The sequence below is a fragment of the Ranitomeya variabilis genome, chromosome 7 (genome assembly GCF_051348905.1).
Source record: "Ranitomeya variabilis isolate aRanVar5 chromosome 7, aRanVar5.hap1, whole genome shotgun sequence".
NCBI classification, from domain to species: Eukaryota; Metazoa; Chordata; class Amphibia; order Anura; family Dendrobatidae; genus Ranitomeya; species Ranitomeya variabilis.
The window spans coordinates 67,507,553-67,579,641 of record NC_135238.1 but is presented as its reverse complement, the minus strand read 5'-3'; the positions used below and the strand labels follow the sequence as shown (position 1 = coordinate 67,579,641).

The following is a 72,089-nucleotide window of genomic DNA, read 5'->3' as shown; positions in this document are numbered from 1 at the left end:
CTATGGTCACATTCTACTATATAGATTACTATGGGGGTGCATTATTCTACATGGAAGAATATGGGGGCACATTATACTATATAGAGGACAATTGCTCAGTTTGCCCTTCTAGCCATCTAATTCTTCTCTTTTCCATTAGGTCTATGACATCACGTGATTAAAAACTGACTAGCTGAATGCTTCTAAGCTCTATGTAGAAACAAAGTCAATTTTCACTGTATGAGTCATCACTGCAAAAGGCCTTGGCAGGGAGGAGGAGGGAGCAATGGGGTCAGGAAATGAAGAAGAGGATGATAAATGCAGGGACAAGAGACATCTTGTTTCTACATAGAAAAGAGAAGAATGAACTGGGTAGAAGGGCAAAATGAGCAATTGTAAGTACACAGTGCTATATAGTATGATGATTGTAATATATTAAGAGGGTTAAAACTTTGGTGGGAGCTTCTTTAAAATTTGTTTTAATGGTGACTTTTTTCCATTGCGCCTTATTCATTATTTGATCCTTTTCTTTTTATCGTTAACTCTATTATGTTTGGTATTTTTTTTATTAACTCAACAACATGGGTGTGTTTTTTTCTTATACAGATATTTTAGCCTTATTCATGATTTGAAATTGTTTGAAATGTTGCAAGAAAAATTAGCATATTTGGCTTAGTGCAGAAGTTCACAATCTCTTTAATACATTAACATCACCCTATTGTGTCATTACTATGGTTGGTGTCCATTTAGGGTGTTTTTTCTGATGCCCTGCCTTTTTATGGCTATGCAGTTAAGTTGGTCTCAAATCATAAAAGTTTTTAGATTTCCAGGTCTTTGGCAACCTCATCATCTAAGGTGTCTGATAAATGTAGGAGCGCCATCAGTCAGCCCCCTGTGATGAAATCCAGTGTTCTTATATGGCCTCACAGACCTCACACAGGACCTTTGATATGCCATGAATATGTCACTATTAGGCCATCTCAGCCTTAGTAGATTGCCTGCTTATAAAACACTAGCATTGCAATCAATAGTGCTTTACAATATCATGTCATTCAAAGCATTCACGTATATCTGGCTAAGTTCCTTAATGGGGCAAAAAGAAGAAGAAAAACAATGGGAGAATTGATGATTTTTTGCATATCATTTATGGTGGAGGTGTGATCTTTAATTCTGGAAAGGGCTAGTGTGACTTGTCCACTGTACTCATGATTGATTTGTATCTCAATCTTTGTGTAGTGCAGCAATTGCTCACTTAATTTTCTTAGACACTTTTTCCTATTGTTTGTTGTGCGTTTAATGAGGATAAGCTCAGCCTTGCTTACTATCTAACCTGAAAAATATTTTTTTTCTTTTGAAATTTGACAATTAAAGAGATGATCTGAATTCAAAATAATTTTTATTCTAAATCCCTATTTATTTAGTGCCATAATCCAAACTATTTTCTAATATACTTTCAATAAAAATTCCCTTTCCTTCCCTAACTACACTATTCAACTGCTATTCTTTTTTCCACTACTTCCTTCCTGATGATGCTTCATTTGAGAATCCCAGTGCATTCTGGGATACTTAAACGAAGCATCATCAGGGGGCAGAGGCTGTGTGCTTGTAAGTATGTGTATCTTACCAGTTTGGAGTAACCATATAGTGTTGTCTACAATGTACTATATTAAAATATAACCTTTAATGATACACTGTGTGCAGAATTATTGGGCAAGTTGTATTTTGATCAAATGATACTTTTTATACACGTCCTACTCCAAGCTGTTCAGGCTTGAGAGCCAACTACCAATTCAGTAAATCAGATGATGTGCATCTCTGTAATGAGGAGGGGTGTTGTCTAATGACATCAAAACCCTATATAAGGTGTGCTTAATTATTAGGCAACTTCCTTTCCTTTGGCAATATGGGTCAGAAGAGAGATTTGACGGGCTCTCAAAAGTCCAAAATTGTGAGATGTCTTGCAGAGGGATGCAGCAGTCTTGAAATTGCCAAACTTTTGAAGCGTGATCACCGAACAATCAAGCGTTTCATGGCGAATAGCCAACAGGGTCGCAAGAAACGTGTTGGGCAAAAAAGGCGCAAAATAACTGCCCATGAATTGCGGAAAATCAAGTGTGAAGCTGCCAAGATGCCATTTGACACCAGTTTTGCCATATTTCAGAGCTGCAATGTTACTGGAGTATCAAAAAGCACAAGGTGTATGATACTCAGGGACATGGCCAAGGTAAGGAAGGCTGAAAAACGACCACCTTTGAACAAGAAGCATAAGATAAAACGTCAAGACTGGGCCAAGAAATATCTTAAGACTGACTTTTCAAAGGTGTTATGGACTGATGAAATGAGAGTGACTCTTGATGGGCCAGATGGATGGGCCAGAGGCTGGATCACTAAAGGGCAGAGAGCTCAACTCCGACTCAGATGCCAGCAAGGTGGAGGTGGGGTACTGGTATGGGCTGGTATCATCAAAGATGAACTTATGGAACCTTTTCGAGTTGAGGATGGAGTGAAGCTCAACTCCCAGACCTACTGCCAGTTTCTGGAAGACAACTTCTTCAAGCAGTGGTACAGGAAGAAGTCGGTATCATTCAAGAAAAACATGATTTTCATGCAGGACAATGCTCCATCACATGCCTCCAACTACACCACAGCGTGGCTGGTCAGTAAAGGTCTCAAAGAAGAAACATAATGACATGGCCCCCTTGTTCACCTGATCTGAACCCCATAGAGAACCTGTGGTCCCTCATAAAATGTGAGATCTACAGGGAGGGATAACAGTCCACCTCTCGGAACAGTGTCTGGGAGGCTGTGGTGGCTGCTGCACGCAATGTTGGTCGTAAACAGATCAAGCAGCTGACAGAATCTATGGATGGAAGGCTGCTGAGTGTCATCATAAAGAAAGGTGGCTATATTGGTCACTAATTTTGGGGGTTTTTTTTGCATGTCAGAAATGTTTATTTCTAAATTTTGTGCAGTTATATTGGTTTACCTGGTGAAAATAAACAAGTGAGATGGGAATATATTTGTTTTTTATTAAGTTGCCTAATAATTCTGCACAGTAATAGTTACCTGCACAAACAGATATCCTCCTAAGATAGCCAAATATAAAAAAAAACACTCCAACTTCCAAAAATATTATGCTTTGCTATTTATGAGTCTTTTGGGTTGACTGAGAACATAGTTGTTGATAAATAATAAAAATAATCCTCTAAAAGACAACTTGCCTAATAATTCTGTACACAGTGTATATTCTTAAAAAAATCTTTGTGATGTACAGATAAACAACAAAAGTTAACCACGATTGTATATAAAAGGCTACCAATTAGACATTTCCAATAGTCCGATCTGAAGTTTATTTTTTACTGAATTATAAGTAGAGGGATATAGTGTTGTTGACTGTTGTGCTTAGTTCCGGATTGGCAGGAGAAATGATTTTGCTCTTCACACAATGTGTGTCATTCATCACTGGATTTTAATGAGTCACCAAGGACTGGAGTACATTCCTTTACTTATGTCAACACTAATGAGGAAGGGTTGTTCCAAGGAAATTATACCATTATATAAAGTCATCTGATAGTTAAAGGGCACAGAATGACTGTTCAATCCAAGTACAAGCTCTCAATGCAGCCCTGGCACGGCCAATCATTTAAATGCATCTTCTCACCAATTTGTTTCCCCCCTATCTCCACCCTTCTCTGACTCTATAAAGCCAGCACTGTCAAAGAAAGGGGTTGGTGGTAAGGGGAAACAAACAGGTGGGAAGGTGCACTTAAATGTTTGGCCATGCCAAGTGTGCACCAAGTGCCTGTAAACAGTCATCCCGTACTGGCAGAGCCCCTTTAATTCATAATCACTAATTTCGGCAATATTTAAAGGGAATCTGTCAGCAGGTTTTTGCTATGTAATATTAGGGCAGCATGAGGTAGGGGCTGAAATACTGATTTCAGTGATGTGTCATTTATTAAGCTGTGTGCTGTTGTGTAAATACAATGAGTGTTTTGTCAGCAGGAGATTATCACTAGGGGACTAAAGCTTTTGTGCATCCTGGTCAAACGCCAATCCAGTTCTGCTTATCAGCTCACTGCTTATAGACAATGTACATAGAGAGCCTGGTTGTATCACAACAGCTGCACCGAGTAAACTAAGTGATACATTGTTGGATTCAGGGTCTCATTGCCTACATTATGTTGCTTTCAGATGAGGTGGTAAAAACCTGCTGGCAGATTCCCTTTAATCAAATTTGTTTTGCATTGGCAGCTGCTCATTGTGAAAACATACGTGGGCAAAAGCTCTCAGCACATATGTTAAAGGAGATGTCGAGGCCTACAGTCATGTGCTGCGATTTGCTTCTCTCAATGGAAATTAATTTCGTTCAACTTCACAATTGCGTTCCACTTGTTGTTGATTCTTCACCAAAAATTTACATTTGGTATCTTTATGTTTGAAGCACGATATTGTGGAAAAGGTTAAAAAGTTCAAGGGGGCCGAATACTTTCGCAAGGCACTGTATCTGACATAGTTCTATCTATCTTTTAATCTACCATCTTTCTCTGTCTTTGCACATCTTACACCTAAACATCTGTCATTTGTATTCTTCATTCTATTCCTGTATTTGTCAGACTGATGGTACACATGGATGGTGTCATACTGTCACACCTCACCGATACTGTTTTTTCCAGTACTGGAAATATCAGGATGAGTGAAGGGGACTTTAGGAATGATTTAGTTTGGCAAATTCCTCGCATTTTTTCTTTGTATCCTGGAATTACATGATTTGTTTTTTAGCTTTCTAGAATTCTTGTGGTATAATATTCTTCAAAAAAATTATACCACAAGATAACACTGTCTAAAAATTAGGACTATTAAATTTGCCCTATGAATTACAATTATCTGCTTGCAGTAAGTTTAGGTTCCTCAGTGGTATCAGGATTGGGATTGGCTGCCCTAATATATGAAGTTGTGTGAAAAAGTGTTTGCCACCTTCCTGATTTCCTTTTCTTTTGTATGTTTTTCACACTTAAATCTTTCAGATTACCAAACAAGTTTAAATAATAAACAAAGATAACAGAAGTAAGCACAAAATGCAGTTTTTAAACTAAGGTTTTTATTATTAAAGGAAAAAGAAATCCAAAACTTACAGACCCCTGCGTGAAAAAATGATTGACCTTAAAGGTATGTGCACACGTCCGGATTTCTTGCAGAAATTTCCTGAAGAAAACCGGAAATTTTCTGCAAGAAATCCCCATTTTTTTTTTGCGTTTTTTTCCTGTTTTTTTCGTGGTTTTTTTTTAGCATTCTGCAAGCGTAATTAGCTTGCAGAATGCTAAAGTTTTCCAAGCGATCTGTAGCATCGCTTGGAAAACTGACTGACAAGTTGGTCACACTTGTCAAACATACTGTTTGACAAGTGTGACCAACTTGTTACTATAGATGCAGCTTATGCAGCATCTATAGTAAATGATAGAATGTTTAAAAATAATTAAAAAAATAAAAAAATGGTTATACTCACCCAGACGATCTCAGCGGCGTCCGTTCCTATAGATGCCGGTGTGGTTCAGGACCTGTGATGACGTCGCGGCTTGTGATTGGTCGCGTGAGTCACATGAGCGGTCACGCGACCAATCACAAGACAGTGACGTCATCACAGGTCCTGAACCACACCATCTATAGGAACCGAAGAGAGAGCATGCACCGGAGAGGCGGGAACACTTCAGGGGCCATCAGAGGGTGAGTATAGGACTATTTTTTATTTTAACTCTTTTTGGGGGTGCACGCGTCACATAAGCAAAGCGTCACGGAAGATAAGCGTCGTGATACTGCAGTTATTCCATGGCACAGAACTAACATCCATCTTCTCTCTTCACACAGGTATAGCTTCCCACCTCTGCTTGCTGTCCATGTCTCATCTGCTGCATTAGAATTAATGGTATAGCTTCCCACCTCTGCTTGCTGTCCATGTCTCATCTGCTGCATTAGAATTAATGGTATAGCTTCCCACCTCTGCTTGCTGTCCATGTCTCATCTGCTGCATTAGAATTAATGGTATAGCTTCCCACCTCTGCTTGCTGTCCATGTCTCATCTGCTGCATTAGAATTAATGGTATAGCTTCCCACCTCTGCTTGCTGTCCATGTCTCATCTGCTGCATTAGAATTAATGGTATAGCTTCCCACCTCTGCTTGCTGTCCATGTCTCATCTGCTGCATTAGAATTAATGGTATAGCTTCCCACCTCTGCTTGCTGTCCATGTCTCATCTGCCACTGTACCATCTAGCATCTTATTTTAATGTGCCTGCGTAATGTTTGGTCTAATTCATTGGTTGTAAGGTAGGATGTACTCACTGTTTGATGTATATCAATTACTGTGGCCACTCTAGATACAATCTTTGTGAAGGTGTTATAGCATGTTGCCAGCCACAATGCCTTTGATCATTTAACCATCCCCTGGTGTGCTGGCCCCAGCTGCCAAATTATCCCCACCCTGGTCCCATAATCCATCTCTTCTGACCCATCACTGGACTATAAATGTAGAACCATCCTTAGGGGGGCACGCTAGTGGGGGTGCACGCGTCACATAAGCAAAGCGTCACGGAAGATAAGCGTCGTGATACTGCAGTTATTCCATGGCAGTTAGTCAGGGCAGGAGTCAGGTAACCCACACTCTGCTCTCCCTTCTATCCATGTGCTTTATTCCTATCCTGCTATGTTCCCTTGCAATCCACATTCACCGCCCAATCCCCCCTCCCCCACGACTCATACACATCAGCTCCTCTCTCCTTCCCTCTCCCATGTACAGCTCCCATGCACTTCTCACCTTCCTGAAAAACCTCAGCCCATCTTACCCAAACACACTGCACAAAAAAACTACAAACATTTCAAAAAACTACTTGCTTTTTATCTTGTTACTCCTACTGATTTCGGGGGACATATCCCCCAACCCCGGTCCCCCATCCCCCAACCTCAACTGCTACCCTACCTCATATCAAAACCATACTAACCTTATTAATATTACTTGCACTCCCTCACCTCTCCCTTTCAATTGTGCCCTTTGGAATCCATGGTCTGCATGTAACAAGCTCCCTTTCCTGCACAACTACTTTCTGAACAACTCTCTGAATCTATTGGCCCTCACTGAAACCTGGATCCAAGACTCTGACACTGTCTCCCCTGCTGCCATCTCCCATGGTGGCTTACAATTCTCCCATTCCCCAAGACCCACTAACAGACCTGGTGGTGGAGTCGGCATACTCTTGTCCCCCCAATGCACGTTCCAGGTTATACCCCCAGTTTCTTCACTTTCATTCCCCTCTTTTGAGGTCCACACCATCAGGCTCTTCCGTCCCCTCTCCCTCAGAGTAGCGGTCATATACCGGCCCCCAGGCTCACCTACCCACTTCCTGGACGACTTCTCAGCCTGGCTGCCGCACTTCATGTCCTCAGAATTACCAACCCTTATCCTGGGAGACTTCAACATTCCCATTAACAGCCCCACTTCCACATCTGCATCCCAGCTTCTATCACTAACCACTTCACTCGGCCTCTCACAGCTCTCAACCTCTGAAACACACAAAGATGGTAACACCCTGGACCTGGTCTTTGTCCGGCTCTGTTCAATCTCCCACCTAGATAACTCACCACTTCCCCTCTCTGACCACAACATTCTCTCCTTCACACTCACAATCCCTCGCCCACCCCAGCACTCTCCTACTTACCACACATTCAGAAATCTACATGCTATTAATCCTCACACACTTTCAGACTCCTTACACTCATCACTGTCCCCAATCTCCTCTTTTTCCTGTCCTGATCTGGCTGCACATCACTACAATGACACTCTTAGAAGCACCCTAGACCAAGTAGCTCCCCTCACCCTCAGAACCTCCAAACACAGAGTGAAACAGCCCTGGCTCACATCGCAAACCCGATTTCTCCAGCGATGCTCCAGGTGTGCTGAACGCTTATGGAGGAAAACTCGCACCCCAGAAGACTTCATACACTTCAAATTTATGTTAAGGACCTATAACTCTGCCCTTCACCTTGCCAAACAGATCTACTTCACCACTCTGATCTCATCACTATCCAACAACCCCAAGAAACTTTTTGACACATTTCACTCCCTCCTCAGGCCAAAAGCACAAGACCCTATCACAGACATTTGTGCTGATGACCTGGCCTCCCACTTTATAGAGAAAATAGACAATATACGTCAGGAAATCCACTCCCAGACACTAAGTGCAGTGACTCCCATCCCTCCCCGCATCTCCCCGGGCTCACTCTCCACATTCGATCCCATCACAGAAGAAGAAGTCTCCAAGCTCCTCTCCTCTTCTCGTCCGACTACATGCACCACCGACCCCATTCCCTCACACCTCCTCCAGTCTCTCTCTCCAGTCGTCACTACTCACCTAACTACAATCTTTAATCTCTCCCTCTCCTCTGGCATTTTCCCCTCCTCCTTCAAACACTCTATCATTACTCCATTACTAAAAAAACCCACCCTTGACCCATCATGCACAAACAACTACAGACCGGTCTCCAATCTCCCCTTCATCTCAAAACTCCTGGAGTGCCTAGTCTACTCCCGCCTTACCCGTTACCTCTCTACTCATTCCCTCCTAGACCCTTCACAGTCCGGGTTCCGCCCCCTACATTCAACAGAAACTGCACTCATCAAGGTGACCAATGACCTTCTGACAGCAAAATGTAACGGTGACCACTCTCTGCTCATTCTCCTCGATCTTTCTGCAGCTTTCGACACTGTTGACCACCCTCTCCTACTCTCTATGCTCCAGTCACTAGGCATTAAGGACACTGCTCTCTCCTGGTTCTCTTCCTATCTTTCTGACCGCTCCTTCAGTGTTCTGTTCTCCGGCTCCACTTCATCTCCTCTTCCTCTCACTGTCGGGGTACCTCAGGGCTCAGTCCTTGGCCCCCTTCTCTTCTCCCTCTACACAGCCCCAATTGGACAGACCATCAGCAGATTTGGCTTTCAGTACCATCTTTATGCTGATGACACACAACTATACACGTCAGCCCCTGACCTTACCCCCGCTGTACTACAGAACGCCACTGACTGTCTGTCTGCAGTCTCTAACATCATGTCCGCTCTCTATCTGAAGCTCAACCTCTCCAAAACTGAACTTCTTCTGCTCCCGCCTTCTACTAACCTCCCTAAAACTGACATTTCCCTCTCCGTGGGTGGCACCATAATAACACCTAGGCAGCAGGCACGCTGTCTGGGTGTCATGTTTGACTCCGATCTCTCCTTCACCTCCCACATACAATCTCTTGCCCGCTCGTGCCGCTTACACCTAAAGAACATCTCTAGAATCCGCCCTCTTCTCACCATGGAGACAACAAAAACTCTCACTGTCGGCCTAATCCACTCCCGTCTGGACTACTGCAACTCTCTTTTAATTGGCCTCCCCCTCACACGACTTTCCCCTCTCCAGTCTATCCTTAATGCAGCAGCCAGGGTCGTCCATCTGGCTAATCGTTACTCGGACGTGTCCGCTCTTCGCCAGTCATTACACTGGCTGCCCATTCATTACAGGATACAATTCAAAGTATTTGTTCTCACCCACAAAGCTCTTCACAGTGCGGCACCCCCTTACATCTCCTCCCTCATTTCTGTCTATCGCCCTAGCCGACCGCTGCGCTCTGCAAATGACTTTCGACTAACCTCTGCACTAATCCGTACCTCCCACTCCCGACTCCAAGACTTCTCCCGTGCTGCGCCAATCCTCTGGAATGCTCTACCCCAAGATATTAGGACCATCCACAACTTGCATAGCTTTAGGCGCTCACTCAAAACTCATTTGTTCAGAGCGGCCTATCACGTTCCCTAATCAGTCATTTTATGTTAGTGAATGGGCTACACACACACACAATCTCCATCTACCCCCCACCCCCTGAAGATGGCTGGACCATCATTGTAAATACATCATTGTGAATACACACCTGTACTTTGTATCTCCCCCACCTCATTGTAGATTGTAAGCTCTCACGAGCAGGGTCGTCTTATTTTGCTTTATTACTGTATTGTTAACATTGTTACCTATGACTGTTGTGTTTGAAACTGTTAAACTGTAAAGCGCTGCGGAATATGTTGGCGCTATATAAATAAAGATTATTATTATTATTATTTTTTGACCAATTATATGGTGCCCAGTCCGTGGAGGAGAGTCTCCTCTCCTCCACCCTGGATACCAACCGCACATAATCTGCTTACTTCCCGCATGGTGTGCACAGCCTCGTGCGGGAAGTAAGCAGATCAATGCACTCCTAGGTGTGCGGAATCCCCGCAATTCCGCATTTTTAATGAACATGTTGCTTTTTTTTCCACGATGCGATTTTTTTCACGGAAAAAATCGCAACATTTGCACAAAAAATGCGGAATACCCTGTAAATAATAGGAGGCATATGTAAACTTTTTTTTGCGTTTTTATCACGTTTTTATAGCGAAAAAACGCGAAAAAAACGTGAAAAATCCTGAACGTGTGCACATGGCCTTAAACTAATAACTGGTTGGATCACCATTTTCAGCTGCAATCAAGCCTTTATGATAACTGTCAATGAGGAACAATGTTACAATGTTCTGGAGGAATTTTGTCCCACTCATCTTTGCAGAATTGTTGTAATTCAGCCACATTGGAGAGTTTCCATGCATGAACCGCCTTTTAAAGGTCATGCCAAAGTATCAATCAGATTAAGGTCAGGACTTTGACTAGGATAGTCCAAAGTCTTAATTTTGTATTTCTTAAGCCATTCAGAGGTGTACTTGCTGGTGTGTTTTGGATCATTTTCCTGCTGAATAACCCATGAGGCTTCACCTTTAGGTCATGAACAGATGGCCGGATATTCTCCTTCAGTATTTCTTTAGGTAGACAGCAGAATTCATGGGTCCATTTACCACAGCAAGTCTTCCAGGTCCTGAAGCAGCAAAACAGTGCTGAATTTACTGAATTACTGAATTACGTAAATTCATTACAGTAATGAATATGCGGCTCCACCCCTATGGGAGTGGAGTGGGGTTCATATTCATTACTGTAATGAGAGGTACCATGTGACCGCTCACTACAGGAAGAAGCTGCTGGCGCCGAAGAACCAGGGACACGCGCCAGGAGCAGGTGAGTATAACGCTGTGCGCGATATTCAGCTGTTCCCCTTTCCACTGTCGGCACTGCTGCATCTTCCCCGTCCTCTGCACTGACGCTCAGGTCAGAGAGTGCAGGGACGCTATTAGTGTACGTGCCTGAACAGTCAGTGCAGAGGACGGGGAAGACAGCGGCGCCGACGGTGGAATGAGGAGCAGGTGAATATAGCAAGTGCCGGGGTCCTGAGAGGTGAGTATGTCTTTTTTTTATTCTTTTTTTTTTTTTTAATCGCAGCAACAGCGTATGGGGCAAATGTATGTATGGAACATCTTATAGGGCTATGTGCAGCGTTTTATTGGGCAAATGTCTGTATGCAGCATCTTATTGGGCCATGTGCAGCGTTATATGGGGCAAATATCTGTATGGAGCATCTTATGGGGCAATGTGCAGCATTATATGGGGCAAATATCTGTATGGGGCCATGTGCATCATTATATGGGGCAAATATCTGTATGGGGCCATGTGCATCATTATATGGGGCAAATATCTGTATGGGGCTATGTGCAACATTATATGAGGCAAATATCTGTATGGAGCATCTTATGGGGCCATAATCAGCATTTGTGGAGCATTATATGGGGCTTATTTTAATATGGAGCATCTTATGGGGCCCATCATAAACTGTATGGAGCTTTATATGGGGATCCGATTCAATATGGATATTCAAAAACACTTAACCTATTGATGTCTCAATTAATTTTACTTTATTGGTATTTATTTTTATTTTTGACATTTACCAGTAGCTGCTGCATTTTCCACCCTAGGCTTATACACGAGTTATTAAGTTTTCCCAGTTTTTTGTGGCAAAATTAGGGGTCTTGGCTTATACTTGGGTCGGCTTATACTCGAGTATATATGGTAATTTATGTTTTAAAGGGGGGTGGCAATCAGTTTTCACACATGGCCCTGTAGGTTTGGATTTCTTTTTCCTTTAATAATAAAGACCTTAATTTAAAAACTGCATTTTGTGTTACTTGTGTTATCTTGCTCTAATTTTTAAATTTGTTTGATGACTCGAAACATTTAAGTGCAAAAGAATAGGAAATCAGGAAGGGGCAATTTTGCTCACACAACTGTAGTTCCTCATTTATGTGTTGGTTTAACCCAGGTCTGTTTTTGATTTTACAATTTTGAAGAAGTAGATAATTGTTTGTCCCTCCTCAGAAATAATCATGGGGTTGTTGATCTAAAAAGTCATGTGAATAAATAGCTCATATGTTCTGGGCTGCCTGGAAGGACTGTAGAAGTGACAGAGTTCACTGTGGGCTGTGGTCCAATAGTGACATCACATTACAATTACAGGACGCTTCCTCTCCTTTCTTGTGCTAGTTGCTCTCCGTTCCTCCCTGAGCTGCAGTCTCAAGCGTCTGCTGGTGAGTTATTTTTATTTTATTTATACTGAATGAGCATTATTTTTTTTATTTCTTTCAATATTATGTTTTTTTTTTTTATTATTTCTGTTTGTACTGTTCAGTGGTAGAAATGATTGTGTCTAGTCACAGTGCATGGTTATCATTCAAGCACACCGTTTTGTTATCTTGTAAACATATTAATACTTATAAATTGTAATGTAAGATTGCACGAGATCATCATGTATGTGCCCAGCTTAAAGGGATTGCCAGAAGAATAAAAACACTATTTTTGTCTTGAATACATGGGGCGCATATACTTTACAAGGCAGATAGCAGTTTATTGTCATTTGTATCTCAAGCCTTTACAATGATTCCTTTGTACACCAGTATGTAAAACTCGACATCACGTACAAATATCTATTCAGTATTGTTCCAGAATTTACATGGGTAATTCAATGTAAAGCCATATTTTTTAGCTCTCTTCATCACCTGTGAATGATATGCCTTAAGGGTACGGCACCTTCACAAACAGCATTTTTGTGTTTTATTTTATTTTTAAATTTTCACTTTGTTTTATATCATTGTAACATTTTTTCGAAATCACATCATGCTGTAGGTTTGGACCTCTAATGTTTTTTTTTTCTTGTGTTAAAAAACACTTACATTAACATGTATTGCCTCCTTGGTGGTGTTTGTGTTGCAGTTTTGACATTACAGTTCATATGATTCTAAGGCTATGTTCCCACGATGAGCTTTTGTTGAGTTTTCGACCCATTATTTAAATGAGGTTAATTGTGTTTTTTGTTGCCTTTTTTGTGTGCGTTTTTAGCATGTGTTTCTATTGTGTTTTTGTCTCTCTTTGGTATGTCATGCTTTGAGAAAAAACTGTTTTTTTTTAATAGATTCTGGTATTTAGCATTGACAAAACTATATTAGTGCGTTTTTGATGGGTTTACTTTGCAGAAACAAACTAAAGACACATTTGCGCTTCTTCCCTGCAGATTTTTTGCATTTATTGTAAGTTTATGGGGAAAATCCGCACATAAATGTCAGCTATCTGCAAGAGAAATTGGCATGTTGAGGATTTGAAGTCCTCAGGTCAGTTTACGCTGAGTAAAAAAGAAGAACAGTGGTCACGAGATCTCTATAAATGCCATTCATTTTGCTGGAACTGTTAGACGCTATCCTTTTTGATGCAGCAAAAAATACACAGGGTCAAAAATTTACCCAAAGCTCATCAAGGTTATTCACCAAATGTTCTTTTTTAAAAGGACAGCGCACACAAACCCATAGAAGTCAATAGGGCGATTCTCTGATCTGTTTTTCTGTGACCCCTGTCCCCGGTCTGAGATAAGCCCCCTGCCTGTCCCATTCTGGTCTGTATTTTTCAATAAGACTCTCCCATTCAAATCTATGATGATGAGAAACAGCAGAATACTGATTTATTTTAATAGATCTGGTTTTTATTGCGGAAGCTAACTTGAACACTTTCATAAGATTGTATTCATGGAGAAAACTTAGAATCACATGATCTATGAAACTCATGATTTATAATGTTACAAATGCAACAGAAATAAAAAATAACCCCACTGGTTTAAAAGCATATTAGTTTTAAAAACGCATAAAAAATGCAACAAAATATACTTTTTTGAGCCTAAAAATACTGTTCAAATTATGTGTGCATGAAGCCATAAAGTAGGTATTTACACAGTCAACATCTATTGTAGGAATATGCAGTAATAAATGTCTTGTTCCTGCATGATGAAATCTGATCCACCTTTCCTTTAATATAAAGCTCTGCGACTGTCCCCACCTTGTAGTTATAAAGGTTACATCAGGGCAGAAAAGAAAAAGCCATGAGGTTTAAGAGACTCCATGTACAAGCAACAGAATATAACTGAAGACCACATCTACTACAGGACTAGGCGTGTAACTGAGGGCCAGATGTACAATCGCATGATCATGTACCGCCATGCTGTGCCACTGTGAGACATGTCAGTGACCATGAGATACATTTGCAGGGGCTGCTGTCTATGTGCTGAGTATATTCCATGTGTATAAATTAATGGAAATATGTACAAGCAATGGTAGCTGCATATTAATTAACAGGGGTTGTCCATATTTGGAATAAAAGTCTGAAGTCACTCCACGATGTCATCCACGATGTCACTCCATGATGTCACTCCATGATGTCACTCCATGATGTCACTCTATGATGTCACTCTATGATGTCACTCCATGATGTCACACCATGATGTCACTCCATGGTGTCACTCTATGATGTCACTCTATGATGTCACTCCATGATGTCACTCTATGATGTCACTCCATGGTGTCACTCCATGTGACTGCATACTTCTGAATCCTCATGGCACACAGTCAGAGACCTGACTAAGTTTCCTCCAAGACTCATGTTAGTGTGTTTTTACAAATCTTTAACTATGGTTCTCGGGGCTAATTAAGTACAAAGTGCTGTAAAGGGTACCATGTACAAATAATAATAGATATAGATAGCACTCACCGGTCCTTAAAACTTCATGCTTTATTCAGATACTTAAAATATCATGGCTTGGAGAACGGGTTAACAGGGCGTGCGAGCCAGTGTTGACGACGGCCGTTTCGCGCTGCATGGCGTTTCAACGGGTCAGGGCCGCGCAGCGCGAAACGGCCGTCGTCAGCACTGGCTCGCACACCCTGTTAACCCATTCTCCAAGCCATGATATTTTTAGTATCTGAATAAAGCATCAAGTTTTAAGGACCGGTGAGTGCTTTCTATATCTTTTCTTTTTTGCACATGGAATGTCTTGTTTTTCTGGATGAGCACCCAGAGTCTAGAAGTGCGGTATAACAGAAATCCAATGAAGAGGGTAACAACCGTGCATGTTGAGGTCTAGCCCAAAAGCGGTGCCGTTTTATAAATCTCTTTTTTCTTTTGCTGTAAAGGGTACATTCACATTTTTCCCGTTGAACTCTTGTGAAATCCTTGGCAAAATATCTAAAGGCTGACCTTAATATCTGTGCCTCAGATTCTCAGGATGCAGACTATGTGTGTGTCGACCAGCCATGGTCTTCGGTAGGAAGCGACAGTGTCTGTAAGGGATGTGTCACTTGCTAAATCACTTTTCAAATCTGCAGTGAAAAAATCCCCCCCCCCCCCACTGTGAACAAGGCCACAGTTAGTGGTCATGCCAAAAATCACTTTTAACAGTTAAAACCTACTTCATGCAGCAATTTACCGCTAAACAGGTAGATTAGCGTGTGATAAAAGGTAAAATACTCTACCATATGGGTTTTATAGTTCCATTTACTGAATATTAAGGCGGATAAAGAACTCCATTCCCGTTCCACCAATAAACTTGTCATGATGTGAAGTATTGTGAAATATTAGCTTCTTTGTGCTCATTAAAAATATATTAGCTTTTAGTACGTGTTCCCGATGTAGACATGCCGGTTGTAATGCTTTATGTGCTGGAGCTTGGCTGGCCGGTTTTCTGGTTGTTACTACAGTACGTCTGCTCCAGGAACTGAAGGCTGGATATAAAAATAGGAGCATTGAGTTACTTGTTAAATCATGAAATGTTCGGGGAGGAAGAACAAGAACATGATGGCAGAATGAATATTGTATTTGCATACATTACAATGCCCAAAAATTCCCTGATTCACGTTGTGTGCCCTGTACGCCCCCCAGAAAATATAAAAATGAGAAAAATTCTGTTATCTGAAACTAGCCCAAAATATAATAAAGCCACCAGTACAGCTAAAAGGCATTTTTGTTATGAGCCATACATGCAGCAAGGTGGACATATTTTGGTTTAAGTTTCGCAATTATAAAATCCAAACAACAAAGTTCCTACTAACGAGCAAAGAAGCAACTGGTTTTTTTGCACTTTAGGGGTTTTGAATCTGATTTAAAAGTCAATATACCCTATTCAATAAAGTGATCAAGAGAAAACATTTTGAAAAGTTTCTTAATTTTTTGGGCAACGCAAAGTTGCACAAAAATGTGATTTTTTCACGTATCACGAGAGTTTGGGGTTTCTACACCAATATGGGCAGAGATGGTGAAGTGTTGGGGTGGGACTGGATATAGCTAAGGCTACTTTCACACTAGCGTCGTCCACTGCACGATTCTATGCGACGTTGCAGCGCACCGACGCATAGTGTGGAAGCGCCGCACAACGGGGGCAGCAGATGCTGTTTTTCAACGCATCCGCTGCCCCATTCTGAGCTCCGGGGAGGAGGGGGCGGAGTTCCGGCCGTGCATGCGCGGTCGGAAATGCTGCACACAACGCACAAAAAAAGTTACATTTAACTTTTTTTGTGCCGACGGTTCAACGCAACACGACGCAACCGTCGCATGACGGTTGCGACGTGTGGCAATGCGTCGCACTGCGTCGCTAATTCACGTCTATGGAGAAAAAACGCATCCTGCAAGCAATTTTGCAGGATGCGTTTTTTTCTACAGAACGACACATAGCGACGTGCAGTGCACGACGCTAATGTGAAAGAGGCCTAAGCCCACACTCCTTGACTGTAGTAACATTTCTGGAGAGGTGCACACCTTGGATAAGATGCATCAAATTTGGTGCATCATATTGCAGCATTAAGTCTTGTTTACATAACCCCGGTCTTATTGAATCTAGCCAAAGTCTATGGGACTGTCGGAGTCCCGTACACACTTATTAGAGCAGAGGAGTGCATGTTTAACTTTCACTGCATAGAGGAGAACTCAATCAAAAACTGCAGTGGCATTTTCCATGTATGAGACCATTTAGTCCTCCTTAAGTAAAGACGACTAAGGCTACTTTCACACTAGCGTTAACTGCATTACGTCGCAAATGCGTCGTTTTGCCGAAAAAACGCATCCTGCAAAAGTGCTTGCAGGATGCGTTTTTTCTGCATTGACTAACATTAGCGATGCATTTGCGACGCAATGACACACGTCGCAACCGTCCTGCGACGGTTGCGCCGTGCTGTGGCGGACCGTCGGGAGCAAAAAACGTTACATGTAACGTTTTTTGCTCCCGACGGTCCGCTTTTTCCGACCGCGCATGCGCGGCCGGAACTCCGCCAGAACTCCGCCCCCACCTCCCCGCACTTCCCCGCACCTCACAATGGGGCAGCGGATGCGCTGGAAAAATGCATCCGCTGCCCCCGTTGTGCGGCGGGGACAACGCTAGCGTCGGGGACCTCGGCCCGACGCACGGCGACGGGCCGAGCCCGACGCTAGTGTGAAAGTAGCCTAAGTTGTAATATCAGCCCATTAATGCAACGCAAAGCTGCTCAAAAATGTTGTGGCTTTTGGTGGAATGGGGGTGTGTAGGAAGGAGTATGGTGACGTTCCTTACCCCACAAATCTTAATCAAGCCATTTGTAACGAATCCCACGCAGAAGGACACGCCACTTCACGCCTCGCCTGCTCCATTAAGAGGCCCTAAGAGGCATGGGCCTTACACTCTAACCCAACCTCCTCATCAAGACCGGCAGGAAAAATGACAGTTTGATGAATTCTGCCCAAAGAATCTGCAAAGTTTCATGATAAAAGCGAAATTCACCAATTATTCACCAGAAAGTGATAACACAATAAAGTGATCAAACTGCCTGGAATTTACAATAGTAATAATGAATGAAGCAAATGTAATCATCTAGAAATTCACAGATGTATGATTTATTTATACATGTTCTCGGCGTACCTGGTTTATGTGACGAGTAATCTTCAGCATGACAAACCACCATAAACCTTCTCAATCTTCTTTAGACAGCGCTTTGTGACATGCCTTACATTGCTATTATTAAAGTGTAGGGTTGTCAGCTATACAGGACCCCTTTAGTGGAGCAATACTATAAAGAGCAACTGCCCCATGGATAAACCATTTATTTCAAGTACTATGACTTCATACTCTGTACCTAAGAAGTCACAATTGATGTTGTTCAACAAATTTGAGTCTTTTAAAAAAAAAAAAAATTCACAAGTCATATATAAAATACTGAACAGGAGGCGCAATCAGAAACGAGATAACATTTTAGTCAAAAATATTAAGAAGAAAAATAAAAATGGTGCAAAAATATGCCTGCTCGTGCCTTCTAATCAATGTGCTTGAATTATTTTCTTTACATAGAATAGTGTGCTATCCTAGTCTCCATGAATGTGAACCACTGTGTTCTTTAACCACTTCATGACCTTGGGATTTTCCGTTTTTCCGTGTTCGTTTTTCGCTCCCCTCCTTCCCAGAGCCATAACTTTTTTATTTTTCCGTCAATTTGGCCATGCGAGGGCTTATTTTTTGCGGGACGAGTTGTACTTTTGAATGACATTGTTGGTTTTAGCATGTCGTGTACTAGAAAACAGGAAAAAAATTCCAAGTGCGGCAAAATTGCAAAAAAAGTGCAGTCCCACACTTGTTTTTTGTTTGGCTTTTTTGCTAGGTTCACTAAATGCTAAAACTGACCTGCCATTATGATTCTCCAGGTCATTACGACACCTAACATGACTAGGTTATTTTTTACCTAAGTGGTGAAAAAAAATTCCAAACTTTGATAAAAAAAAAAAAAAAAATTGCGCCATTTTCCGATACTCGTAGAGTCTCCATTTTTCATGATCTGGGGTCAGTTGAGGGCTTATTTTTTGCGAGCCGAGCTGGCGTTTTTAATTATACCATTTTGGTGCAGGTACATTCTTTTGATCGCCCGTCATTGCATTTTAATGCAAACTCGCGGCGACCAAAAAAACGTAATTCTGGCATTTCGAATTTTTTTCTCGCTACGCTGTTTAGCGATCAGGTTAATCCTTTTTTTATTAATAGATCGGGCAATTCTGAACATGGCGATACCAAATATGTGTAGGTTTGATTTTTTATTGATTTATTTTGAATGGGGCGAAAGGGGGGTGATTTAAACTTTTATATTTTTTTTTATTTTTTTCACATTTTTTTTTACATTTTTCTTTTACTTTTGCCATGCTTCAATAGCCTCCATAGGAGGCTAGAAGCTGGCACAACGCGATCGGCTCTGCTACATAGCAGCGATCATCAGATCGCTGATATGTAGCTGAAATGCAGGTGTTCTATTAGCGCCGACCACAGGGTGGCGCTCACAGCTACCGAGGATCAGTAACCATAGAGGACTCAAAGACCTCTATGGTTACTATACAGAAGCATCACTGCCCCCCGATCATGTGACGGGGGTCGGCGATGCGCTCATTTCCAGCCGGAAGCGCCGGTTATGTGCCACTGTCTGCGTTTGACAGCGGCATTTAACTAGTTAATAGCGGCGGGTGAATTGCGATTTCACCCGCCGCTATTGCGGGCACATGTCAGCTGTTCAAAACAGCTGACATGTCCCGGCTTTGATGTGGGCTCACCGCCGGAGCCCTGCGGTATCTGACCTCGGACGTACTATCCCGTCCGAGGTCAGAAAGGGGTTAATTAAACTCGGTGATACAGAACTACATTATGCATGTCATATGCTTAATATACGCTCATGAAAAATAAGAAAATCCCAAAGTATTTACCTTCCCTGGTCCAGCTCTTCACCACTGCCTCTCCACCACAGCATACATCACTTCCACAGCCAATCACAGAGCTCAGCAGTTCTGCTGATGTTAATGACACGGGCCACTTAGCAGTGATTGGTTGCAGCGGTGATGGGCACTAACAACATGATATCACTACTGCAGCTAAAAGAGCCTGTGACGGTGAGATGGCATTTGATTCAAGTGGGGGGGGGGGGGTAATTAAAATCTTTTTGGGACTACTTTTAAAAGTGGAAACCCCCTTTAAGCATGGGTTAATCATATATTCCATAACAATGATTGGTTTGTATCACTTGCAGGATTCCTCTACACAGGTAGATCAACTGAGTAGACACTCAGAAAGCCAATATGCCATGCTGCCCTTATGTGCTATTTACCAGTCAATTAGACCAAGAGAAAACCTCTTGGATTCCTGGAAGAGCTAGCAAATCTCCTAGTCGCAGTTTAAACCTCACTGAAACTTACCGGAAACTTCCTTTTCCAGAATGATTTTTTTTCTGCATTATCAGAATACTGGCATTCATTCTTTCTTTTGTAGGTTGAGAATAGGGTGTGGCAGGGGTGGAAGACGGCCAAAGAAGGCTGTGGCCATTTATGTGCAAATAATGTTCAAATTCAAAGCTCCCGAGCAGCTGCTGCAAATCTTATCAAATATACAAAGCATTTTCTGCATGGGACAATACAGGATGAGATGAACCAGTGCTGGTGTGGATCTCTGTTCCATGGCGAAGGCCTTCTAATATCAAAAATAGACATTCATAACCACTGTGACTGGTTTCATTGCAAACAAAATCAAACTGATGTCTAATATTCAAACCTACATACATCACTTATGTAGGGATGTGGATTGTCCTACCCTGTTCCTGCCTCTGAACACAAACTTATACTCACCTCCCATGCTGACTCTCTTCCTGCGGTGTTAGCACTCTCGGTCCTGTGGCTGTGATGCGGTGAAATGACACGTGATGCCCTGCGCCCAATCAGCACTGGCGTCACTGTCTCCGTCTTCGGACAATCTGAACATGAAGTGGAAGTCCGGGCTACAGCTCATCTCAGACTTCTTCTTCATGTTCATTTCGACAGGCGGAGACAGTGACGCCAGCTCTGATTGGACAACGTACATCATGTGTCATTTCACCGCATCACAGCCCCGGGGAGAGTGAGTGCCGACTCGACAACGCGGGAACCGAGCCGGCATGGGAGGTGAGTGTAGGTTTGTTTATTCTATCAGGGCCGAACATTTTAGTTTAAGAAGGGGTTTTCCTAGTAGTGGATAATCCCTTTAATAATAGAACTAACACAGTGGGTGGGAACTAGTGTAAATAATAGAGGGGCACTTCTGCCAGTGAGTGGTTAGAGAAGTGCAGTGTCAAGGTCAAGTTCAGGTGCAGTAGGTTGCTAGGGGTAGCATGAACCAATTGTTCGAGGCAGTGGGAGGCCATACTGATATCCCTGATGCACATTCCTGTAACGTCTAGAGCCTAGGGCTCGATCCAGGAACCAAGGAGCGGGCCTGGTTTTCTGACACGTTGAGCTCAGTGGACGTGGAATTACATGGGGGCATGTCGCTGGTCCCGGGTGCACTGCTGAAGGGGAAAGAAGATCTCTGAGGCTGATGGAGTCAAAGGGCTTGGGGGTAGTCTAGGACGAACAACTGGCAGTGCTGAAGAGTTACTGTACTAATGATGGAAGAAACATGAAATGCTGTGCCCTATCACAATTGTCACCACCTGATGAACTTGAATTGACTAGTAATCGTTTGACTGTTGTAAAGAACTTGGTGTCCCCTGAATTGTGGGCGGCATCTCCGGAGAATGGAAGCCTGGAGACAGCTGAGGCCTGTGGCCTACAAGTGAGTCTGATGCTCTCCAGACTTGATAGCACACTGGACACCATTTGTCTGTAAAGTGCCAGAGCGTAACTGGACAGCAACTCAGTCAAGACTACCACTCTCGCCCACTTTACATTTGCATAAGCTTATGCAGGCCAATATTTCGGAAAAAGCAGAATGTGTTGATTTGCATCTGAGACTACTTGTATTGTGAGCATACTTGTATAATAAAACAGTGCAATTTTAAGATGTAATCTTCTCTGTTTTACCTGTTTACCTGAAAACGCCTAAACATTTTTCCACTCACTTCTTTTAACCATTTGGCATTTTTGGAAACGTGAAGGTTTTTTTTTTACAGAAACCTGAACTGAAAGATGCTCAAAAGCCTGAACTGCAAAGTGGTTTTACAAAGAAATAAGGGAAGTCTTTCCAACGTTTTCTAAGCGCTTTTTCAGGCAACTTGCTCTAAGAAACGCCTTAAAAAACTTTGTGTGAACATGCCCTAAATTCGCTCTATTGCATAATGAGTGGACGCTCCATATAAACAAGGAACATAGGACGTTGTTCTCTTGAGCGGGCAGATACCCATATGATGAGGATCAGAGGTCATACAAGCAGTATGACTAAGGGTACTGTCACACAGTACCATTTTGATCGCTACGACGGTACGATTCGTGACGTTCTAGCGATATCGTTACGATATCGCAGTGTCTGACACGCAGCAGCGATCAGGGACCCTGCTGAGAATCGTACGTCGTAGCAGATCGTATGGAACTTTCTTTCGTCGCTTGATCACCCGCTGACATCGCTGGATCGTTGTGTGTGACAGCGATCCAGCGATGTGTTCGCTTGTAACCAGGGTAAACATCGGGTTACTAAGCGCAGGGCCGCGCTTAGTAACCCGATGTTTACCGTGGTTACCAGCGTAAACGTAAAAAAAACAAACAGTACATACTCACATTCCGGTGTCTGTCCTCCGGCGTCTCAGCTTCTCTGCAGTGTGAGCGCCGGCCAGCCAGAAAGCGAGCACAGCGGTGACGTCTGACGTCACCGCTGTGCTTTCCGGCTATGGCGCTTACACAGTGGAGAGAAGCAGAACGCCGGGGACAGACACCGGAATGTAAGTATGTACTGTTTGTTTTTTTTACGTTTACGCTGGTAACCACGGTAAACATCGGGTTACTAAGCGCGGCCCTGCGCTTAGTTACCCGATGTTTACCCTGGTTACCGGGGACTTCGGCATCGCTCCAGCGCCGTGATTGCACCGTGTGACCGCAGTCTACGACGCTGGAGCGATAATCATACGATCGCTGCGACGTCATGGATCGTGCCGTCGTAGCGATTAAAATGGTACTGTGTGACGGTACCCTTACAGAGGAAATTTAGATACAGACTATACATTAGTAAGTGAAATAAGTTAAAAATTTGAACACACTTTTTAAAAATCAGAAAACTCCATAATTGTTGAAATATTGGTAATTTATGTTATTTATATTATGCTGAGAAGGAGAAGAATAACGCCATCCCTGCCTTCCCCATGCAATTATGGGAGCTTATAGGGTATTTGCACTTTTAAAATAAATAGTTTAATTGTTTAAATAAAAATTTCCACAAGCAGTCTTGGATTTTTTTTAGCCTGCAGACTTCCAAGGGTTAAATATAGCAAACAGGCTTACTCAACGGCTCCTGTCTGCATCACTACTCCTGGTAATTGTGTACTGGCTGCAGTGGTAATGTGTATTTGTGACATCACGGCTGCACCCTGTAAACAATTACCGGGAGCAGAGGAGAGGTGGAGAGCCCGCTCTGGAGCAAGGATGGTGAGAAAATCCATGGAAGCTTGAAGGCTAAAAATTGTATAATCGTAAAACTTCCTTAAAATATTCTCCTGTTCTGTGTATGCAGCTCCAATGCTGAATAATATTTTTGCTTTTGTGTACGCTTTTCTTTCTGATACTTTTTGGTAACCTACAGAACAAAGATATGGCAAGCAGAAGAGATTAACATGCGGCATAAAACTTTACCTTGAGTATTTTATAGTTGATAACTATGTTAAGAAAAAGAGGAAATTTGAAGTCCCTAAATACTTCAAAGGTACAAAACACAGCAATGAAAAATACAAAAGAACAGAGAATAAAGTTATCACAGCAAAAGTCTGATAACGTATATGGTGCCAAAATGTCAAGCAAAATATTTAATAACCCAGACCCACAACAAAAATGGCAATCATGATCTCATAGCCTTTATTATGAAATGAATGAACCTTTTGTGTGTGAAAGTTATAAGCATGCAATGACTCAAGTTGATACAGAAGAAGTCAGTTAGGAAACCACCCCAGGGCCCCCGACGCGCGTTTCGTGTATTCACATATTACACTTTATCGTGGAGGATGCCGAAAAAGATTGTGTGAAAGATATTAATTTTTTTCAGGTTTATTTTTATGACCTGTGAACACACCCTTATGGATACTCCAGCAATCCAATCTAGCAAAAGTCATTGTGCTTATTGATGTAGGCAAACAACATTATAAATTATTGTGACTCTCGGCATTTACAGTAATTTCTCTATGTAAATGGGCTCAGCTATTAACAAACTAAGACGAATTAGCCTGAGCATGTGAAAGGAAATGATAATTCCCATGTGCAATAGTTGAAACTAAAGTACCAGGGAATCTTTCAATGAACCAGCTTCATTTCACTTAGGGCATCTAATAGATATCAGAAAAAAACATAAAAAGCTTAAATATTAACCCCTTTCTGACCTCGGACGGGATAGTACGTCCGAGGTCAGAAGCCCCGCTTTGATGCGGGCTCTGGCGGTGAGCCCGCATCAAAGCCGGGACATGTCAGCTGTTTTGAACAGCTGACATGTGCCCGTAATAGGCGCGGGCAGAATCGCGATCTGCCCACGCCTATTAACTAGTTAAATGCCGCTGTCAAACGCAGACAGCGGCATTTAACTACCGTGGGCGGCCGGAAATGACGCCATCGCCGACCCCCATCACATGATCGGAGGTTGGCGATGCTTCAGTATTGTAAGCATAGTGGTCCTTGAGACCTCTATGGTTACTGATCCCCGGCAGCTGTGAGCACCACCCTGTGGTCGGCGATCACAGCACACCTGATTTTCTGCTACATAGCAGCGAACAGTAGATCGCTGCTATGTAGCAGAGCCGATCGTGCTGTGCCTGCTTCTAGCCTCCCATGGAGGTTATTGAAGCATGGCAAAAGTTAAAAATAAAAAGTTAAAAAAAATGTGAAAAAAATAAATATATAAAAGTTTAAATCACTCCCCTTTCGCCCCAATCAAAATAAATCAATAAAAAAAAATCAAATCTACACATATTTGGTATCGCCACGTTCATAATTGCCCGATCTATCAATAAAAAAAAAGCATTAACCTGATTGCTAAAGAGCGTAGCGACAAAAAAATTCGAAACGCCAGAATTACGTTTTTTTGGTCACCAACACATTGCATTAAGATGCAATAACGGGCGATCAAAAGAACGTATCTGCACCAAAATGCTAACATTAAAAACGTCATCTCAGCACGCAAAAAATAAGCCCTCAACCGACCCCAGATCATGAAAAATGGAGACGCTACGGGTATCGGAAAATGGCACAATTTTTTTTTTTTTTTTTTAGCAAAGTTTGGAATTTTTTTTCACCACTTAGGTAAAAAATAACCTAGTCATGTTAGGTGTCTATGAACTCGTACTGACCTGGAGAATCATAATGTCAGGTCAGTTTTAGCATTTAGTGAACCTAGCAAAAAAAGCCAAACAAAAAACAAGTGTGGGACTGCACTTTTTTTGCAATTTCACTTGGACTTTTTTTCCCGTTTTCTAGTACACGACATGCTAAAACCAATGATGTCGTTCAAAAGTACAACTCGTCCCGCAAAAAATAAGCCCTCGCTTGGCCAAATTGACGGAAAAATAAAAAAGTTATGGCTCTGGGAAGGAGGGGAGTGAAAAACGAACACGGAAAAACGAAAAATCCCAAGGTCATGAAGGGGTTAAGTTAAATAGCTCTCACTTATATCAATATCAGTTCTATTACACCAGCTAACCAGATCCTCTAGTAACTACTTTGCCTCCAACAGTGTCACCATGTTATATCCTTACATGAACCTACTCCAGCGAGTTGACATTTGCCTACGTCACCAGGCACTATCACACTTACAGTAACGACCAAAAGTTTCGTTTTTTTAAAGTGTGATTACTTCTGTCTGGTTGTTGTAATGCCGTTTCTCTTGTGATTTTATTAAACCAGAAGCAAATAAGGATGAAAATTGTATTTAACATTGTTTTATCCCTTCATGTGTTGGTTTTCGACATTTGCTCAGCCAAATGTTTTTGCATATTTTGTCATGGGTAGTCAAATTTTGCTTAAAATTTTAGTTTTTGTTTTGTTTGTGTGTTAAAACATGGCAAAGAGAAAGCCAAATTTATCACCTGATGTCAGGAAGCTTATTTTTCTGAGAGTAAAGTCAAGCAAAAGCCAAAAAGAGGTAACTATGAAATTCAACTGTTCTCAGAATCAAGTGTTAATAAAGAAAGAAAAAGAAGCTTGTAGAACAGCTGGCAAACCTAGATGTGGACAACCACGGAAATCTTCCAAAGTTGATCATAATGTTAAGAAAAAAGTCAGTATCTGATGTCCATAAAAGTGCAGTTCAGATTTTGCATGAAATGAACAAATATGGAGGCAAAGTTAGTCACCAAACTGTGAGGCGATGGCTAAGAGCAGTAGGGTTGAATGCACGACTTCCAGTCAAGAAACCTTTCATCTCTGCAAGGAATCGGAAGGTCTGACTTGAGTTTGCCAAAGAACACAGCCAATGCAAAGAGTCAGATTGGTCTAAGGTGTTATGGTCGAATTAATCCAAGTTCAATCTGTTTGGTAGTGATGGCAAGCACTATATATACCGCCCAATTGGAAAACGTAATGATGTAAGGTGCCAAACACCTACAGTGACACATGGTGGTGGCCATGTCAAAGTTTGAGGCTGCTTTTCTGCATCTGCCAATGGCCTTCTGCATAGAATTTATGGAAATATGAATGCTACCATGTACAAGGATATACTGGAGAATGTAATGCTGCCACATGGTAAAACCAAAGTAGGTAGGGGCTGAAAATTCCAGCAAGACAATGATACTAAGCACTCATCCAATTTAGTAAAAAATTGGTTAGCAAAGAAAAATGTTCGCCTGTTGCAGTGGCCAAGACAATCACCTGATTTAAACCCTTTAGAGCACCTTTGGGATGAGTTAGGGTGAGGAGTTGGGGCCCATATCCATAGCAATACAGATGAATTGCAGTTTTGAAAATGGAATGGAGCCAGATCCCTCAGTATGTCTTGAATACCCTAGTGGCTTCAGTTCTCCATCGGCGTGGTGCAGTAACTAGTGTAAGAGGTTATGCTACAAAATACTAAATGGCATTGTAATCAATGAATTACTCTCTATGTTGTGATCAATTAATAGTATATGCAAAACTTCTGGCAGTCAGTTTTCATTAATTAAATGACCATACCTACTGTAAATTCCAAAACATTTTGGTTACATTTAAGGTCTTGCATGATGACAACTTCATGCACTTTCAAATCATCACCAGGAAAACGGCATCACAACAATCAGACAGAAGTAATCACACTTTTAAAAAAAGCCAAACTTTTGTCCGCCACTGTACTTTGCAAGCAGAGCTGGTGATGGAGGGGGCAGCATTCACTGGGTGATGCGGGCACTGCCAAGAGTGTATGTGTGTGCTCAGTAAAGGTAATCAATTCCTATTTGTGGCAAGTTTGTAAGCACCACATCCTATTTAACCTCCTAGCAATCTGATAGGAAATATTATTTGATTTACCTCATACATCTCTGATATTTGTCTGCTGATCTCCTGTGTATGACTTTGCTTGATTCTGACCTCATATTCTCCATATTCCATCCTGAGTTGGACTCTGGCTTGCTTGACTTCACTCTTAACTGACCTCCTTATATTTGACCCCAGCTATTTATCTTACTCCAGTTTATATACTTAAAGGGAACCTGTCACCAGTTTTGGCAGATACGAATTACATCCGTCACCTTTCAGGGCTTATCTACAGCATTCTATAATGCAGTATATAAGCCCCCAATCTGACCTGGAAGAGAAGAAAAAAAGTTTATTATACTCATCTGTGGGGCAGTCCGGTCCGATGGGTTTCGCAGGTCTTGGTCTGGCGCCTCCCATCTTCTTGAGATGCCACCCTCCTGCTTGATTGACAGGCTCCCCGGCATAGCACTCCTGCACATACTTATCTGCCCTGTTGATGGCAGAGCAAATTCCTGCAGTGCGCAGGCGCTGGGCCTCTCTGACCTTTCCCAGCACTTGCACACTGCAGTACTTTGCTCTGCCCTCAACAGGACAGATAAGTACGCCTGCGCAGGAGCGCGATGCCGGGGAGCCTGTGTGGATGATGCATAGACGCGTCATCCCTATGAAGCAAGCAGGAGGGCGGTGATCATAAGAAGATGGGATGCGCCAGACCAGGACCTGCGACACCCATCGGACCGGACCGGGCCTCAGGTGAGTATATTAAAACGTATTTTTCTTCTCTTGCAGGTTGGATCAGGGGCTTACCTACAGCATTATAGAATGCTATGGAAAAGCACTGAAAGTCGAACGCGGGAGCTCATATCGGCCAAACCTGGTGACAGGTTCCCTTTAATCTATCTCTGATTCTGTCCCTCTAGTTACTAACCCAACTTGTTTGACCACTCTTCCAGCCAGCAGCTACATCATGGATGCAACCCAGGGGGTTTGTTGTAAATCCAGGTAGCTGTGTAGTGGTTAATGGGTGAAGACAAAGGTTCCTGTGGGATCTGCTACATGGGATAACTAACGAGAAGTCAATCCAAGTTTGTCTTTTGCTAATACTATTTCTCTGTAGAGAAGAGCTCTTGGAAGGTACATAAATAATATGGAAGGAAGTGCAACCAATATGTTAGTGCTCCTCCAGACTTATGATTGTAGTGTATGTATAATTCAAGACATTATGATTAACGTGTTTGTACTAAGTTTTAAAGTTATTTCTTATCCATAGGTTAGATGAAAACTTGCTGATCACTGGGGCTCATACCACAAAGATCTGCAGAGTCCCATCTAAATGGGGATATGTGTTCGTTTTAAAACTTTGTACAAACTTGTTAAGTCAATGTCAAGGCAATATCTTGTTTTTCATGCCCTTAGAGGAACAAGTTGAATTTCAGACTGCTCCTTGGTCATTTAGATGTAATCAGAGGCCTTTGTTACCAAAATATAACCTTCTTCTTCTCGTCACGTGTTGCTATCATTTGTCTATTTGTGTGGGCTGGTGGTTTTACAGCCGAGGTGGTATTTAACTTGTATTTGTTTTATAATCATGCTAAAAAGGATAGTTTTGCTGCTTTGTTGTGTCATTACTGTATATTGCAAAACACATACCAGAGATCATGGGTGACTGAGTCACAGAAAGAAAAGTGGGAGGATATCAGCACCTGTGTGACTAAGATCCTAGACCGGTCTAGCGGTGGAAACATGAAGAATGGCTCCTTTCACATAAAACTTTATCCATGGAAAAAAAATAGCAACACACCATTCTAAACTATTTGCTTCCTGTTCAAACCAAACTGGTTTACAGTATTTCAACAGACCTTGATTACTCCTTACAAAATCCTGTGTATATTTTAAAGTACAAGGAATTATAGGTTATAGAAACCTAACCTCGTATGTAAAAATCTACTGATTTTTTTAAAGGGATATTTCATCCCAGACAACTCCTGAGAGTCACAGTTTTGACGTAACTAGATCACATTGTCGCTTACATTTCACCAAATTGTGGTGAACAGTTAGATTGGTATGACTTTTATTTGTAGAATAATATATTAAAAATAATTATTGTGTAATATATTGTATATTTCCCAGTAAGTAAGATACTTTTTCACAACAACATGAACTTGTATTTAAAAAAACTAATAATTTTCCTCCTATAAATGGCATCTCCAGGCATGGGTTATAGCCGAGGATGGTGGGGTCCTGTCACATGTCCCTTGTGCTGGTTGTGAGGGAGTTATCATTGACAGCTGCAACAATATAATAATAATATAAATTATAATATATTATATTAACTATAATAATGCCAAAATAAGTACTAATGTAATATTGAAGACAAGCACAGATTGCCTTCAGGAAAAAAGTGTGCCCAACAGGCTGAGCAAGCTGATGATTGGGCATCTGTTTCTACATCAGCATCATATCCGTTTTTAGATGTCAAAAACTTACAAAGTGCCATTTGCACACACAGCTAATAGAGCCACCAAAAACAAATAAGAAATTGAACCATGTCCTCCATCTCATCCAAGTCCAAATGTCAATTGTTCATCTAAACCAATAAATAAGCTGGAAGAAGTTGCTGTGTAAAACATTTTCTGTAACCCACAGGGTGCAATGGCTTTGAAGAACAAATAGAGATGTCATTGTTGGAATTAAAAGTCCACTATGTAAATTAACTGTTATGATCTTGTAGGAATAGGACTATGCAGATCTCTGACTTAAACTGATGGTGTCACTGTAAGAGGTAACATCATCCTGCTGTCACTGATATGATTAATGTGCCATACCTTCCATAACATCCTCGGCTTCTCCCTCACTAACACGCTGGAGGCTAAGAAGGCCAACTGTGTTCTGTAGTTGGTAGTATTCCTGCCAACAACTGGTGCCAGTAGTGCTGTTGATGCTGTCGCTTGCAGCTTCCACGTTCATACTGCCAAATACTGTGGTATGTTTTTTTTTCTATTACATTAGGTCCATTGCTACTTTTTTCACACTGTGGGGCTGGGAATCTGGCGCCTGCGCACTGAGTCCCTCTGCGCAGGTGCCAGATAACCAGCCCCGCAGGAGGGAGATGGGGACAGCCGCAGAGAGACTCACTGCGCAGGCGCCAGATTCCCAACCCTGCAGTGTGAATAAATCATAACACACTGTGGGGCAGGATCTGGGGCAGGCGCGATCTCTGTACATCAATTGATCTAAGTTCGAGGGCAGCATGCACGGCGCATGCCCGAAAAATGATTGCACAGCGCAGGCGCCGGTAACGTGGGGAGACAAAGAGGAGGCGGCACCCGGAGAAAGGAGGATGATGGACGGATGCGAGGCGCTGTAGTCAGGGGGAGAAAACGTACCCCCCGGACTCAATACAGGTACGGCGCCAAATTTCTAAAAGTGATTATTTCTGTGGTAATAGGAATATAAAACATAACAGCCACCTTCACAGAATGCCTTAGTGCTGCAGAAGGTGGATTTTTTACCTTAATAGGCCCTGGGAGGTGACAGGTTCCCTTTAAGGTTATTAAGTAGTAGTGTTTTCTCCAAACACAAACAGTAATGGGGTAAAGCATATGAGCAAAAACCCTAAACTGACCAAGGACGCCTAATACATCCTTTAAATCATTCCTCTTAATGCAAGGCCTAAGAGCACTGTAATGAAATGCATCTTGAAAGATGGAAGTTCTTTTTGCTATATTGGTTGCATACTGTTTGAGACCATAGCATTTGTAAAGTGCATTTAGTGCAAAGATAAAAAAAAACTGTTTTCCTTATTGTAGCACTTATAATACGTTTCTATGGAAAATTATTGCAATTACATGTGTTTTGTTGCACACATGTTTATTTCCTTTGTGTTATTCACAAACTGAGAAAAAAGGCAAATTGGACATAGTTTCACCCCAAAACTCCTAAATGAGTTGAAAAAAATTGTTGGCACCCTCAACTTAATATTTGGTTGCAAACCCTTTGGAATAAATAACTGCAATCAATCACTTCCTATAACCATTAGCAAGTTTCTTATACCTCTCAACTGGAATTTTGGGCCACTCTTCTTTTGCAAACTGCTCCTTGTCTCTCATATTGGATGGATGCCTTCTCCCAGCAGCAATTTTAAGATCTCTCCACAGGCGTTCAATGGGATTTAGATCTGGACACGTTGCTGGCCACTTCAGAACTCTGCAGCGTTTGTTTCTATCTATTTCTGGGTGCTTCTTGAAGTATGTTTGAAGTCATTGTCCTGCTGGAAGACCCATAAACTAGGATATAAACTCAGCTTTCTGACACTGCGTATTACATTGCAACCCAAAATCCTTTCGTCATCTTCAGATTTCATGATGACTTGCACTTAGTCAAGGCACCCAGTGCCAAAGGCAGCAAAACATCCCCAAAGCATCTATGAACCTCCTCCATATTTGACTATAGGTACTGTGTTCTTTTCTTTGTTGGCCTCATTCCATTCTTGGTAAACAGTAGAATGACATGCTTTACTAAACATCTCTATCTTGGTCTCATGTGTTCACGAGATGGATTTGTAGAAGAATTTTGGCTTACCCATGTACATTTTGGCAAACTGCAGTCTAGATTTTTTTGTCTCTGTGTCCGCACAGGAGTCCTGCTTTGTCTTCTGACATAGCATTTAATTTCATTGAAATGTTGACCAATAGTTCGCGCTGACACTGATACACCCTGAGCCTGCAGGACAGCTTGAATTTCTTTGGATCTTGATTGGGACTGCGTATCCACCATCTATACTATCCTGCATTGCAACCTCATCAATTCGTGATCAACCTCATCAAATCATCATCAATTTGTCTTTGCCGTCCACATCCAGGCACATTGACTACATTGACATGAGTTGCAAATTTCTTGATTATGTTGCGCACTGTGGGCAAAAGAACATCAAGATCTCTGGAGATGGGCTGTAAACTTGAGATTGTTGATATTTTTCAACAAGTTTGGGTCTTAAGTCCTCAGACAGTTCTCTTTCAACTTCTTCCCTTTTTATCTGGTTTCAGGTGTGCTTTTCATATGGCCCACACCTGTTACTTGCCACGGGTGAGTTTGAACGAGCATCACATGCTTGAAGCAAAGTTATTTACCCACAATTTTTAAAAGGTGCCAACAATTTTGTCCTGCCCATTTTTTTGGGTTTTGTGTAAAATTATATCCAATTTGCCTTGTTTTCTCAATTTTGTGAATAACACAAAGGAAATAAACATGTGTATAACAAAAACACATGTAATTGTAGTAATGTTCCCTAGAATCGAAATATAGCGTAAGTGATACAATAAGGAAAATATTTTATGTCCAATTTGCCTTTTTTCTCATTTCTTGTGTTGTTCCAATACACACAAATGAAATAAACATGTGTATAACAAAACATGAGTAATTGTAACTATTTTCTGGGAGAAAATGCTTCATTTTCTGGAACAATTTGAAGTGTGCCAACACTTTCAGCCTTGACTGTATAATGATCAAAACATGAAGAGCACCTATTATATCCTTCCATCTGGTGTAGATATGGGGAGTGTTGTAATGATGAGGCAAGTCTCAATACAAAGCAATTACCTTATATGGAGGGCATAAAGTGCCATAGTGCTATACACTGAAAGAATCATGCTGTCGAGATCAAGACGAGAGCTTTCCACTTTTAAAGCTTTATTAGTCTTGTATCAGCAGCTGAAAAACTTATAGGGGCTGTGTAGTGACAATAATATGGGTGACACACAGAAGCGGATCGCTGATAACTTGCTGATAGTTGGGTGTCCCACCTCTTGGACCCACAACATTCGGCATATTGGAAAATCCTAATGTCAGATGCCTGTCATGGTTCCCAATGGCAAGGGAACATCAGAGAACTTAAATAACAGACTAGCTCTTGGGTGATGGAATCTCGAGCTGACCGTGAGCTAAACCTACCACACAACTAACAGTGGCCGGGTGACGTACCTACGTTTTATCCCTAGACGCCCAGCGCCAGCCGGAGAACTAACTAACCCTAATAGAGGAAAAAACAGACCTGGCTTACCTCTAGGGAAATTCCCCCAAAAAGGAGACAGAAGCCCCCCACATATATTGATGGTGAGTTCAGAGGAAAAGACATACGCAGTATGAAGGTAGGTTCAGCAAAGCGAGGTCCGCTTACTAGATAGTAAGAAGATACAAAAGGGAACTTCACGGTCAGCTGAAAACCCTATTAAAATACCATCCAGAAATTACTTTAAGACTCATGTGTCAACTCATGACACCGGAGTGGTAATTTCGGCCCACAAGAGCTTCTAGCTACAGAAACATAACATAACTGTGAACTGGAACAAAAATGCAAACAAACTTAGGACTAAGAGTCCAACTTAGCTGATAGTAGTCTAGAAGCAGGAACATGCAACAGAAAGGCTCTGGTTACATTGATGGCCGGCACTAGAATAACTGAGCAGCAAGGCTAAATAGGATACACCCATATCCTGATGGAAACAGGTGAACAGAGAAAGTGAAGCACACAAGTCCAGTACCACCAGCGACCACCGGGGGAGCCCAAAAACCAATTTCACAACAGATGCCAGACCACGGCTCGATTCTTTCTCCCCATTAGAATGGATCGGCAGTGCTCATGCTTGACCGCTGCCTCTTTCCTTCCCTTTGAAACTGCCGAGCTCTTCACTTGGTTGTTTTCCAGCAGTTCTATAAAGAATTAATGGAGCAGCGGTTGAGCAATGCGCACTACCGATACATTATAATGGTGTGTAAGGAGGCAAATGGCCGTATAATCGATGTGAGGTATGTGTCGCAGAGATGGCTGCTTCCTGCGATGCAACCCGGAGTATTTTGCTTTAGTGCACATGAGCACTAAGATGTTGTTTAGTGCACCTGGGTCCGGGTTGTGGGTAGCTATGAGAGATGGGCGGGTCTGGCTACCCACATACCTCACCTTTTGGGTTTGGTTACAGCTTATGTAATGGAGGCTGTTGTTTGGCAAAGGGGCTGTGGCTGGAGGTGTGGAGACCACCATGCTGTCGAGATCAAGACGAGAGCTTTACCTGCAATTGTACCACTGATGAAATGTGTGGACATAGACCTGTGTCCCTCTCCCCTTATATTTGAATTTTTTTCTAATAAAGGATTAATTTGTAGATTATGTTGAATTTCACTACTTTTTACTGGGTTAACATTTGAACCCAGTATATGGTTACATTGCATTAATTAGTGTTTCATGGATGTTTGAATTTGATCTAATTTATAAAATCAAAGGAAAATCTTTTAGGTGTCCTAAACCCACCAAAAATGAAACCAATCAATATTAAAGAGCACAAGTTAATAGGTAATTGGTTTTAAAAAGTGACCATATTTTGGACAAAGTTATAAGCCATTAATGAACATTTTTTGTTTAGACACTAAGTATACATATATACATTTTGCAGCCAAATATCAATCATGGAATCCACCACAAAATATGAGATCTGGTATAGGAACAATAGCAGCATGGTGTTTAGACCACCCACTTGTTTTCTGTTCACTAATAAGTGAGGTTCTAAGATGAACAATGGGACTTTCAAGCAACAAGTCTGGGCAGAAGTATTCTCAACATACGCAAAAAGGATTACCGTAACATTGTGAATGGTTGCCATAGAGGGAAAGGCATGCCTTCTTCATGTGAAGCCTTCTGAAATGTAAACATCAGGTAAGCCAGGAGGCATGTAGCCACCTTAGGGCTCAAGTACATCGGAAACCTCTCCGGCAGCATAGAGAATGCCCAAATGTCCACACTTTTATTCCTTTACAATGCTTTTAGTGAGAAGATCTCTGTAAGGCTTGAAGCATAATATAACATAAAGCCAAAATGTGTTTTATCGCCTATATAGTCACTTTGAATGACCCCCAAAAAATCAGTTTCCAACAGAATACTTTTACTTTATATTAAGCTTAATTGAAAGTATAATCAAAGAAGCTTTTTATTGCAGTTAATAATAATAATGATAATCTTTAGATTGTCACATTACAAAAGACATACTGATAGGGACTTCATTAAATTATTCTGCAACGCTTTACAGTTTGCACACATTATCATCGCTGTCCTCGATCGGGCTCACAATCTAGATTCCCTATCAGTATGTCTTTTGGAATGTGGTAGGAAAGCGGAGTACCCAGAGGAAACCCACGCAAACACGGGGAGAACATACAAACTCCTTGCAGATGTTGTCCGTGGTGGGATTTGAACCCAGGACTCTGGCGCTGCAATGCTAACCACTGAGCCACCATGCTGCCCGGTTGAGGCAAAAGTCTGCTCTAGGCTTGTTTGCTGATAGTTGGCTGTCCCACCTCTTGGACCCATAACAGTCGGCAAATTAATAAGGTTGTCCACTAGTCCAGCAAGACCTTAAATATTATATTCCCTAGTGTAAAATAAAAAAATAACAGATTCTCACCTCCTCTGGTGGCATTCTAGTGGTGTCCTGTGCTAGGTCTCAAGAGTTCACGGATTATTTTTCTGCCTTAAACAGCAGCTAATAAGCTCCTCTGCCCATACTTCCATCAGATGATGCTCAGATGTTCAAAGGACAGGTGAGAACTGCAGCCCATTAATGGCCGCTGATTGGCTGCAGTGCTCATGTGGAATAACAATGCCTTGTGAGCCCCGGAAGGCCCGACGTTACCATCGCTAGAATGGCGCTGATGGAGGAGGTGAGTATCTATTATTTTTAAATTACATATGGAAATATACTATTCAAAAAAGAGTGGTGGTCAACCCCATTAATGTCTAACTCAGGAGAATTTTCCCAACATGCTGAATACCCAAAACATGGAGCCCACATGTGGAGTGAACTACCTCCTCGACCGGATTCTTTCTCATTCAGTTTTAAAATTTGAGGTACAGGCTTAGAACAACTGTTCTAAAGAAAATATCTGCCTCCGTAAAAAAATATTATAGATAGGCAACCAGGTCCCTCCGGAATACCTTTATCAAATCTACCATAACAGCATGATGTGGCAGAGAGTGCCATAATTTCACTGCTCTCACAGTGAAGAATCAATTCTACAATAATGATAAAACCTTCTATCATTTAGATGTAGTAGGTGCAGCTTGTTACAGTTGTAGGTATAGAAAGATCATTTTTTCCAAACTGAATAACCCCATGTTTAATAAACTGTGACGGTAATGCAATCCACGGTACTGCAATTTCCCTTGAACTTTTTTTTTCACACTTAAATTAAAAATACAATTTGGATAAATAATATAGTAGAATTAATTATCATATTTAGTTGCCTTCATGTAGAAAATAGATACAGAAATGTGTTGTAGAAAGTGCAAGGATCCATACACCATATTGTATACATGGATCTCCCAACCGTGAGTGCAGGGGAAACTGAGCCTCCATAACGTGCATGCTCTACTTGTGCATACGGCGCTCATACGCAAAATTTTCAAAACATCTTTATTTATTCAGCATTTCCATTTTTCATCATTTGCATATCATTAACATGTCTGCTCTTGTTAATTCCGCAATTCCATGACTATTACTTCTTTGGTGTTGCATTTTCAAAGTTGAGGAGTGTGTACACAATGCAAGGATTATACATAAGCCATGTACTGTATTTGTGTGATGGGTAGTGTTGAGCGATACCGTCCGATACTTGAAAGTATCGGTATCGGAAAGTATCGGCCGATACCGGCAAAGTATCGGATCCAATCCGATACCGATACCCGATACCAATACAAGTCAATGGGACTCATGTATCGGACGGTATCCTGTATGGTTCCCAGGGTCTGAAGGAGAGGAAACTCTCCTTCAGGCCCTGGGAACCATATAAATGTGTAAAAGAAAGAATTAAAATAAAAAATATCGCTATACTCACCTCTCCGACGCAGCCGGGACTTCAGCGAGGGAACCGGCAGCGTTGTTTGTTTAAAATTCGCGCTATTACTTGGTTACGTGAATTCCCGGCTTGTGATTGGTCAGGTCGGCCATGTTGCCGGGACGCGGACCAATCACAGCAAGCCGTGACGAAATTACGTCACGGCTTGCTGTGATTGGTCCGCGTCCCGGCAATATGGCCGCCCTGACCAATCACAAGCCGTGACGTCACGGGAGGCTGGACACGCGCTCATTTTAAAATGGGCGCGTGTCCAGCCTCCCGTGACGTCACGGCTTGTGATTGGTTGCGCCGCGGTCAACCAATCACAAGCCGGGAGGCTGGACGCGCTCATTTTAAAATGGGCGCGTGTCCAGCCTCCCGTGACGTCACGGCTTGTGATTGGTTGCGCCGCGGTCAACCAATCACAAGCCGGGAGGCTGGACGCGCTCATTTTAAAATGGGCGCGTGTCCAGCCTCCCGTGACGTCACGGCTTGTGATTGGTTGCGCCGCGGTCAACCAATCACAAGCCGGGAGGCTGGACGCGCTCATTTTAAAATGGGCGCGTGTCCAGCCTCCCGTGACGTCACGGCTTGTGATTGGTCAGGGCGGCCATATTGCCGGGACGCGGACCAATCACAGCAAGCCGTGACGTAATTTCGTCACGGCTTGCTGTGATTGGTCCGCGTCCCGGCAACGTGGCCGACCTGACCAATCACAAGCCGGGAATTCACGTAACCAAGTAATAGCGCGAATTTTAAACAAACAACGCTGCCGGTTCCCTCGCTGAAGTCCCGGCTGCGTCGGAGAGGTGAGTATAGCGATATTTTTTATTTTAATTCTCTCTTTTACACATTTTAACATTAATGTTGTTGCGATACCCGATACCCGATACCACAAGAGTATCGGAATCCCGGTATCGGAATTCCGATACAGCAAGTATCGGCCGATACCCGATACTTGCAGCATCGGAATGCTCAACACTAGTGATGGGTGATTCAGTACTATTTTGCTATGATCTTGTCACTGCTTCACACATTGTGAGCACATAAAAAGTAAAGGGGTAGATGGTGTGTCACTTATTTGGTCATGTAAGTCCTGCGCCTATGCTCCACCTCATGAGCAAAGAGTTTGGTGTTATGGTACAGAATTGCTGGAGAGCATGTTGGGGTGTGACTGCCAGGGAGAACTTTGCCTATCGAGTTTTTTACCTTTTGCAGTGTTTGCTTTGAACCTGTACTTTTGGTATGGTAAGATTTAACTATGATTACTGCACTTTTAAAGCTTTATCAGTCTTGTATCACCAGCTGAAAAACTTATAGGGGCTGTGTAGTGACAATAATTTGGGTGACACACAGAAGCGGATCGCTGATAACTTGCTGATAGTTGGGTGTTCCACCTCTTGGACCCACAACATTCGGCAGATTGGAAAATCCTAATGTCAGATGCCAGACCATTCTGTCTCCCCATTAGAATGGATTGGCAGTGCTCATGCTTGACCGCTGCCTCTTTCATTCCCTTTGAAACTGCCGAGCTCTGCACTTGGTTGTTTTCCAGCAGTTCTATAAAGAATTAATGGAGTAGCGGTTGAGCAATGCACACTACCGATATATTATAATGGGGAGTAAGAAGGCTAATGGCTGTATAATCGATGTGAGGTATGTGTCGCAGAGATGGCTGCTTCCTGCGATGCCACCCAGAGTATTTTGCTTTAGTGCACATGAGCACTAAGATGTTGTTTAGTGCACCTGGGTCCAGGTTGTGGGTAGCTATGAGAGATGGGCGGGTCTGGCTACCCATATACCTCCCCTGTTAGTGTGGTTACAGGTTATGTAATGGAGGCTGTTGTTTGGCACAGGGGCTGTAGCTGGAGGTGTGGAGAGCTCCATTGTCTGTGTGCAAAGAGGGAGAGGTCTTCCTGTGTATGTGGCTCCAGACCGAGCCTGAGTGCTGGACATTACCCCAGCCTGTGTGCCCACAGGCCTGAGAGAGCAGGATCCTGCCAGGACTTGTGTGAGGTCAGGGTCATGTGACCTGGCCATGTGAGTTAGAGGCTGTTGGTGTCTAGGGAGAGCAGGAACTCCCACATAGCTATCGGCGGAGCTGGAAGACTGTGCTATGGACACTGATGCTGTGTTTTTGCCTGCCTGTTTTTCCTTTCTGTTGGTGATTCCGGGTTATGAAGCAAATAAACCCATATGGTTTTTGAAAGGAACGTGTCTCCTGTCTTCCTCCTGATGCACCTGAGTGAGTACAATGCCTACAGGGGATAAAAGTTTCCAATTATTCTGATCCATGTGCGTCACAGCGGTCAGACCCCCAACTGATCAAATAGTTATTACCCTTGATGTGGATCAGTGATAGCTTATTTTCAATAGACAAGCCATTTAAGTTTAAAGATGATTAAATCTGTTTGAGAGAAATTGAATTTGCGTTGAAATTTTCAAGAATTTGAATTCACCATAATTCTTTTTATTTTTTGTAATTCGTTTCACTCAAATTCCGTAAAATGATGAAGAGGCAGCCACTATTTTGCTTATTTGTAGCAGAAAAAAATGGTGCAAAAAATATGTTACCTCTCAGCTGTCTATATGCTGCAACTCGCCGTTCGGTGCTCTCTGCCTCCTCACAACCTGATTTTTGACATCCAAGATCTAGTCAGCTCTGTAGGAGATGTGTGACATCATGGCGCACATTGAAATGTAACTGCGCCCTTCATGCCATAGTGATGTCTTAAGCTTGTTCGGCATCCTAAGCACCAAGTCAGTATTGCAGAAGAAGATGTGAGATGACACCTGGAGCTGCAGTGACAGGACAAGTATGTGGCAGTGTATTTTTTTTTTTCACCCCATGTTTGTTATGATGTAGGATCTGGAGAGACCCAAGGGCACAATAAGTAACATTCAATTCACATCAAGTAACATTAATTCAAATTGAATTTTCCTTGCAAATTTTGAGTGATCTGCTGAATTCGAATCTCTACTTATGTTAAAGTATGTGTCTACTTGTTCATGGTTGTCTGGCTAGTGAATGTTAAATCCCAACTTACAACTCCTAATTGGATTTGTTTGCATTTTGGCCAACTTCTATTTTTTAAGCTGAAAAGTGCAAAATTGAGTCCAATATTTTATGCAAGTTTTTCAACCTGAAATTAATGTACAACTGTCTATGTACAAAACAAACAGACAAATATCATGCCATTAGATTGTACTTAATCACATACATCGTCATTATGTTCAAAATTCTGTAACACAATATGGACATTTTTGCTGCGTATTTTTGCTGCTTTTTTATGCTAATTTTCAGCTGCTTATAGGTGCGTTTTGGTGCGTTTTTTGTTGCGTATTTGGTGCGTTTTTTTGGTACGTTTTTTTTTCTCTTTTTCCAGGCTAATGTTCTTGGATTTTCAGCAGCAAAAACGCAGCAAATAATGATACCTGCGTTTTTTTCAACACCCATTCAAGTCAATGGGTGAAAAAACGCAGCAAAAACACTGAAAGAAGTGACATGCTCTATGTCAAAAAAACGCAGCAAAGCACAAAATACTGATCAAACAAAAAACCAATGTGTGTGCATGAGATTTCTGAAATCTCATAGGCTTTGCTGGTACTGTAAAAAGCAGCTGAAAATTAGCATAAAAAAATGCAGCAAAAATACGCAGCAAAAAAGTCCTGTGTGAACTTACCCTAATATTCACAAACACGAAATGATGATTTTCAAATAATTTTTCTTTCTTTTCAGGTGAAAAATTACTACCATGTATGACTCCGATAAGGGTTATCCACCATCTCAACCCCAACCAGGTGGGTATGACAATGTTTAATACTTCTGGTACCGTATTTTTCGGACTATAAGACGCACCGGACTATAAGGCGCACCCAGGTTTTAGAGGTGGAAAATTGGGAAAAAAATATTTGAAGCAAAAAAAATGTGGTAAAATATTTAATAACATAAATAACATACTATTATATGTGGTGTTATTATATATAATAGTATGTTATTATGTTGGAAGCTGCGGGACCAGTGTGGTGTCTGTGAAGTACGATATGAAGACGCTGGAGGGTGAGTATAAGGGCTCATTTCCACATGCGAGGCACACGTCCGTATCTCGCATGTGGAAACCAAGCTCTGGCGCCGGCACTTTGGAGCGGAGCTGTGCAGCTCCATGTGTTCCTATGCGGCCGCATGCTCCGCTCTGGAGTGCCGGCTCCACAGCTTGGTTTCCACATGCGAGATACGGACGTGTGCCTCGCATGTGGAAATGAGCCCTAAGAATGGGGGCACAGGGCTTATAGTGAAAGCACCACTCCAGCACTGCAAAATAACACTGGAGTGCTGCTTTATAATCCCATGGGAGAACTATAACTCCCAGCATGTCCTGCAGATCCTATGACATGCTGGGAGTTATAGTTCACCAAAGGAGTGGCAGAGTGCTTTATTGTGTTTTGTAAAGACTGACCTCTTAATTGTGGCAGCCAGCCTGTGGTTAGGTAAAAGCTGGAGCATCCCATGGCTGCACACACACAGAGCCCTCCCTGTTGTTGTTACCTTTCCACAGCGCACGCAGGACATAAGAGGAAGCTGCAGATTCTAGGTGGGAGTCTGAAGGACCTGTGATGATGTCAGAAGAGGGAGGGCTCTGAGCTGCCATGTGATGCTCCAGCCCGCCCACTTCTGACATCACACAGGTCCTGGTTGTGCACAACACTCGGCGTCCAAGCATGGCAGGCAGGTATGCAGCGATCTCCTGGCCCCTGCTGCTGCCTCCTCCTCCCCCGGACACACAGATTCTCCCCGGAATCAGTGCTGGGGAAACTGTGTGTCCCTGCTTAAGTGCAGTATTCATTTGCTGCTCCCAGCTCACTGCTCAGCTGATCGGTGGATGGGGAGCAGCTAATAAATATTCACTGCACTTAATCAGCGGGGCCATGTGCTTTCCCCAGCAGCTGATTCCGGGCAGCGGGACATCCTGAAGTGGGATAACAGTGCGATCCCACTCGCTGCTGCCCCCTCCCCACATGCTATATCCGTACTATAAGACGCACCCACACTTTCCTCCCAAATTTGGAGGAAAAAAAGTGCGTCTTATAGTCCGAAAAATACGGTATTTATTTAAAGAAGCCCCCCCATCAAGCCTTTTTTTCTTTTAATTTGTGTGTATGTAGTGTGGTATGTCTTAATATACTCACCTACCACCGTCCTCTCCAGTGCCCAGGTTCGTTCAGCTCTTCTTCTGAGTCATGTGATGGCAATTAAGGCAATTCGGCTGCCTCTATATGTGAACAGGAAATCTCTATTACATTGAAACCTTATAGGAAGCCTTGAGACACTTTTTATGTACAATTTTTCCACCCCTTTTTAGCAATGCCAGACATTAGCTATCAGTGATATAGGGCAATATGAGTGAAAATAGAAACATTGTATTTTTTTCTGTTGTGGGTTTATTCTGTCATTTTTTTCCTCAACAAGTTGCATTATCAAGTAATGGCTTTCGTGTTTACCATTTTTACCAAATAATTCACCAAAAAAATGCATGAAATGTGTGCCATATTTTTTTTTACTCATGCCACAAAATAGCCACAAAAAAGCGTATATGAAGGTAGTCTTGAGCAAAATCAATAACTGTAAAGTTGTGAATTAAAGCGAAGTGTTAACATATTGGCTCCAATGACTAAAAATTCAGTCATGTCTTCAATTGACTGAAATCACATTTTTCACGTTACATGTATGAAACGCAACTTGATGGACCTAGATCTTTTTTTAATCTGTATACCTATGTAATTATGTAACGTCCAGACGAACCATGGATCTCCTGACCTAATCTAAAAGTCACATACCGTATATTTCTATGAGGCTCTTAATTTGGGAAGGAAATCTGTGCTCACTCCAGGCATTGCGATCCATTCTAAGGACTGTGAAACCCAGACATCTGAATTTAGCCTTACACTATATCAACCACACTCACAAGTGTTGAGAAAACTTAGACATCGTGGTCAAAATTTTGGCAACTACACACTTTAGAATTGTTGTGTCCTTTAGCTGTGCTCATGTCTGCATTTGACAAGAAGGAAACTGAAAAATACTCTGCAAGTTCAGAACAATTTTTGAGCATCCGGCAGAGCGACCACAGAACGGTCAAAGAAATAAAGCCCTGAAGACTGTAGCTTTAAGATAAAGAAAATTAATAAAATTATGGTAGTTATTAGAAGTCACAAAATGATGCTCCATGCATAAAATATCAGGACCAAACATATGTGCAACCTGTTCAGTTGTATAAAGGCCCCATAGTTAAGGGGTCCATTGCAAACATTTCCAACTATTAGGCTATGTTCCCACGATGAGGTTTTGGTAATTGTTTCATGTTGTATATTGTCTGCACCATTTCTGCACCCATTAAGTAAAATAGATAACTTTTTTCGAAAATACGCAAAGTAAAAAAACTCACCAAAAAGTGGGAACATAGCCTTAGATTACAAGTAATGACCTGAGCACTCCTGATATGTCTGTTTTAATAAATATTAGAAATGACAATGCTGGAGAACCATATTTGGGAACTTGGTTATGTGTCGTTCCATTGTTGTTCCATGTGGTTCCATTCCTCTGTCAATGGCATCCACTGTCAACACTGATTGACAGGGACAAGGGACAAATGTCTAGGGACAAGATTCAACAAGAAGAATGGTAATGTCAAATTGTTAATTTATCCATTAATTTCCAGGACAAATGACACAATGTTGAATTATATGAAAATATCCTCCAGCAATGTTATTTTACATGGTTACAAGTACAGTTATGTGCCAAATAATAGCAGTCTAACACCATGTTTAATTAGTTATGTTTTGGCAGAAAAGATCATACAACATTAGAAAAAAATCATGATTAGGTGTAGGCGAATAATGGACAACCAACAGAATCAACCTTCATAATATGCACATTGATAATTTGGTGTAATTGGCTAATTTAATGAAATGGGGTGTCCTAATTAAGCAGTGTGGAGTGTGGAGTTCAATTAATGAGGTCATTCCTTCTGTGAAGAATTATGACCCTTACATAAAGAAGAAGGGCAGCAAACGTTGTACCTTCAGGTCTTAGCCTTTGCTCAGTGACTCAATTGACTGTTCCTAACATTGTACCGAAGGAGGAAGAACTTTGATCGAGAAGTTGATTGTAGAGAGCAAACACAAGAAGAAGTGCAGAAAATAATTGGTTGCTCAGCTAAAAAGATTTCCAGTGCTTTAAAATGGCAAACAGAACTTAAAACACTTGGTAGGAAAAGAAATACTACCACCCGCATAGATTGTAGAATCACAAGAATGGCAAATAAGCATCCAATGATCAGCTCCTGGGAGATCGAAGAAGATCTTCAGTTACCTGTGAGTCCTGCAACTATCGGAACAAGCCTATGTGAAGTCAAAATTTTTGCAAGAAACCATCGTAAAATACCATTGCTGAAAAAAATTACTTGTTGAAAAGGTTACAGTTTGCCAAACAACACATTGACTGGACTAAAGAGAAGTTGTGCAACAGTCTATGGACAGATGCATACTGTTTAAAGGAAGTGGACACCAACAACCTAACCGAAGTACTGGGATCAACCTCATGCATACAGTAATATCCAAAGAGAGATGCAAGAAAAAAAAGAAGTATGCGAAAACAGTGATCACCAAAAATATCCAAAATTTTATTACGACATTATGGACAACATATGGGAAAACAAACAAATTAAAAACATTCAAGAGAAACCAATTTTGGCCTACAAGAACCACATACCAACAATAGCCAATGATATGGCCTTTGGGGATCCCAGACATGTACGTTAGGGCATATATCCAAATTAAGGAGCAGAGCATGTAAACAAAGACAAAGTGCAATAGTGCCAGATGATACCAGATATACAATAAGTACAACATATATAAATAATGAATCGGATCCTCAAATGTGCATATACATGCATATGTAAACCAGATCCCATAGGTACACTGTGTTGAGTATACAAAATCCTAAATAATCTGTCATACAAGATAGTATGGTAAATACTGCAAAAAAAAGTGCAAAAAGCACACAGGTTAGTGAAAATACTGGTAAAAGAGCAATTCAAAGAACAGCTGTGAACAATACTTAGCACTTATTCAGAGTGAGTGCCCCTATGCATCAAAGATATCATCCATGGTGAGTGTGGGTTCCAGTGGTAGTGCTAAGAAGTCTAGTGGATCTTAAGATGAAAGAACTTCATTGTTGACCGCATCATTTATGTGGTTAAACAGAGGGATTTGGCTGCATTTGTCACCTTAGTCACTGCCCATTTAGTCGGCACTACTACATAAACTGGATTAATTTAAAGTGATACAAGCGGTTTCTCTATATAGGCAGTGTTCAAAAGACACAGTCCAATATATCATACTTATAGTGATTAGCAAGCTTGCTGGGATAAGGTGTTATCCGAGCATGCTTTAGTGATAATAGAATTTCTTTGGCATGCTCGGATGTTTGCGTCACCGTGGCTGCATGTCTCGCGGCTGTTCGACAGCCGTAACACATGCAGGGATTGTCTGTTAGGCGAGACATGCAACCATGGCATAACACGACATCAGATGTGCGTTATGCCACAACGATGAGATTGTAATGTCAACAGATAAGACAAGGTTCTCAAGGCTTATATCTGGTGGCCACAGATTATTGATGTGGGTGCTGGATCGGGTCCTGTGAATTGATTCGCACCATCTCTACCTTTGATCCAAACTCCCAGCCTTTATGCTTTAGGAGGGTTTGACACGCTTAGCTGCTTCTTCAGGTAGACACAGGAACACTTTGGTGGTGAAACACCGGCTGGTTTATTAATGTCAGCAGACACCAAAGCAGGGTTCAGAAAAACAAAAGCAGAGCCTTCCTAGTTTAACACAAAACAGAACAAATACATTATAACAGAGTCCTTTCTCTGCAGGTTTCAACCTGCAGTTAACCCGACAGTCCTTAGCTCCTCCAGGAGCTATCTGGAAGTTCCTGCTCTTCCAAGACACAACATCCACTTTCTCTCATGGCCAGGTATTTAACACCCCGTGTGATGATCACATGACCTTGACACCACATATGTCCTGTCAGGACTCTGCAGGTAGAGATAAGGTGGACCCCCTCCCACCCACTCTATGGTGGTCCACTAAAACCAACCCATAACATAGGTTCTTTTACCCCTCTCAGCACTTAGCGTGCTGGAGGCAAAACACTCTGGTTTTACATCACTGACAGGAGTATATGCAGTGACACGTATCTCCGTTCACATACTATGCCAGTGACTCTCTCACAGCTTATATAGTTATTAATTCACTGTCAGGTCAGGTATTGTGGTCCAGGCACAAACTACATTATATGGATGCCAGCCCAAAAGAAGGTCGAGAAGAAGAAAGTTAAAGTTTACAAGAGAAAGAAGCTTTAGGACATGGGTCCCAAAAAATTTTATTTGTGTATCCCAGCATTCATAGCGTCATCAAACAAGAATTTGATATAAAAAAATAAAGCAGTTAGATGGACTAGCGAGGGAACGGTAGGGACTTTTCAATTAATGCGTACTAGAAAAGAGATTAAATTATTACATTAAGTAAATAGACATTTAGAATTAAACCAGTGTTCGTTTAGGGCAACCCCTTAAGAAAGGTTGGGGACCATTGTTCTAGAAGCTAATAGGTAACCATTTGTTATGAAACTCTATTGCAAAATTTCTGAAGGCAAAAAAAAACAAAACAGTCTATGGACAAGAATGGAGCTGTGCCTGTAAAAAAGCAGACCCTTCTTTTACTTATGGAAAAGTCCTTTAACCCCTTCACCCCCGGAGCTTTTTCCGTTTTCGTTTTTCGCTCCCCTCCTTCCCAGAGCCATAACTTTTTTATTTTTCCGTCAATTTGGCCATGTGAGGGCTTATTTTTTGCGGGACGAGTTGTACTTTTGAACGACATCATTGGTTTTAGCATGTCGTGTACTAGAAAACGGGAAAAAAATTCCAAGTGCAGTGAAATTGCAAAAAAAGTGCAATCCCACACTTGTTTTTTGCTTGCCTATTTTGCTAGGTTCACTAAATGCTAAAACTGACCTGCCATTATGATTCTCCAGGTCACTACGAGTTCATAGACACCTAACATGACTAGGTTATTTTTCACCTAAGTGGTGAAAAAAAATTCCAAACTTTGCAAAAAACAAAACAAAACAAAATTGCGCCATTTTCCGATACTCGTAGCGTCTCCATTTTTCGTGATCTGGGGTCAGGTGAGGGCTTATTTTTTGCGTGCCGAGCTGGCGTTTTTAATGATAGCATTTTGGTGTAGATACGTTCTTTTGATCGCCCGTTATTGCATTTTAATGCAATGTCGTGGCGACCAAAAAAACGTAAATCTGGCGTTTCGAATTTTTTTCTCATTACGCCATTTAGCGATCAGGTTAATGCTTTTTTTTTATTGATAGATCGGGCGATTCTGAACGCGGCGATACCAAATATGTGTAGGTTGGGGGTTTTTTTTATTGATTTATTTTGATTGGGGCGAAAGGGGGGTGATTTAAACTTTTATATTTTTTTTATTTTTTTCACATTTTTAAAAACTTTTTTTTTTTACTTTTGCCATGCTTCTATAGCCTCCATGGGAGGCTAGAAGCAGGCACAGCCCGATCGGCTCTGCTACATAACAGCGATCATCAGATCGCTGTTATGTAGCTAAAATTCAGGTGTGCTGTGAGCGCCGACCACAGGGGGGCGCTCACAGCCACCGGCAATCAGTAACCATAGAGGTCTCAAGGACCTCTATGGTTACAATGGAGGAGCATCGCCGACCCCCGATCATGTGACGGGGGTCGGCGATGCACTCATATCCGGCCGCACGGCCGGATGCGGTAGTTAAATGCCGCTGTCTGCGTTTGACAGCGGCATTTAACTAGTTAATAGCGGCGGGTGATCGCGATTTCACCCGCCGCTATTGCGCGCACATGTCAGCTGTAAAAAACAGCTGACATGTCGCGACTTTGATGTGCGCTCACCGCCGGAGCGCACATCAAAGCGGGGGTCCCGACATGTGACGTACTATTCCGTCACATGTCGGGAAGGGGTTAATGGGTCAATCTCTCATTTAACAATGTAACATAATGTAAGTATTGCTTTTATATATGTACAATACATGCTTTATCCCAAAAAGGCATTTTATAAATTGTGAAGATATTTGTGAGATTACAGAAGAGTTTGTCTGCATTATTGTATGGAATAATGTATTTGTTACATCATTTATATGTATGTCAGTAAATATCTCTTGTTGTCCAAGGGACAGCCTAAAACTTAGATTTATTTTCTGTACAGGTTTTGGAGGAGCTTATCCCCCCCCTCCACCATATGGAGCCACAGGGCCACAGCCCACAGGTAGAGTGCAAGAATTTTCCTACATATTTGTAGTTTTTGTTTGGGGGAGAATCAGTTTTTCATAAGTAAATATACAAAACAGTTTGCACGCAATATTGTGAAACATCATTAGTCTCAACTACTCGCACTATATTTACATGAAGAGTAATAAGGGGAAAAGAAAATAGAAATATGGTCACCGCTTGGTCCAGTAAAAGCCTCCTGCAAATAATGATCCCATTGTGCGTTCCAGAATGTACCTAGAAAGAAATAATGATGAGGCCCCATGCAGGAGACGGTATAGCGGCACTGTGACTTTCCATTATAAAGCTGTATGCCCACATGGTGTGTATTCTCACTGCTTCAAAAATGCAGCATCTTAGGCCGGGGGCACACTATCGTACAATACGGGCGAGTGCTATGCACTCGGACCAATGTTAGTCTATGGGGCAGCTCACATCGCTGTATTTTTTCACAGGCGTATTAGGCGTGCATGTAAAATCACAGCATGCTGCGATTGTACGCGTATATCGTCCAAGACTTGCCAATGCAAGCCTATGGGTGCGAGGAAAACTCAGACACCACACGGACCATCCGTCTAGCGTGCGACAATTTCATACACATTTTCCTGAAGCCAGTAAATTGCATCAGCCAAGAACAGGAATGACCAAATACTTATTTCCCACCATAATTTGAAAAATAAATCTTCCCAAATCAGACAAGGTGATTTTCTGGATTTGTTTTCTCATTTTGACTCTCATAGTTGTGGTCTACCTATGATGGCCATGACAGGCCTCTCTCATCTTTTTAAGTGGGCTGACTAAATACTTTTTTTCCCCACTGTATAAGGTAGCTGAGATTCTCAGCCAGAAAGTTGTAGAGTTTTTTCTCACCAAGCATCCATATGACATGCGTATGAAATCCGTATGCAATGCGTTTTTAACATCAGATTTTACATACTGTAATTCTGTCATTTCAATTTAGTTTTCTAACTAATAAAGCAATCTTAGATAGATAGATAGATAGATAGAAATGAAAATGATGATTAGTGGCGCTAGTATAAATAGGAATGATTCAGCTGCAAATAGGACAACAACCACAATAGAGTCAATAGTGGACAATATAAAAATTATGTGTATATATATATATATATATATATATATATATATATATATACATATATACATATATATTTGTGCTGTGCCTACTTTCCCAAATATATATATATATATTTGAGCTGTGCGTACTTTCCCAAGAGGTAGACAGGCCTGAAGGTGCAAAACGATAAGGGAAAATGGGATGCAATGCGCCAGTAACGTAGCTGTGATACTTGGTAAGTAGTTAAGGAATCTAAATGGAGTCAAGCCCAGTGGTAGTAGAAATGGCTGCCTTTCTATTCATGTTAGATGGTATAGGCATGGGTTAAATCAAAGTAGACAATCACAATCTTGCCATACATAGATAAATAAGGTACAGATTAAGATTCAGAGTCTGATAACCCTCCGCTTAAGCAGGTAAAAGAGAAGGCTGTTACCTTTCCAATCTGTCCTCATACTTTATGATGTTATCAGCAGCATATCTGCAGTTTTCACTGGGTGATGTGCTGCTGAGAACAATGATTTCTGTTCCGGCATAAACAATCCAATCAATCGATGAATAAGCAGCATTTTGCTTGTTTAGTATAATGAATCCTATAGTCCTCCACATAGTATAATGCACCCCATAATCCACCATATAATATAATGCACCCCATAGTCCTTGATATTGTATAATGCAGGTCTCATATAGTATAATGCAACCTCTATATAATATATTGCCCTCCCCATGGTCCTTAATACAGTATAATGCAGCCCCTATATAGCATGCAACCCATAGTCCTCCATGTAGTGTAATACAGTCCCCATAGTCCTCCATGTAGTATAATACAGTCTCCATAGTCCTCCATATAGTATAATCCAGTCCCCATAGTCCTCCATATAGTATAATACAGTCCCCATAGTCCTCCATATAGCATAATACATACACCATAGTGCTCCACATAGTATAATGAACACCTCATGGTGTGCCATACAGTATAACACACAAGGACCCAAGATCCTCTTGGAAACAAATTTCAGCATGCTCTAGTCTGGTTGTATTTATTGCCCGCACTAGTGCATGTAAATAATAGGCAGCTCTCTCATCCGCCTGCATGCAGAGCTGTATATGAGGCCAGTCATCTATTCTTCACCATTTGTAGACACTACTGGTCCTCCAAGTGCAGCGCTCATCTGAACCTTACCCGGAAGCAGTTCCAGGGCCATTTTTCTAGCGTTCTTTCCTTACTGATACAATGAGGTTGTAGCTTTGTGTTTCTATTATCCTAGCGTTATATTATCTATGAACAAAGTTGTTTCAAATGAATAATTGTCTTTTCCTTCACAGTGATCATGGCTCCTGTCACCTCGACGGTGATCATGACCACATCATTTGCTGACACTCCGACATCCTGCACCTGCCCTGTGTGTCGTCAGAATGTAGTGACACGTATAGAGTATAACACGGGGCTCCTCGCCTGGCTTATATTTGGCATCCTGTGTCTGTTTGGGTAAGCATTGACATAGACTATAACATTAATCCTGCATTAGAAAGTGAAAAAGGGACATTTAGGCGGTGTTCTCAGCATTTGGTGAGTTTTTGACGCTGCGTGTTTTCCCTGCATAAAAAAAAATGCAGCATCTTACAGTTCCAGCAAAGTGGCTGAGCTTTATAGAAATCTCTTGCCCACTGTGCCTCTTTTTTTTTAACTCAGCATAAACTGACCTACGGAACGTGTTTCAAATACGCAACATATCAACTTCTCTTGCGGGTATGCCGAGTTTTATTTTTCCGATAGACTGGCATTAGGTATGGAAAATCCACAGGTAAAAAACACACATGCCGTTTTAATGCATACAAAACACATGAAATCTACACCTAAGTGTATCAATAAAGTTTTCACAAAGTCAAATACCACAATGTATCAAACACAAAGCAACTTTATTTGAAAGATGACAGACCAGCAATAGAGAACACAGCATCAAAACGTGATAAAAAGCATGTAAAAAAAACACTCAAAAACACAAGTGACCTAATTTAGATAAAGAGTGTAGAAATGGTGCAGTAAATTCGCAACATCAAAAGCTCACCAAAACCTCATCGTGGGAACGTAGCCTTAGACGCTGTGGTTTTATTTTGAGCAGTGAAAATTCACAGCTTAAAAAAACTTACCAAAAATTCAGTGTGAAAACGTAACTTTAAGATTTTTTTTGTTGAAAAAAGGGGAGCCTTTTTTGCTTGAAGCCCAAATCAAGACTAACTCTAAATAAAGAGAAGATCTGAATACCAACTTTTCTTCAACTTTTCTTATATTTTGGATCCACTAGACTGGGAGAGAAAAATAACTCATGCAACAATGCGCCAACTTTGTACTGTACCAAATTCACATGTACAGTTGAAAGCAGAAGTTTACAAACACTATAAAAAAAGACACATCTGAATATTTTTCTCAATATCTGACATGAAATCAGAATAAACCTTTCCTGTTTTAGATCAATTAAGATTACCATAATTATTACTATTTGCCAAATGCCAAAATAATGAGAGAGAATGCTTTAAGGCATTTTTATTACTTACTGCAAAGTCAAACATTGACATACACTAAGATTACTCCTGCGAGTGTGAGCCAAGTGTCAGTGCTCTATTCTTCGATCCTTTGGCATGTGAGAATCAGCACAGGTGCCGAAGAGATGGAGAAAGTAATTTCTCCATCTCCCCATCGCTGGCGTCCGCAGGAATTGCTCTGCATTCGGTTGACATCCGAGTGCAGTACGATGTTTCACACTCACCCATAGATTTGTATGGGTGCGATCCGATTCTCGCAGCCATTCGCAGCATGCTGCATTTGTTTTCGCATGCCAAATAGACATGAGTAACGCTGGTCGAGTGCAATCCGATTTTTTTATCAGATTGCACTTGTCTGATTTATTCGCTCTTGTGATCAAGCAATTATTCTCTAATTGTGGATCGAAAAAGAGAACATAAAAGAGATCTGCAGTAGTTTTGGATCCAATCCTAGCCTGTGGCTTTTAATTTCTAAATTTGCACTATATGAACACACCCGGGTTAGTTTATGAGCAACAGGCTGTAGACTTTTATTAAACAGTTTATAGTCTGATGAATGGCTACAATCGGCAGTGTGCTTGGATTCAGCAGTAAAGGAATAGAGTGCAAATAATGAAATTGCGCTAAGATTTTAGCCCACGGTGATCTGACACTACTCATTGTTAATTCTGTTGGTACATTCAGTCCACAGATAGAATCTGTAACATGGTCCGCATACTACTATATGCTATACAGTGGGGAAAAAAATAGCCCCAAAAAAATAGTCCATAGAAGACGGCCGTCGTCCTGTTTTCACTCCCCGCACCCTCACTTTTTACCTGCTGCTTCCAAGCAAATGTCTGTAACCTGGATATGGTAAAATAAAAGACATCTACATCACTGCAAATTGAGTGAGTGCCACATTTCTTTTGAAAAAATCCAGAAAATAACCTTGTCTAATTTGGCAAGATTTATTTTGCAAATTATGGTGAAAAATAAGTATTTGGTCATTAGCAAAAGTTCATCTCAGTATTTGTTATATATCCTTTGCTGGCAATGACAGAGGTCAAACGTTTTCTGTAAGTCTTCATAAGGTTGGCACACACTATTGGTGGTGTGTTGGCCGATTTCTCAATGCAGATCTCCTCTAGAGCAGTGATGTTTTGGGCCTGTCGCTGGGTAACGCAGACTTTCAACTCCCTCCAAAGGTTTTCTATGGGGTTGAGATCTGGAGACTGGCTAGGCCACTCCAGGACCTTCATATGCTTCTTACAAAGCCACTCCTTCGTTGCCCTGGCGGTGTGCTTGGGATCATTATCATACTGACCCATCCACGTTTCATCTTCAATGGCCTTGCTGATGGAAGGAGGTTTGCACTCAAAATCTCAAGATACATGGCCCCATTCATTCTTTCATGTACACGGATCAGTCATCCCGGTCCCTTTGCAGAACCAGGCTCAAAGCATGATGTTGACACCCTCATGCTTCACAGTAGGTTTTGTGTTCTTTGTATGCAGCTCAGCATTCTGTCTCCTTCAAACACGACAAGTTTTGTTTCTATCAAACAGTTCTACTTTGGTTTCATCAGACCATATTACATTCTCCCAATACTCTTCTGGATAACCCAAATGCTCTCTAACAACCTTCAGACGGGCCGGGACATGTACTGGCACTGCAGGATCTGAGTCCCTGGCGGCATAGTGTGTTACTGATGGTATCCTTTGTTACGGTGGTCCCAGCTCTATGAATGTCATTCACTAGGTCCCCCCGTGTGGTTCTTGGATTTTTGCTCACCATTCTTGTGATCATTTTGACTCCACGGGGTGATATCTTGCATGGACCCCCAGATCGAGGGAGATTATCAGTGGTCTTGTATGTCTTCCATTTTCTTATTATTGCTCCCACAGTTGATTTCATCACACCAAGCTACTCACCTATTGCAGATTCAGCTTCCCAGCCTGGTGCAGGGCTACAATTTTGTTTTTGGTGTCCTTCGACAGCTCTTTGGTCTTCACCATAGTGAAGTTTGGAGTGTGTGAGTGTTTGAGATTGAGGACAGAGGAGACACTTAAAGAAGAAGTTACAGGTCTATGAGAGCCAGAAATCTTGCATGTTTTTAGGTAACAAAATTCTTATTTTCCATCATAATTTGGAAAATAAATCTTGCCAAATCGGACAAGGTGATTTTCTGTATTTGTTTTCTCATTTTGACTCTCATAGTTGTGGTCTAGCTGTGATGCCAATTGCAGGCCTCTCTCATCTTTTTAAGTGGGAGAACGTGCACAATTGGTGGCTGACTAAATACCTTTTTTCCCCACTGTATCTATATAACATTGTGTCGTTTGGGGCAGCAGGTCTTCTGGGGATCTTGAAGTTCCAGCTCAGGTCTCTAGAAGACTAGAAACTCTGACATATTGCAATATCACCATAGGAAATTACAGTGTAATATGTCTAATCAACAATAAGTAACATATGTTCAAAACCTTCATAGGGATAAAACCCAATCATTACTGAGCCTGATTATTTTCTATGAAATCTGTTTTTTTATATTAACCTATTGTGCTTTCTCCCGTAGTTGCTGGTTAGGATGCTGCCTGATTCCTTTCTGTTTGGACAGCTGTAAGGATGTCGACCATTTTTGTCCCAACTGCAATCATCACCTATCGAAATACAAAAGGCTTTGAATAAGATTCCTTAAAGTGGTTGACTGGGACTTTTACTATAATGGCCTGTCCTTAGGAAAGGTCATCAACATATGATCGTTAGGGTGTGACTTGCGGTACCCCTGCAAATCAGTTGGTTGTGGTGATGGCCATATGTGCTTAGTTGTGGCATTGCACAGGACAGCTCCGTGAACAGTATAGTGGTCATGGCCGGGAACTACATACCTGTCCCCTAGTCCGTTGCAGAGCTGCTCAGCACATCCCTGTCAACAGTATAGTGCAGCCACAATATCGTTAATGGAGTTGTGCTGAGCAGCTCCGCAATTGAGTACTTCCAGTCGCCGCTGGCACTGAGAACAGCTGATCGGTAGTGGTGCATGGTGTCACACCGCCAACAATCATAAGGATCATCAATTTATAAAAGTCCCGGACAACCTTTCTAACTGCAGAAAAAAAAAGGATATTTTCTTTTTCTAGTAAAATGTAAAGTTATTACGTCAATAGTTTTGTTCAGTATAAAAATGATCTCCATGTATGAGCTCCTGAGAATGTGATCTGGTTTGCATTGTGGATTTTATATGGCATGGTAAATTGCACTGGTTTTCCCTGTGTATATTTCTTTATATTTTCATTTGCAAAATCTACCCAACTTTTATAAAGAATTATTTCCAAATATCTTGTCTGGTTTCCTATTTTGTCTCAGCTAAATTATTTGAGAATATAATTTTAAATATAATTTTACACTGTAAAATAATTTGCAATTAGTAAAATATGGTACATTATGGTTGCTTTGCAGATCATAGAATCATAGAATGTTGGAAGGGACCTCAAGGGTCATCGTGTCCAACCCCTGCTCAATGCAGGATTCACTAAACCATCTTAGACAGATGTCTGTCCAGCCTTTGTTTGAAGGCTTCTATTGAAGGAGAACTCACCACTTATCATGGCAGCCTGTTCCACTCATTGATCACCCTCACTGTCAAAAAGTTTTTCTAATATCTAATCTGTATCTTCTCCCTTTCTGTTTCATTCCATAGCTTCTCATGTTTCCATGTTCAAGTGAGAATAAGGATGATCCATCTACATTGTGACATCCCTTCACATACATATTTGTAGACAGCTAATAAGTCTTCTCTTAGCCTTCTTTGCATGCTAAACACTCCCAGATCCTTTAACCGTTCCTCATAAGACATAGTCTGCAGTCAGCTTACCATCCTGGTAGCTCTTCTCTGAACTTGCTCTAGTTTTTCAATGTGGCACTCAAAACTGGACACAGTATTCCAGATCAGGTCTGACTAAGGAGGAATAGAGGGGGATAATTACTTTACGTGATCTAGATTATATGCTTCTCTTAATACATCCCAGAACTGTGTTTGCCTTTTTTTGCTGCTGCATCATACTGTTGATTTGTGTGCAGTCTGTGATCTATTAGTATATCCAAGTCCTTTTTTTACACGTGCTGTTGCTTAGATCTATTCCTCTCATTCTGTAGATGCAATTTCCATTTTTCTTGCCCAGATGTAGAATCTTGCATTTCTCCTGTTAGATACCATTCTGTTTATTGCTGCACATTGTTTAAGCTTATATAGATCCTTCTGAATCCTTTCTCTGTCTTCTCTAGTGTTAGCTATCACTCCTATCTTTGTATTATCTGCAAATTTGAGTAGATTACCTTCAGTTCTCTTATCTAGATCATTTAATAAAATGTTGAACAACACTGTGGCCAAGACAGAGCCTTGTGGTACCCCACTTGAAACACTCTTCCAATTATATGTGCAACCATTTATTATTACCCTTTGAGTGCGATCACTGAGTCAGTTATGAATCCACCTAAATGTAGCCTTGTCAATACTATACTTGGTCATTTTTTAATAAAGATAGTGTGAAATACTTTATCAAATGTTTGCTGAAGTAGATATATACTATATTTACAACATGTAATTTATCCACCCAGTCAGTGCTGACTTTGCTTAATTACTGTATTCATATCTGTGACGCTGAGTCACTACTCATGGGAACGCCGTTAAACAGGGTAGTCAGGAGTTTCAATGTCAAATACCAGAAGGGCTCAAAGTACAGAGGGGTAAATCAAAGGCATGGCCAGGAAACAGTCCAGGGTTAAATGCCAGCAGGGTATGTCAAAACCAGGGAGTACACCAAATGGATAGTCAGAGGCAAAGACAGGGATCAGATACCTGAAGTTAGAGAGCATCAACTACAGAAGGGATAATCCACACGATTTGTCACAACAGATTCAAGGTCATAAACAAGATCATAATACAGACACAGCAAGGGCATGCACCTAACTAAAGCAAAGCTACAACTGACAATCTGCTGCTCACAGCAAGCCAGCTAAGTACCTAGAAAATAATCTGAGGATGGGAGACACCTGGGGAAACGCTCGCAAACTAGACCAGATTGAGCAGAAGGGTTGTCAATCAAAATGCTGACAGCCCAGCATGCCCTAGGATCAGATTAGTTGACTGACCAGTCACTCACAAAACCAAAAGTGTAGCACACTCCAGATTCCATAAAGCGGCTGAGCTATGACTCACAGTGTCACAAGTCCACAGTCAGTTATGAATCCATGACAATACCCCCCTCTTCTAGGTGGGCCACTGGATCCCCAGGCTTCCCAGGAAACCCAGCATGAAAGGCCCTGACCAGTTGATTGACCCTCATGGATCGTGCTGGAACCCAGGATCTCTCTTCCTGTCCATATCCATTCCAATCTATGAGGTACTGGAGGGAATTTCTGACCTTCTGGGAATCCACAACCCTTTGTACCTCATACTCTAGAATGTCAACGACCGCAACCGGAGTAGGTGAGGATGAGGGTGACACCAGTGAGGGAACAAATTCCTTCAACAGGGCTCTATGGAAGACATTAGGGATGCGGAGAGATGGAGGAAGCTTCAACCTAAATGCCACCAAATTAACCTGTTTTGGGACCTCATTGGGACTGATTAATTTCGGACCATACTTCACCGACGGTACCTTAGGTTTAATGTTTCTGGATGATAGCCAGACCCTATTGCCCACCTTAAAAACAGGAACTGCTGAAAGTCTTCTATCAGCCTTCTATTTTTGGCAAACTTGAGCAACCCAAATATTCCTTTGAACCTCCTATCAAACCTTACCAGGCTTCTGTATAGCGACCTCCACCCCCAGACACTCAGAACTTATTCTGGAAAACTCATCAAAATAGGGATGAAAATCGTAAATACAAGAAATGATGAAGTTCCAGTGGATTGATTGACCCAACCATTAAAGGCAAACTCTGCAAGAGGCTAGGAAAGAGGACCAGTCCTCCTGCTGAGCCACAATAAAACATCTCAAAATGTGCTCCAAAGATTGATTTGTATTCTCTGTCTGACCTTTTGTTTAAAGGTGGTAAGCAGAAAAAAAGACAAGTCAATCCTAAGTTTATTACATAAAGCTTTCCAGAACTTGGAGACAAATTGCACTCCCCTATCAGACACAATGTTAAGAGGAATTCCATGCAACCTCATTACGTGACGAATAAACAACATAGAATCGTAGAGTTGGAAGGGTCCTGGGTCATCTGGTCTAACCCCCTGCTCAAAGCAGGATTCACTAAATCATCCCAGACAGATGTCTGTCCAGCTTCTGTGTGAAGACTTCTATTGAAGGAGAAATCACAACCTCTTGTGACAGCCTGTTCCACTGATGGATCACAGTCACTGTCAAAAAGTTTTTTCTGATTTCTAATCTGTGTCTCCTCCCAGTCAGTTTCATCCCATTGCTTCTAGTCTTTCTTTGTGCAAATGAGAATAAAGATGATCCTTCTACAATGTGATAGCGTTTGAGATATTTGTAGACAGCTATTAAGTCTCCTCTCAGTCTTCTTTTTTGCAAGCTAAACATTCCCAAATCCTGTAACCGTTCCTCATATGACATGATTTGCAGACCGGTCACCATTCTGGTAACTCTTCTCTGAACTTGCTCCAGTTTGTTGATGTCTTTTTTAAAATGTGGTGCCCAAAACTGGACACAGTATTCCAGATGAGGTCTGACCAAAGAGAAGTAGAGGGGGATAATGACTTCACATGATCTAGACCAGGGGTCAGGAACCTTTTTGGCTAAGAGAGCCATAAACGCCACATATTTTGAAATATAATTCCGCGAGAGCCGTACAATATGTTTAAAGGGCCATTGACAGATCAATCGCTCCAATGTTCACTTAGTACAGCAAGGAATGCTCCTCCCTACTGTATAAAGCCACAACTGGACTGAAACAATGGTAATTAGCAGTAAAAAAATTAAATAAATAACTTACATTGTGAGCTTGCGATGCATGACATCAGTCCAGCAGTCTGGCTTCTTCTTTTTCCTGCGCATGACTGGAAGCTGGCATTCTTCCCACCTGATGTTGAGAGAATGCCAGCTTTGAGGCATTCGCAGAAGAAAGAAGCTGGAATGTTGGACATGTCACACAACGCATTGTCAGTTATGTCAATTATCTATTTTATTATTTTACAGCGAATTATTGTTTAGGTCCAGCGGTGGCTTAGTGCAGCAGAGAGGAACACTCCTTTGTGTACTAAGTGACCGCTGGAGCAATTGTATCTGTCAGTGGCCCTTTTAAAAGTGTTGGTCTTACAGAAAATGAACACAAAAGAGAGGCTCAGACCCATAGGGAACTAAAGCATTTACTACTCAAAGTGGTACATACAAGCAGGCACACCCAGCGTAATAAATAATTGAACTTTATTAAATAGTCTCACTGTACATAAAGTGCACACATTGACTTGTATTTAATTTTAAAGAACAACAAATCTCCGAACTCTTTTTTTTTATAACATAATAACGTTTTAATGCTGTTGCTAACCAACGATGAATAGAATACTTCCTACCATTAATGTGACTTCTGGTGCTGCATGGATTTGCTGATGGCTTTGTAATCTGGTTCATACGTGGTGAGGTTTAGCTTCATGCAGGCGTTGAGACTTCCATCCGTTAAACGTGAACGTATGTTAGTCTTGATGTGCTTTAGATGTGAGAAAGACTGCTCGCATGCATAGGTAGAGCCAAACATTGTCAGTACAGCAATACCCACACGCTGCAGTGTTTGGTATGTGACAGGAAGTGCATTCCAAGTTTTGACAATCAGCTGGTCTGCATGTTGGAGTTGTTTCATTTCTCTCCACTTGTGTTTGCTTGCCAACTCTGCTTGCTGTCGTGCAAGTTTTTCCAAATCTTCATTAAGTGATTTAAACTTATTCACCCACATGTCTGAAGCCTTCAGGTCAGCAGCTTGTAGCTCAAAATCTCTGATGGAGACACCAGGGATATAACTCAGGTCAGTGCTTTCCAGTGCACACTCATGTGGATGAGTGATGAACTTAAAAAGACGAGTGTGCTCACGAAATTCTCCAAAGCGCGCTTTGAATGATTGCAGGAGATTGGATGTAAAGCCTGCTAGCTGCTGAATATCAAGATGTTGTGCAGGGTCATTTGCTGTGCATGCATCTTTAAACTCTCCCAGTTTTTCAAAGTGTATTAAACGACCTGTTTCAATGTCTGCGATAAACAGTTCCAGCTTATTTTCAAATGCAAACACAGCTTGTTGAAGCGATAAAACTGTATTACCAACGCCTTGCATTTTCACATTGAGCTGGTTCAGATGTTCAGTCATATCTACAAGATAGAAGAACTTCAGGAGCCACTCAGTGTTGGACAACTCAGGATGGTCAACGTTTTTCATTTCAAGAAAAGTTCGTATTTCACTCAGACAAGCTGCGAAACGGCTGAGCACCTTCCCTCTTGACAGCCAGCGCACGTTGCTGTGCAGAAGCAGACCAGGATAATTATTCCCAACTTCATCCAGGAGTGTTTTAAACTGGCGATCATTTAAAGCACGGGCAACAATAAAGTTGACCACCTGAATGACAAGTGACATCACCTCACCAAGCTGCTCACCAAACATCTGAGCACAAAGTGCCTCCTGATGTAGGATGCAGTGAAAACTAAGGATAGGTCTTTTTTCATGTTCACGAAGAAGCGCTACAAATCCTTTGTTTTTTCCTACCATGCAGGGAGCACCATCAGTACACACTGAAATAAGTTTATGCATTGGTAGATTTTTTTCTTTAGTGAACTCAGTGAATGACTTGAACAAATCATCCCCTCTTGTTGTCCCTTTCAGAGGCAAAACAGCAAGACTTTCCTCATGTAACGTGTCACCGACAGCATACCTTGCAATGATGCTGAACTGAGATATATGGCTTACGTCAGTTGATTCATCCAAAGCAAGAGAAAAGAACAGAGCTGTATTTATGTCCTTCACTTGGGATGCCTCAATCTGATTTGCCATCATGATGGCACGGTCATGAACTGTTCTTGCTGACAGAGGCATGTCTTTTATCCGTTTGATAATCTTGGCTTTATCCGGAAAATCATCAAAAAGTTCATTGGCAACATCAAGCATAAATGTTTTGGCATACTCCCCATCTGTGAATGGTTTTCCGTTTCTGACAATTGCCAAAGCACCAACAAAGCTAGCCGAATTTAAGTCACCTTGTTGGGTCCAAACTCGAAGTTGCTGCTGACTAGCTTGCACTTTGCACAGCAGCTCTTGACAGGCTTTCTTCCTGCTGTCCCCTGCAGGATATTTCGATGCAAATGAAGCATGGCGTGTGTCAAAGTGGCGCTTTATATTTGACCGCTTCATGGATGCAATTTTATCATTGCATATAAGACAAACTGGTGAACCTGCTCTCTCCACAAAGGCAAATTCGTCTGTCCACTCCTGCTGAAAAGTACGATACTCCTCATCCTTCTTTCTTTTAGCCATCTTCTTCAATAAAGGGCAGTACTGTGGGGGTGAATAGAAGGCTCTGAGTCATTATTTCTTTAATTTGTGGATTTGTCTGCAAGCAGGGCCAACTCCAGGTTTCTTTTGGTCCTTGTGCTATAGAACTTTAGTAGACCTCTAAAAGAGCTGTCTTCTTTTCGTCACGGGTTAGTCGGGTGCTGACGCCGGCCGTGTTCAGCTGTCACTTTCAATACCCCAGCATGGCCCACCATATGGGTAAGATGTAAGCTGTAGGGATACCTACTACACCCCAGTAGCCCCCCCCCATCCAGTGACTACAGGTGGTGTGCCCTTACCCATACCTATTACACCCAGTGACTACAAGCAACATCACCCACCCCTGCCCACGTACCTATTACATTCAAAACATCATAATTTTATCTAATAAAGCCCCATTTGTGTTTAGATATTTTCTTACCTCAAATTTTATCCTTGGGGGGAGTCTGCAATTTGATTGAAGGTCGCTTCTTCTCAACTTAGTGTTCTTCACCAATATGGCGCAGATAGCTTCACAACTTCCAGTCTTTCCGAGGAAAAAACAGTCACTGAGCAAAGAAGAGACACTGTGACAGGAACAGTCAAAACTCCTCTTCTGGGACATAAATCTGAGGTCAGAACAATAGGTAAGTATAAAGGGGCTTTATTAGCTAAAAGGAGCAAGTACTTCAGCAGTGAATGTAGCTCATTGCTGAACTAATAACTCTGTTTTTGTATCAAAGTGACATTCATTTTAATTTAACACAGCTTATCTTGATCACTTTATTGAGAGTTTGTCACACAAGCTTATTGTTTCTCAAATTTTCCCATATATAGAATAACCCACATTCACACAGAGTAATACAGCACAGAAAATTGCACTCCTCAGTGCTGCCTGCGTGAGGCTAGATTCGAAGCACAAGGGCTGTGTATACTGCCCAATTTCAGTCCAGAAATGCTGCAGCATTCCTCCTGCCACTGAGCTCCTATTGACATAAAGACCCTGACAATAAATGTTGCAGGTCTGCGCTGACCTCCTGTTATGCTCAAGAGGAGCTCAATGGGAGCCCACAGGACTCGCAGAAGCATTTCTGCACTCAAATTGGGCAGTATACACAGCCCATGTTCATCGCGCCAACACTGAAGAATGAAGTACAATTTTCAGTGCTTCATTCCTCAGTGTGAATAGGAGCCTAAGTGTGCCAAAAATCTAGTTTCTCTGAGAATAAGACAGTCTTATATTACTGTCACCCAAAAACGTGGGGTGTCTTAGAAAACACCTGGTGGAAGCGGTGGGCTTCTAACAGTAGAGGACCACCACTGATGTCACAGTCCCATCACTGCTATCCGCTGCCTGTATACCGCTGCCTGGAATAGTGGAGGCTGCAGCGCTGGCTGTGATAGGATTGTGCAAGATGTCACATCCTATCACCTCCACCGCAATCCTGGAAAGCACAGGGGTATCACTGCCTTAAGTGCTGTATACAGGCATCAGTTAGCGGTGATTGGCCTGTGACACTATTAGGCTATTATAATTACTATTATAATGTTCACCTTCAAAGCAGCAGCACAGCCAGGGGTTTCTGGAACGTCCAAGGGAGACACAAGGGAGGAGGCAGATGCCGCTTCACTAGGGGACGCAGGTGCGTGCTTGCAGACGGCGCGGCTATGCAGGGAGTTATGGGAAATGTAGTCCATGCTCCCTGCCGCTCACCACTGCCGCCAATGCTTATCAGGCCATCAAAGAACTACCAATATCAGCGTGCACCGCGGCCTGATGAAGCGCGGTGCATGCATCCTTCCCATAGACAGGTAGGAGCCCTGTCTGCGAGCCAGATACGGCCATCAAAAGAGCCATATCTGGCTTGCGAGCCATAGGTTCCCGACCCCTGATCTAGACTGTATGATTCTGTTAATACATCCCATAATTGTATTTGCCTTTTTTGCTGCTGCATCACACTGTTGACTCATATTTAGTTTATTAGTATACCCAAGTCTTTTTCACATGTGCTGTTGCTTAGCTCTATTCCTCCCATTCTGTATATGCTTTTTTCATTTTCATTGCCCAGATGTAGTACTTTGCATTTTTCCCTGTTAAAAACCATTCTGTTATTTGCTGCCCACTGCTCCAGTTTATTTATATCTTTTTGAATCTTTTCTCTCTCTTCTCTAGTATTAGCTATCCCTCCTAAATTTGTGTCATCAGCAAATTTAATCAGTGTACCCTCAATTCCTTCATCTAAATCATTGATAAAGATGTTGAATAATACAGGGCCCCGGACAGAGCCCTGTGGTAGCCTACTTGAGACATTCTTCCAACTGGATGTGCAGCCATTTACATGGAGAGTGTCTCTGTATTAGTTAACCCTGACAAAGGAACAAAATTAGCTTGTTTACTGAAACGGGTCAACTACCACCCAGATAACAGTTTTCCCATCAGACAGAGACAAATCCATGTTCATGGACAGATGAGTTTATGGTCTTTCCAGAATTGTCAATGGAGCCAATTACTCTGCCAGCCGGAGAAATCTGTGCTCCCAAATCCACATACCTTCTTCCTTCTGAGACCCACTGTGCCTTAACCACAGCAAGCGGCCATATGTTTAACATTATTGTAGTGGGGAGAGCCCAATTAACCATTTAAGGGGTGCGTGTCTCCAGAAGCACAAGCTGGGCACAATAGTTAATAAATAATATTTCCTACATGTCAACTTTACATCAGCACAATTTTTGAAACATATTTTTTTTTGTTAGGAAGTTATAAGGGTTAAAATTTGACCAGCGATTTCACATTTGTCCAACAAAATGTACAGAAAACATTTTTTTAAGGACCACATCAAATTTGAAGTAACTTTGAGGGACCTATATGACACAAAATACCTAAAAGTCACACCATTCTAAAAACTGCACCCCTCAAGGTGCTCAAAACCACATTCAAGAAGCTTAATATCTCTTCAGGTGATTCTCAGGAATTTTTGTAATGTGGGAAGAAAAATTAACATTTAACTTTCTGTCACAAAAATATTTATTTAGACCCAATTTTTTTTTCACATGGGTAACAGGAAAAATTAAATCCCGAAATTTGTTGTTAGGGTTGGCGGAACGCACTGAGTATATATATATATATATTAGGTGCGTTCGCAACCTGGGGTCCACCGTGCAGGAGAGGAACCTGCTGCTGGCAAATGGTGGCGGTATAAGCGAACTCTGTTAACTCTACAGAGTCGCTAGGAACAAGATGCTGTGTCCTGTTAACCTCACAGAGGTACACAGCTACCAACCAGAGCAAACTGTGGTCATGCAGTCAGAGAAAACAGGCAAACAACTCCTCACCAGAGGTGCCGGTATTCTAGCACCTTATTTCAGCCAAGGCCCTGAATACACTCATACAAACTCCTCACCAGAGGTGCCTGTATTCTAGGGGCTTATTTCACCCAATCAACCGGCAGGGGGTGAAGCAACCCAGATGGCCGTTGACGAGGAGACTTGTTCTTGGTGCAGGAGACACATGCCCAAACATAGTCTGCGATATCACGGGCCATATGCGGCCACCAATATGTCCTCGCCAGTAGCACAGATGTTCTTTTGGTCCCGAAATGTCCACCCACCCTAGACGAGTGAGCCCAAGAGAGAACCTCCGGACTAAAGCTAAATGGTACAAAAGTCTTGTCCGGAGGCACAGACTCTAGCGAAACCGGGGCCACAGTTCTCAGGCTCTCGGAAGGGACAATAAGCCGAAGCTCCTCTTCCTCCTCCTCAGATGATACAACTGAGCGAGAGAGAGCGTCGGCACGAATGTTCTTCTCCCCGGAAAGAAAATGGAAGGTGAAATGGAACCGAGAGAAGAACAAGAACCATATGGCCTGGCAAGAATTTAGCCGCTGGGCGGTCTGTAAATAAACCAAATCCTTGTGGTCTGTGAATACTTGGAAAGGAAAGCGAGCTACCTCCAAGAGATGTCTCCACTCTGAGAAGGCCAACTTCATTGCTAGCAACTCCCTGTCCCCGATGGAATAATTCCTCTCCGCTGGTGTGAAGGTTTTGGAAAAGAAGAAGCAAGGATGCTTCCGACCTTGAGCATCCATTTGGAAGAGTACTGCTCCAGCACCAACGGATGAGGCATCCACCTCCATTATAAATGGCTTATCTACATCGGGGCGATGTAGGATGGGAGCGCTAGCAAAATGAGATTTAATAGAAGTGAAGGCCTTGGAGACCTCCTCAGACCACAATTTGGGATTTGCTCCCTTCTTGGTGAGGGCTACCAAGGGAGCTACCAAAGTTGAGAAATGAGTGAGGAACTGGCGATAATAGTTAATGAACCCCATAAAGCGCTGCACCGCTTTAAGAGAATGGGGTTCTTGCCAGTCCATCACAGCCTATAGTTTGGCAGGATCCATAGCCAATCCCTGGGCAGAGATGATATAACCCAGGAAAGGTAAGGACTCCTGCTCAAACACACATTTCTCCAACTTGGTGTAGAGGGAGTTAGTTCGTAAGAGGTCGAAGACTTTGCAAACATCTCTCCTGTGGGAGTCAATATCTGGAGAGTAGATGAGAATATCATCCAGATAGACTACGACTGAGGTGGAGAGCTGTTGTGAACTATACTTTTTGGCTCCCTCTTATGGTCACTAGTGATTTGGCACTTGGATTGTCTTTTACCAGGTTGGTGCTCACCTGCTTCGTTAGGCCTGGGGTGTTGCTATTTAATCTTCCTGGATTCTCAGTCCAGTGCCTGGCATCGTTGTAATCAGTTCACTTCTGTTTGCTCCTGTCTTCAGTTCCTGGTTCTTTGCAAGATAAGCTTAGTCCTGCTTTCGTACTTTTGATCATTTGCATTGTTCATATTTTTTGTCCAGCTTGTACAAAATGTGATTCCTGTTATCGCTGGAAGCTCTAGGGGGGCTGATATTCTCCCCCCACACCGTCAGTCGGTTTGGGGGTTCTTGGATATTCAGCGTGGATATTTTGCAGGGTTTTATGCTGACCATATAAGTCTTCTTACTATATTCTGCTATTAGTCAGTGGGCCTCTCTTTGCTAAATCTAGTTCATTCTTACGTTTGTCTTTTCTTCTTACCTCACCGTTATTATTTGTTGGGGGCTTGTATTACTTTGGAGGCAAGAGAGGTCTTATTTTCCCTGATAGGGGTAGTTAGTTCTCCGGCTGGCACGAGACGTCTAGGATCAACGTAGGCACGTTCCCCGGCTGCTGTTAGTGTTTGCGCTAGGATCAGGTATATGGTCAGCCTAGTTACCACTTCCCTATGAGCTGGTATTTTATGTTTTGCAGACTTTGCTGTAATCTTTGAGGTTCCCTGCCATTGGAACCATAACAGTATGCCAGGCCAATAAATAGTTAATGCATTGCTGAAGTGGGATTAAAAGAAAAGAAGTTCTGAGGTTTTTTTTTTTTTCTTCCTCCCCTTTATCTCTGAGTGTCTTGAAGCTTTGCTGCAGACATGAATGTTCAGACCTTGATTACTAGTGTGGATCAGCTTGCTGCACGTGTGCAGGGCATTCAGGATTTTGTTGTTAGCAGTCCTATGTCAGAGCCTAAGATACCTATTCCTGAGCTGTTCTCTGGAGATCGATTTAAATTTAGGAATTTTAGGAATAATTGTAAATTGTTTCTATCTTTGAAACCTCGTTCGTCTGGAGATTCAGCTCAGCAAGTTAAAATTATTATCTCTTTCTTGCGTGGCGACCCTCAGTATTGGGCTTTCTCGTTAGCGCCAGGAGATCCTGCATTGGCGGATGTTGATGCGTTTTTTCTGGCGCTCGGATTGCTTTATGAGGAGCCTAATCTTGAAATTCAGGCAGAAAAAGCTCTACTGGCCATCTCTCAGGGCCAGGATGAAGCTGAGGTGTACTGCCAAAAATTTCGGAAATGGTCCGTGCTTACTCGATGGAATGAATGTGCTCTGCCCGCAAATTTCAGAAATGGCCTTTCTGAAGCCATTAAGAATGTGATGGTGGGTTTTACAATTCCTACAAGTCTGAATGATTCTATGGTGCTGGCTATTCAGATTGATCGGCGTTTGCGGGAGCGCAAATCCGCTAAACCTCAGGCGGTGTTGTCTGAACAGACACCTGTCTCAATGCAATGTGATAGAATCCTGACTAGAACCGAACGACAAAATCATAGACGTCAGAATGGGCTGTGTTTTTACTGTGGTGATTCTACACATGTTATATCAGCATGCTCTAAACGCCTAACCAAGGTTGCCAGTCCTGTCACCATTGGTAATTTGCAGCCTAAATTTATTTTGTCTGTGACTTTAATTTGTTCATTGTCTTCCTACCCTGTTATGGCATTTGTGGATTCAGGTGCTGCCCTGAGTCTTATGGACTTGTCGTTTGCCAAGCGCTGCGGTTTTGTCCTGGAGCCTTTAAAGGTTCCGATTCCTCTCAGAGGAATTGATGCTACGCCACTGGCGGAAAATAAACCGCAGTATTGGACACAAGTGACCATGTGCATGACTCCTGAACATCGGGAGGTGATTCGTTTTCTTGTTCTGCATAAAATGAATGATTTGGTCGTTTTAGGTCTGCCATGGTTACAGACCCATAATCCTGTTTTGGATTGGAAGGCTATGTCTGTCTCAAGTTGGGGTTGTCAGGGAATTCATTGCGATTCTCCGCCGGTGTCTATTGCTACTTCTACTCCTTCAGAAGTTCCTGAGTATTTGTGTGACTATCAGGATGTATTCAGTGAGTCCAGGTCCAGTGCTCTTCCTCCTCATAGGGACTGTGACTGCGCTATAGATTTGATTCCTGGCAGTAAATTTCCTAAGGGACGATTATTTAATTTGTCTGTACCCGAGCATGCCGTGATGCGTTCTTATGTCAAGGAGTCTTTGGAGAAGGGGCATATTCATCCATCCTCTTCCCCTCTTGGTGCGGGATTCTTTTTTGTGGCCAAGAAAGACGGGTCTTTGAGACCTTGTATAGACTATCGGCTTCTGAATAAAATCACTGTTAAGTTTCAGTATCCGTTGCCGCTATTGTCAGACTTGTTTGCTCGGATTAAGGGCGCCAAGTGGTTCACCAAGATAGATCTTCGTGGTGCGTACAACCTTGTGCGCATTAGGCAGGGAGATGAATGGAAAACTGCATTCAATACGCCCGAAGGTCATTTTGAGTACTTGGTGATGCCCTTTGTGCTCTCTAATGCCCCTTCAGTGTTTCAGTCCTTTATGCATGATATCTTCCGGAAGTATCTGGATAAATTTTTGATTGTGTACCTTGATGATATTCTAGTTTTCTCGGATGATTGGGATTCTCATGTAAAGCAGGTCAGGATGGTGTTTCAGGTTTTGCGTGATAATGCTTTGTTTGTGAAGGGCTCAAAGTGTCTCTTTGGAGTGCAGAAGGTTTCCTTTTTGGGTTTTATTTTCTCCCCTCCTGCTGTGGAGATGGACCCAGTCAAGGTCCGAGCTATTCATGATTGGACTCAGCCCACGTCTGTTAAGAGTCTTCAGAAGTTCTTGGGATTCGCTAATTTCTACCGTCGCTTTATCGCTAATTTTTCTAGCGTTGTTAAACCTTTGACGGATATGACCAAGAAAGGTTCTGATGTGGCTAATTGGGCTCCTGCAGCCGTGGAGGCCTTCCAGGAGCTGAAGCGCCGGTTTACTTCGGCGCCTGTTTTGTGCCAGCCTGATGTCTCACTTCCCTTTCAGGTTGAAGTGGATGCTTCTGAGATCGGTGCTGGGGCTGTTTTGTCGCAGAGAGGCTCTGGTTGTTCTGTGATGAGACCATGTGCCTTTTTCTCTAGGAAGTTTTCGCCTGCTGAGCGGAACTATGATGTTGGTAATCGGGAGTTGTTGGCCATGAAGGGGCATTTGAGGAGTGGCGTCATTGGCTTGAGGGTGCTAAGCATCGTGTGGTGGTCTTGACTGATCACAAAAATCTGATGTATCTCGAGTCTGCTAAGCGCCTGAATCCTAGACAGGCTCGTTGGTCATTGTTTTTCTCTCGTTTTGACTTTGTGGTCTCATACCTGCCTGGTTCGAAGAATGTTAAGGCTGATGCTCTCTCTAGGAGCTTTGTGCCTGACTCTCCTGGAGTCTCGGAGCCAGCTGGTATTCTTAAAGAGGGTGTGATCGTGTCGGCCATATCTCCGGATTTGCAACGTGTGTTGCAGAGATTTCAGGCTGGTAGACCTGACTCGTGTCCACCCGACAGACTGTTTGTTCCTGATAAATGGACCAGCAGAGTCATTTCCGAGGTTCATTCCTCGGTGTTGGCAGGGCATCCGGGAATTTTTGGTACCCGAGATTTGGTGGCTAGGTCCTTTTGGTGGCCTTCCTTGTCACGGGATGTGCGGTCATTTGTGCAGTCCTGTGGGACTTGTGCTCGGGCTAAGCCTTGTTCTCGTGCTAGCGGGTTGCTTTTGCCCTTGCCCGTCCCGAAGAGGCCTTGGACGCACATTTCCATGGATTTCATTTCTGATCTTCCGGTGTCTCGGGGAATGTCTGTCATCTGGGTGGTGTGTGATCGTTTTTCCAAGATGGTCCATTTGGTACCCTTGCCTAAGTTGCCTTCCTCTTCCGATCTGGTTCCTTTGTTTTTTCAGAATGTGGTTCGTTTACACGGCATTCCGGAGAATATCGTGTCCGACAGAGGATCCCAGTTTGTGTCCAGATTCTGGCGATCTTTTTGTGCTAAGATGGGCATTGATTTGTCGTTTTCATCTGCCTTCCATCCTCAGACCAATGGTCAAACGGAACGAACTAATCAGACACTGGAGGCTTATTTGAGATGTTTTGTTTCTGCGGACCAGGATGATTGGGTGACCTTCTTGCCATTGGTGGAGTTTGCCCTTAATAATCGGGCTAGTTCCGCTACTTTGGTTTCGCCATTCTTCTGCAACTCTGGTTTTCATCCTCGTTTCTCCTCGGGTCATGTTGAGTCTTCTGACTGTCCTGGGGTGGATTCCGTGGTGGATAGGTTGCAGCGGATTTGGAATCATGTGGTGGACAACTTGAAGTTGTCACAGGAGAAGGCTCAGCGTTTTGCCAACCGCCGCCGCGGTGTGGGCCCCCGACTTCGTGTTGGGGATTTGGTTTGGTTGTCTTCTCGGTATGTCCCTCTGAAGGTTTCCTTTCCTAAGTTTAAGCCTCGCTTTATTGGTCCTTATAAAATTTTGGAAGTTCTTAACCCGGTTTCTTTTCATTTGGATCTTCCGGTGTCGTTTGCCATTCACAACGTGTTCCATAGGTCTTTGTTACGGCGGTACGTTGTGCCTGTGGTTCCTGCTTTTGAGCCTCCTGCTCCGGTGTTGGTTGAGGGCGAGTTGGAGTACGTGGTGGAGAAGATCTTGGATTCTCGTCTCTCTAGACGGAGGCTCCAGTATTTGGTCAAATGGAAGGGCTATGGTCAGGAGGATAATTCCTGGGTGGCCGCCTCTGATGTTCATGCGGCCGATTTGGTTCGTGCCTTCCACGCTGCTCATCCTGGTCGCCCTGGTGGTCTTGGTGAGGGTTCGGTGACCCCTCCTTAAAGGGGGGGTACTGTTGTGAACTATACTTATTGGCTCCCTCTTGTGGTCACTAGTGATTTGGCACTTGGATTGTCTTTTACCAGGTTGGTGCTCACCTGCTTCGTTAGGCCTGGGGTGTTGCTATTTAATCTTCCTGGATTCTCAGTCCAGTGCCTGGCATCGTTGTAATCAGTTCACTTCTGTTTGCTCCTGTCTTCAGGTCCTGGTTCTTTGCAAGATAAGCTAAGTCCTGCTTTCGTACTTTTGATCATTTGCATTGTTCATATTTTTTGTCCAGCTTATACAAAATGTGATTCCTGTTATCGCTGGAAGCTCTAGGGGGGCTGATATTCTCCCCCCACACCGTCAGTCAGTTTGGGGGTTCTTGGATATTCAGCGTGGATATTTTGCAGGGTTTTATGCTGACCATATAAGTCTTCTTACTATATTCTGCTATTAGTCAGTGGGCCTCTCTTTGCTAAATCTAGTTCATTCTTACGTTTGTCTTTTCTTCTTTCCTCACCGTTATTATTTGTTGGGGGCTTGTATTACTTTGGGGTCTTTTCTCTGGAGGCAAGAGAGGTCTTATTTTCCCT

The 72,089-nt window shown here is 42.3% G+C and overlaps 2 protein-coding genes across 2 annotated transcripts; one reads left to right on the top strand and one right to left on the bottom strand.

The window, feature by feature from the left end:
• The first annotated feature begins 12,363 nt into the window (after positions 1 to 12,363).
• LOC143786053 (LITAF domain-containing protein-like) lies at positions 12,364 to 55,863 on the top strand. The gene is made up of 5 exons (XM_077275232.1): positions 12,364 to 12,504; positions 41,280 to 41,341; positions 48,868 to 48,927; positions 51,331 to 51,493; positions 55,103 to 55,863. Exons 2-5 carry the CDS (start codon positions 41,296 to 41,298, stop codon positions 55,209 to 55,211), a joined length of 378 nt encoding a protein of 125 aa, XP_077131347.1. The 5' UTR covers positions 12,364 to 12,504; positions 41,280 to 41,295; the 3' UTR covers positions 55,212 to 55,863.
• Positions 55,864 to 60,069: 4,206 nt separating this feature from the next.
• LOC143786243 (protein FAM200C-like) lies at positions 60,070 to 62,007 on the bottom strand. The gene has a single exon (XM_077275518.1). It carries the CDS (start codon positions 62,005 to 62,007, stop codon positions 60,070 to 60,072), a length of 1,938 nt encoding a protein of 645 aa, XP_077131633.1.
• Between the last annotated feature and the right edge of the window lie 10,082 nt (positions 62,008 to 72,089).

Excerpts from the sequence above, each read along its gene's own strand:
- LOC143786053 (XM_077275232.1), top strand. The coding sequence starts at position 41,296 with ATGTATGACTCCGATAAGGGTTATCCACCATCTCAACCCCAACCAG. Across the intron at positions 41,342-48,867 it reads ACCATCTCAACCCCAACCAG|GTTTTGGAGGAGCTTATCCC; the intron begins GTGGGTATGACA and ends TTTTCTGTACAG. Across the intron at positions 48,928-51,330 it reads CACAGGGCCACAGCCCACAG|TGATCATGGCTCCTGTCACC; the intron begins GTAGAGTGCAAG and ends TTTCCTTCACAG.
- LOC143786243 (XM_077275518.1), bottom strand. The coding sequence starts at position 62,007 with ATGGCTAAAAGAAAGAAGGATGAGGAGTATCGTACTTTTCAGCAGGAG.